Raw genomic sequence first — 72,089 nt, forward strand, 5'->3', positions numbered from 1 at the left:
TGGAGGTGAGGAATCCTTGTAGTAGAAACGAGGAGAGGACATGCCCCACTCCATTGCATTGCATCCCTAATTGCAGTTAGGGGTCAACCATATAATGCTAGGATAAATTCATCATGAAAATTGTATTATTTACAATGACAACTTCAAATTTATCTATTCATTTTACAATATTAATTTGCATAACTATGCACAATATAATTAAAAACAAAAAAAACTTTTGGATATTCATAACATAATATTATTATTGTTATCAATGTTTTCAGAACTCAAATATAGCATTAACTCAGTGAAAGACCTAATCCAGATCAACTGACATTCATATCAATTGACAGATGGTCAAACTAATTAAAAATAACATTTAAAACAAGGCCAAACGACTATTTCCCACCCAAGGTTTGATGTTTTCTCAAATATCCCCCCTTTAACTATGGAAACACCAAATACCCACTCATAACCGGTTAGATTTAACAAAACCCTAACGCCTGAAAATTTTATTTCTTTTTGCCCCCCTAAACTTTAAAAACTAAAATTTTTCCTCACCCTAAGTTTTAAAAAATGGCAATTTCACCCTAGGGTTTGGTTTTGAAATCTCCGGCGACCGTTCCGACTCCATTGTCGACGACCTCTCCCTTCCGAAGCAACCTCTCCTTCCGGCGAATGGTTTCCTCCCATTTGGAGGCTCGATCGACGTCGGAGACGCCTTGGGAGACGAAGTTCTTCGTCTCCCCAGACGAAGACGAAGCCGTCGTCTTCGTCTGAGAAGACCGTCTTCCCAGACGAAGACAATCTTCGTCTTCGTCTGGGGAGACGAAGAACTTCGTCTTCCCTGACAAAGTTCTTTGTCTCCCAAGGCGTCTCCGACGTCGATCGAGCCTCCAAATGGGAGGAAACCATTCGCCGAAAGGAGAGGCTGCTTCGGGAGGGAGAGGTCGTCGGCAATGGAGCCGGAATGATCGCTGGAGATTTCAAAACCAAACCCTAAAGTGAAACTACCATTTTTAAAAACTTAGGCTAGTGGAAAATTTTAGTTTTTAAAGTTTAGGGGGGCAAAATTAGATTATATTTTAGTTTATTTTTAATATTATAGCAAAAATGACAATTTTACCCTTACCACCGTTAGGGTTTTGTTAAATCTAACCGGCCATGGGTGGATGTTTGGTGTTTTCATAGTTAAAATGTGAAAACTTGAGAGAACATCAAACCTTGGGTGGGAAATAGTTATTTGGCCTTAAAACAATATTCTTTATATAATCTTAAATATTAATCTAGATTACATTTTCTCAAAATGAGGTAACAATGGATCATGTTAAACTAATGAATGCAGCCCTTTAAACCCATGTGTTGGTCTAAGTTGACAACCCCCCATTTAGCGGACTTTTTTGTCAGATTGACTTGTCCAAACTTAGAGTCTAGAACACAATTTAAGACCCTTATGGCATTATCCCATGGGCCCTTAGCAAACCATTTATTTGCTTTTATAGGTAGGATCCATTAAATTATAATTTGTGAATATTTTTTTAATATTTAATTATTTTATTATTATTTAAAACAATTTAATATTTTTAGCAGGCTTAACATACCCTGCTTTTTTTCGTGCTGGCGATACCAAATTTCTTCAGTCGACTCGACCCTTTTGATATTTCTAGGTTTACTGGTTAAACATATGACATGTGTATCTGTACTTGTAAGAGCTTAATATGAGTCTTGGTAATTGAAAATATTTACAATGAAGTCTAAGTGGTGGTAAAAGGGACTTCAAGCACGACCCCAACAAATTTCTCCAATTTTTACGTTGACATCAAGGAATTAGTTCGATCAAGGTGACCGGGTAATCAACCCGTAGACCAAGTATGATCTAATAGCCTAAACTGTTCTGATTGGATGCTCAAAAACATTGATTGTCATGATTATATTGAAAATTACTTTGATAATTTTTTATATTAAAAATTTAGATTAATATTACATGCTTTAACAATATGCATAAATATAGATACAAACGCTGGTGCTTGCACATGCTTATCATAAGGAATTCTAACAATTGCTTCAAATACAATATCAAGAAATATGGCCCATGCAACCTCAGCCGAATGGAAATTGGCAGGTACATACAATACAAAGAGTTGCTTCATTCTCATGGAAATTGGAATCTATTGCTATTTGTAATCTATTTTCAACTACAATGAAAATTGGCACATATATACACGATAGATAAAGGTTGTTTATAATAATCTATTTGCAAAAGTCCCACTTTAAAAAAAACAATTTCAATTACCCATTTCATCCACTATAAATAACCATTCAATCCAATTCTAATGTCTCATATTACACCTGCAAAAGCTATTGGAAACATACATTTTAAATAAGTATTTATCCCAATCAACTATTCCCATAACCATTATAAATAGTGTTTAAGTTTTCATCACATAATAAATAAATAAATATAGTTTTGCTACAATAACAAACCAAACTTTATCGAGACAAACTTAAACAAATCTAAGCTTGAACTTACCTCGACTCAAATCCATCTCTACCCAAATATCAACTGCACAATAGGAGAGGAGTAAATTCCTATAAGGATTTTGGGTACGGAATAAGATGACTCTTAAGAGCTTGTTTCATTATGGCTAAGAGAGATCAACGGTGTGGACTAAAAGAGAAAGAGTGAACCAAGAGGTTGAGTGGGTTATGTAAAGTTAGGGTTCCTGGTCTTCCTCTGAAATTTTGGTTATTGTAATTAATCTCACTGTAAACTGTTTCTCTGAATAAATGAAATTGTCTACCACCCCGAAGTGGATATAAGATATTTTCTCCAACCACTATAAATCTCAAATGTTCTTCACTTTATTATTTCAACAATACCATTTTTTTTTTCAATTAATCTTCTTTCTTAGCTGAAATTGATCTAATGAACTCTACAATTACCTTAATGTCATTGTTATTTCTTAATTGTTACATTTTACTGTAATAACTTATGGAGTCATATGAGGGTATGAGTGACAGCTTACCATAATGATTAGATAGAATACTTCAATTGTGGTAACACTTATATTATTAGTATTGTTGAATGCAATGAAAAAAAACAAATAAAAAACGGTACATATTTTAAAATATATCAAAATTTGATACAAGATGATAGGTATATCATATAATACATATTATCGTGAAAGAGATGTAACTATCCAAATCTGGAATTTCAAAAAAAAATTATAATATTTTTTTTAAATGATGATATGCTAAGAAGTATTATTATTAAAAAAAAAATTGAATCCTATATAACAAGAGCTACTATTTGATCAAAAGTACTTGAGATTTTGAAGTTTACATGTTATATTTGAATGTAGTTGCTTATGACTTTTTTTTAAAATTCATCAAAAGCAGATTATTTGTGTTAAAATATTCAATGTGTCCAATACTTTGGCTTTTGAATTAAAGAGTTAAAAAATTCATTAAATTCAACAATCCAATAATTTAGAAAAAAAAAAAAATCCTACTATCTTTTAGTTTATTATTCACATAAATTATCCCAAAAATACCATAATTAATTATTTAATCAAATAATCTGAATTAAATAAGCTATACTAGACAGACACTTAAAGTACCAAATATGCAGCTTAAAATCTGTGTTAAGAGCTGAGAGATTATGAAAGTTTGAAAAGTGCAACAAAATTATATGCTTGCATGCATGTAACTCCAAATTTGTAAAAAAGATCTTGGACACCTTCATGATCTTGTTTTATGATGAGCAGTTCCTCTAAGGAAAATAGAAAAGAAAGAATTATTATGTATTACCCACACTAACCAAACGGATCAGGCTGTTGACTCCTTCAGATACGCTATTAGATCGGCACGTTCCTGTGGCTTCTTCAATCCGGGGAAGACCATCTTCGTTCCAGGAATATACTGTAGAATGATATTACAGAGCCGAGATCAGTTGGAAATTTTACATAGGAGATTTCTTCGTTTTAAAAGAGTAAGACTATATACACCTTCAATAAATAATAATTTGTGCACTAATAATGATGTATACACATGTGATTAGCGGATGTTTTATTTCTAATTCAAAATCATCTTATCACATAGTATTAAGTTATCGTTCAATTACAAATTAGTACTCATTATTAATGTACATAGTTTTATTGATCTTAAAAACACATCGCAGTTCATATTGGTAGACACATTAACTGATAAAAGTATGGACATGGCTCCTTCTAGAGGCAATGTAGTCGAACTAGGCTAAGTAATTTTCATGTGTAGTGCATTAAAGCAGCCATCGCATGGGTAGGCTATCTGAGTACAAAATGAGAAACCCCACCAACCAAAGCTATCTTAGTACAACATCACAAACCAAGGAACTAAATTCAAAACATCACTCTGGTGAATAAACTTATAAATGCATTTGTGTGGGCATGATATAACAAGCATTCACAATTCATGTAGGGCTGGATTAGAACCAGGGCCTAACATGAGTTGGCTAGAGTTTGGCTTGAATCCATTATAACCAATCTAAAATGAATTTGAATTGAATTTAAACTAGCCAGAAATGTCGTTGAAAGGTTGTGGGCGGGATGAATAGTGCTATTGATGAAATGAAAAGTATTATCAATAGGATAAATAGTGTCGTCAACAAGTGAATAGTAAACTGACGGAATGAACAATATCACCGAAGGAGGATTCAAGCCTAACTAGAATCAAGCTACCAAACTAAAACTTCAATTTGAATCCAGCTCAAATCAAATCAAACACCAATTCGAGCCGAACTAACTCGATTCAAATCCACTTCTAAATTCATCCCACATTCCCACTTCTTTCCATGTTAAAATAGAATGTGTGTTAATTACCGCCAACATCAGGCAAAGTTTAGTATGCAAAAGAATTATTAAACCATACAGATAGCATATTGAAGAAGATTCAAAAGTTGTTCTACCTTCTTTGGGTTAAGCAGGTACTCATACAATGTGTTCTCTCCCCAAATAACAGCCATATTTTTGTTAGCAGCAGAGTAGGAATACCCTGGGGTTGTCCCAGATTGCCTACCCAAAAGGCCATTCAAATTAGGTCCTGAAAATTTACACCATTTGGAGAGCACACATCAACTCAAATCAACAAAGTATGGGACCCACATAAATAATAATAAACTGAACCATAAATCAAAAGAAATTTATCAGACAATTCAAAATCTAAGGGAAACTGATGAACATTGAATTGTTATCCCAATAAAATCATTCAAACAATGAACTAATTTGAAAAGTATATTCTACACAAATGACAAAAGTACTAATACAACACAAACTCAATGTTAAAAGAAAAGGCGGTATTATGCTTCAATGAAAAGATCCAGGAAAATCATTAGTCTTTAGCCAAACCAAAAACCATTATTTAAATAAGAGATCTAACATTCAATATAATGAAAAGGGGGAAAAAAAGAAAAATAAGACCTACCAATGGCAATTCAATTTATTTCCCATACAAGACCCATACACTTTTTACTCTTTAACAAGAAAACCTTCTAAACAGTAATACATTATTGACCAAGTTCAGATATCAAAAAAACATAGAAACAAGTCAAAGACTTTTATTTTTTTTACAAAAGCATCAGAGTACAAAGAGCATAGCACCCTGAAAATGTAGCTAAAAACATTATCAATGAATTAATTGGTCCTCTCACATAATTACTGAGTTTTACAGAACAAGACAATTATGTTTATGATCACTTCTAAAGCCATCTAGGGTAGTTATTTTTAGAACAAATATCTTCAGAATTTTTTCTGGATATACACCTTCTTCTAAATAATGCATAATTCAGTTAACACACAATAGTATATATTATAAAGAAAATTAATAATTAACAATTACTTACCCGCATTCATTTGTCTCAGCTTCTATACTAAAATTATTTTTATTTAAAAAAAATTTTCAACATCCAAACAAAAAATTATAATCACAATTATTTTTTATTTGATTTATGTTGGTAAAGGCATTTATTTGTACCCAAAATATATGTAAACATTGTGTGGCGGAGCTACAGGAAAAATTAGGGGAGGATTCAAGGTTGGCCTCAGTTCACTTGAGCTGGCCATTAAATGACACTGAAGAAAAAGAAGAATTGTCGGCTAAACGAAATATGATATGGCAACACATCAATCTCAGGCATAGCTCAACAAACTTAAACTTCTCAAGTTTCGGCTGACCCCTAATCATAAACTCTTGTTTAAACCATAGCTTATCAGAAGTAAAATTCCAATTTCTAACTCATGAAATTATTCCATAAAATTAAGAATAAGATAAAACATAATACAAATAAAATTACATTTTTATTTTTTTAAAAATAAATTGCTTCTACACAAAAATCAAATTTCATCAAACAATTGCTCGGAATCCTAACACACACAGAGACATATATATTATACATGCAATTTATTTCTATACATGTTGAGCTATTGCTTATCAGAAGTAAATTATTCAACTTTTACCGACTGATAAATAAATTCAATAAAATTAACAAGTGAATAAGATCTAACATAGCACTAAGAATTATCTTATCAATCTATTTGAAATAAAAAAGTAAACCTTGCTTGTGACCAGCTCCTTTCTCAACGGTGTGGCACTGAGCACACTTGGTTTTGAAGATCTTCTCACCGGCCTTGGCATTGCCAGGTGGGGCTTCTTGAAACGACGCCATTTTCGCTATGTGATTGTCGTATTAATTGAACGAAGTCGATCGATCTCGTCGTCGCAGAGAGCAGGTTAAAAAGTGGTGGCGATGTATAATCTGGATCAGGTGTGGATGAGTGTATGTAAGCAAAAGTAGACGGCTTGAGTAAAGGCTAATGGAAGAAGAAGTAAGCCATGGATTCAGAGGTGGAAGTAGACATATTAGGGATCGGGCCGGGCCGCAGGAGAGTCCAAGTCCCCCTTTTTTTGTCGAGCCTGCGAGCTAAGCTGGTCAAGCCCAGCCCTTAAAGGTATGGGTTACATGTTTGGTAAAGATAGTTTAGTTTGATAAAAAAAATAATTATTTTTATTTAATATCCAATTCACAATATATTTAATATAAATTTTATATATTTTTCTTTCTTTTAATATAAAATAATCTCAAATTAATTATAAAATTAAAGAATTTATTATATTGAAAACAAATTTAAAAAATACAATCACTAAACACTGTTATAAATATTTATTTTGTTTAAATTTTTCAAATCTATACAAGAAAATTTTGAGTTAAATTTTCATTCATTCACAAAATACTCATGTATTTAAAGAAAAAAATATTAAAAATTGTAAAATGAATAAATTAAAATAATAAAAACCAAAAAAAGGTAAAAAAATAATATTAATAAATAACTTGTAGGTTAACTTGTAACTGTAAGATTGGGAACAAGTTCTAAAAATTAATATTAATAATTCGAGTGTTGATTAGTCTGATCAACTGATAGACCAATGGTTATAAACTTTGATTAAACTTTAAAAAAAAAAAAACATATGTTGACGGTTTAACCAATTTAATCGAATGGTCCAAACCGATAAAAAGCAAATTATACCTTCTTGTAGCTTAAAATACAGGTTAATTTTATTCGAATCAACATTTGTTTTTAAAATCGAATCAAGCTTGAGATAAAGAAAGTTTGACTTGATCTCACTCATAATGAGGTTTCATTTGGTTTAAATTTGACTCATAATCTTATTCAAATTATGTTAAATAATTATCAAAATTATATTATTTTGTTTATTATTAATAAGCAGCCAACTCATATCACAAATCCTTCGCATGAATTTGAGCCAAGGATTCAATGCATAAACTCAAGTTAAATTGCATTGAACTATTATTCACTTAAATTGAAAACTCAAACTAAACTTAAACTAATCTAATTTTTTATTTAAGTCAAATTCAAACAAAAAAGAGTTTCAAACTTGATTTGATTTGTATTCACGGTTATATTTGTCAATTACTTATGGACCGCTTAACAGAGAACGACTGTTTCCCACCGAGGCTTATCCAAATGACCATTTTCACCTTATGTTTACAAAGTAGTCTACCCACCCCTCAAGCCCATGCCATTGATACTTTCAAAACTGATATCATCCATAGATTACCAACACCCATAAGGATAAGGTCTGATTCAAATTGAACTTATTTAAACTCAAATTTAACTTAAACAAACTTGAAATAAAATTAAACTTGACTTAAACGAACTCAACTTAAATGAGTTTGAATTTGGGTCAAAGATTTCAATTTGTTCAAACTCGAGCTCGAGCTTTAAAGGTGTTTAATTTGTAAAACTCGGAAGTCTAAAAAATTTTATACAAATTGACGAAAACAATGTCGTTTTCATTAATACAAATTAAAACTATATCGTTTTATTATCAAACTAAATATAAAGTTCTGCATAATTTTAACCCTACGATTCAAATCTAACCCTACATATAAAACTACATAATTTTCAATACGATTTGTGTATAATTTTCAATATGAGTTGTTAACAAGACACAACAATTTACTTAAAAAAAAGTTTTTTTTACACTATTAATTTAGATTAATCTAATACAACTTAAAACTAAATTGAATCGTATTCGAATTAACACAAATAATCTAAATTAATTCAAATGTTTAAAAAAATATTGTTATAATAAAATTTATTAAAGATGAATTAATATCAATGTTTACATACAAATATTGAGAGTAACTAAAATCCTGCCCCGACTGACTCTTTGATTTTTATTTAATTTTTTAAAAGGGAATAAAATTTAGCTACTTAAATTATTATTAATGTGTTTTAAAATAGTTTTGATAAGTAAATTTTTTAATCATTTACAAACAAGACAAAATATAATATTTATATTTTATTAATAATAGGTTAAAATTACACTAAAAATAATTAGAGTGCAAAAGCAATAAACAATTTTCAATTAATTCAAATTATGTTAAATCAACACAAACATAATTTTAGTTGAGTTAGGATTAAAAAAATTTTTCGCAATTTCAATTTGGATGAAATTAAGTTTGTGGATCTCCCTAATCTAAAACTTGAAATAACATGACCTATAATAATTTAAGGTGAACTTAGCTCGAATGCAATTGATAACTTAAATGAGCTCCAACCAAATGATTTTGTACCATCAAAACTTTAAGTTAAAGAATGTTCAACTTCCCGATCTCACACAAGCCTAAAAAAATTAATATAAATCATCTAAAATGATATCATTAAACCAACATTATTTTCGTCAATTTTAACTCAACAATAATTCCAAACCAAGCAAAACTCAAACTGAAGTCAATATTACAATCAAACTTGAGTTGAATTCAAACTTAACACTTACTCAAATTGAATCAACCTCAGAGTAGTTTTAGACAAACTCTTGAAAATTAAACCTAAGTTCGAGCAAAAGTCTTTTCAGCTAAATCAAATTCGATCTTTAAAAACTCAACTCAACTCAAAATCCACCCTTCCTGCCATCACCATCGTCCCAACCCTTTCGCCACAACACTCCCCACCACCTGCAACAACTGCCCCATCCACAGCCTTTACATCTCCTCACTTTTGTCTCCTCAACCCAATGCCCTCCCTTTGCACACAAATTCAACATAAACACAAAGTGTAAAACAAGACCGCATCAGAAAATTGATAAAAAATAGAATAAAATCCAAAGATAAATTTAATAAATAGAGGAGAAAATGAATTTTTTCCGGAACCGAAAATGGGGTTTCGTAGGCAGGGTTGTTTATGAAAAACAGAAGAGAAGAGGAAAAGAGACCAGACATAGAGCAGAGTTTGAAATTTCTTCTGAAATACCATTTCTTTTAAGGTCTCATTACTAATGCATTAATACATAAATTATTACTCATTGTTACAGCTTAATGCTCCATCGCTTTCATGCAAATTGTCACCACCAACAAAATACTATACTTTGCGTCTACAAGTCATTCCTGTCAAGACACCATACGGTGAACAAGGCTGCAGAGTAGAGCGCCTAAAAATTTAACAAAAAAGCAAGCAAGCTATGCAACGGCTGAAACCCAAAATTAAAAAAAAACAACAAAAAAATATTGCTTTCATAGAAATGTTACAGGAAAATAAATAGCCAGATCATAAACTCCCATCAAGCAAAAAACCATGATATCTAATTTAAAAATAAAAACAAACCAAGAATAAAAACTCCTTATTAAGGCTAAACCCTTTACAATCAGTTATTTTTTCTTTTCCACAAAATTGATATTCACCACCAGTTCTTGCTTGCATTTAGGGTTCATCTACCTGTACTGGATGGCGCATAGGCCAGCCCAGTCGCGAGGGTGATTCTGGTGGTGTTGCATTGTGGCTGGGAGAGAAGAGGCTCAGTTCCACGTAGGAGCCACTGGAAGTCCCATCTCGTCCCAGCATTCCAAAAGACATAGATCCCCGCTTGGTCGAGGTGTCAGAGTTCCTCCCAAGGCTAATTTCAACACTTTCATCAGAGCGGCACTGATTAGCAACAAGAGAAATGATGTCATTATGTTCATCAATAAATCTTCTCCTAGCCTCCAAGTGCAGAAGATTCCCCAGAGCCAAAGAATCAGCAACTGGGCAGTATACAAGCATAAAAATACACACCCCAGCACAAAATAAAAGGGCAAGAAAAGATAAGAATGCAAGAACTTCAAAAAGAACATCTTCGGGCTTTGATAAAACAGATAAACCAAGTAAAAGAACCCTTAATGGAAGGAAACTGGAAACTGAGACTATCAATGCATAAACCCGTTTTTGCAAACCCTTATTGATAACCAATTGCAGTATACGCCTTCCAAGCCAAAACAAGTAGACAGTTAGGACAGTAGCAAAAAGCCCTAGAAGAATAGTGCTGAGTAAAGGGTAAGTACACAGAGCAATATTCACATTAGTAGCAGAAGTACTTGTGAAATAACGGGGCAAGTTTTGTAAGTTATTCTTATCCTTCTGTAACCTGGGTCCGATTAGAATAATGAAGAGCTGAAGAATGAAAACTGGGAAGCAGTAGAGAAATACATAGGTGGCTGTTTTTCCATTCCATTTTTGGCTTAGAATTCCGGACTCCAATCTCTGTAATGGTGCACGGAGGAGAAACACAAGGGTCAGGAAGAGGCAAGGTTCTGCAAACCCTAGATTTGAGACAACATAGCCTTTGCAGACGTTCTGCTGCCATTTTAAGTCAAGTGCATTCAAAACTTTTCCCTCACGTCTTAAATAACTTAACCGAATAATCTCACCACAACCCCACCAGATTGCAAACAAAATGAATGTGATTCGGATTATCCAAGGGCCACTAAAATAACTAAGTTGTATAAAACCTTGACTACGAACTTGAGAGCGGAAGTAAAACAAATAAGCAATGCACAGCAAACCCAGAAAAATCAAGATTGCAACAAGACAAATTGTTGCCACGCCAAAAGCATCGGTAACAAATCTCTTCAGGGGCATTACCCAAAGCACAGATTGCATGCATGCTCTCTGCCAGCATGGATACAAAAGGTCCTCAGGGAATGAATGTGCTTCCTTTCCAGGATTAATGATGATAACAGTAGTTTCAAATATAAAATTCAAAAGATATCAATTAGCATCATCCCCAAAAGCAATCACTTGGCAACTTGCTTCAGTTTTCCAACATATGCAACAAAGCCATATCAACAAGCAAATCAACCAAATCCAAAATGGTTCAAGTCCGCAGATCACTTTAACAATACTTAGGTTTTGGATATGTCGTTAGTAATCCAGCCCAAAGACCTGCAATAAAGATAGCGAAAAGCTTGAGAAAATGCCAACAAAATACTCTCAGATGAGATTAAGGCACTAAGCATAATCTCAGCTTTTCGTACAGAACAGAATATGTTTCATTTGTATTTCATGACTTCCAATATTTGTCATGAACAAAGAAACTCCGATAAAAAATAAATTAAAACCAACAAGTGGAACATAAATCAACATAACAGATTTTGCATGACCATAAAATTCAAGTCTTTAATGTTGTCAATTGAGTATTATCCAGCAAAAAACATTAAGGCAGATAGCCAACAATACAAAAAACACAAATGATATTCTATACATGAGTACAGATGGCAAACATCCTAGCCATTATAAGTCTTTAAAACCTTAACAATCTTCATCAATGGCAAGTCAAAAATCATATTACACATAATAAACCCACTAACATGATCCCACAACAAAAGAATCACACAGATCAAAATCACATACTACCCCCCCCCCCCCCCCCCCCCCAAACTTGCCCTTATAAAACAGGAGGCACAGTGACATTAATTTTTGCATCATCAATGAGAATTAGGACTGGATTCGAACCGAGCTTGACTCGAACGAGCCAGCCCTAGATAAACTTGAACAAGCTTGAGCTACTCATCAAATTCGGAAATTAAAAATTTTGACACAAAACGATATCGTTTTGACCAATTTGTATTAAAACGACGTCATTTTAATAACAAGTTAATTAAAGCTCAAACCGAGCTCGAATCAAGCTCGAGCTCCATTTCTACAAATCAAGTCGAGCCCGGGCTCGGCTCAGCTCAAATCCAGCCAGAATACTGCCAAAAACAATTGAATAAAACATAAATGATAGGCTGAAATAATAAACAAACCCAAAAGATGAACAAAAAATTAACATGCACAAACTTTAAAAGAAATTACTATATCATTAACATTGATAAGTGTGAAGAGTCTGTGAAATCCATGAAACAAAACCTATAATATAGATAAAGAATTATTCCACTTCACCACATGATCAAAATTAATATCCTTACACTACATTGGAAAATTTTTTAAGTAAAACCCTAACTGAAACAATATACATAACACATCAAATTCTCACATTGAGATTAAAATTGCTTCCATTCCATCATGTAAGTGTTTGCACAGAAATAATAAAGTGGCTCTTTTATACAACTATGAATTCTATTTACTATGAATTCTATTTTATATGAATTCTATTTATTGCAATATCATAAAGAAAACGTGATAAACATGACTAGCAATATCATTTTTTAGGAGATAAAACTGAAACAAAACTTTCCTTCAAAAAGAGTTCCCCCGTGTGCATTTGCCACCAAAGTGAATTTACAAAAATATTTAACGCCCTATAACATTCAGCCAAAAATTACTCCAAACATACTATTTTACACACGTCCACCCCTAGAGTTGCCACAAAAACTAGACATTAATGATATACGACATTTCACAAACATTTTAAGGAAAATCTTTATAAGGTACAACCCCACATTGTCATCATGCATCATCTAGAAACAATAGTTTCAATTGTCCAACTTAAAATTAATAAATTAAGGGCCCAATTATTAATACCAGACAAATATTAATTACAATGACATCAGAACATATGTAAATGGCATTAAACTTTTCCAAGTTCTGCAAAGAATTTTTTTCATTCCTTTGCCATTGCAGTTACTATATAAACAATACACTGACACTAAAGGAGATTTGGCAAGACTATCCTCAGAAAGAATTTCTTTCCGTGCATCCACCACTGAAGTTACCATATAGAATGAAATATTAATCACTTACAACATTTTATGCAAATGCTAATTATTGCATAAATCAAGATCAATACCACACATCATTAAAAAAATCAATGATTAACTTATCTTACTCAAAGTTAGCAAAATAATGCCACAGTTGATAATACACCCCAAAAAAAAAAAAAAACTTCATACAATGCCATTAGAACACATATATAAACAGGGTTTGAACTCATCTTAATTGAATTTAACAATAAAGAACAAGTATCCAGTAGCTACAGATACAAACTATTTGTAATAATAACTGAAAGATGTCCCCCAAAAGAACTCCTTCCCCCACATTTGCCACTGAGTACAATGTATAATAAACATCACTGCCCTTTGACATTTAGCAAAGAACAAAGCATACAAAATCCTGATCATACATATCCAAGTAAAAAATTTACTTGAAACAAATATGTAGCCAGTAAGAAACAGAACAAGGTTTCACAATAATGTAAACCAGCCGCCACCATATCCCAACAAAAACATGGCAAGTCAAACTATTTTAACTTAAAATTAACAAAATAAGAGTCTGATTAATAACACGAAAATTCCCTTTACAAAATGCCATTACAACACATGCGTTACAACCATGTGCCGAGATAGAATATCATAAATAAAACCAAACACAACCAAAACACTAAACTAGTTACAGAGCTAAACATATAATTATATTTCTCAAATACAATAATTTCCTATTTGAACAATAATTATCAGCTCCCTCCATGATTTGTGACTGCAACATTGCATGCATGAGTTCTGGTTTGGAACAAAAATCTTGCGATATAGAACGTAAAAGCAGCAACAAAGTGAATTGTAACGCAGAATGTAAAATAACATCGACAAAAAAGCAGGAAAATCACAGCAAAAACAAGCAAAGAGACAACGTTTAGCTAAATAAACATAAAAAAGGGCGGAAAATGTAACTAAATCGAGCAAAATTTAGATCAAACGAGAGCTTACAAAGTGGAGAATCTTGATCCGGCGAGCTCCAGCGGAGAATCGCAGAATCGAAAAGCAATGTCAGAAACCCTAAGGGAGAGAGAAAGAGTGAAGAGAGAGGCTGAGAGATTGAGAGAGAGAGGAAGAGAGAAGGAAAAAAAGGAGAACAATGTTAGAGGAATAGGTAAGGTGAGTGGGACTTTGTTGGTGACAGGCTGTCTCCAGCTGTGACAGTCCGAGGCTGTAGGTGCGGATGTTTAAAGGATTTGGTTCGGGTTTATACGCCGAGCCTGCGTGGCACTTGTCCTGGCGGCGTTTACGGCGACTTGTTCTCTTTTGTTTTTTTGGTAATATGTTGTAATGTTTACGTCCGCAGTTAGGCAAATATCATTTTACCCCTAACAGTTATATTTTGACTGATATATCCCTGCAATTCGACCGTTGAGAAATTTATTAAGCGTCTTTTCTTAAAAATATTTGGGAAATTAACGATTAGCCTAAACAATAAGAGCCTAACTTAAATTATTCCAAAAATTAAAAATTAAGCAAAATATCTTATTAAGCTGCAATGACCAAAATACCCTCGCATATAAACCAAAAGTTTTTCATATCCCTATCCAAATTTCCTTCGAATTCACTGTTAAAATTTAAAGAAAATCTCAAGTCTCTCATAGGTTTAACATCCATTCAACTTCTTTGGAATTTCGTTGATATTTTTTGTGTTTTCCGATGATGAAAATGATAAAAAAGATTAATGCATCACCTCTACTCTTATTTGAATTATTTTATTGTTAGGATTATTTCGATTTGATGAAGATTTTGAATGTTAAATGTTTAAGATTTCAATTTTGAACAATACATAAAATGTGTTGATTTTTGTTTGATTTTTTTAGGGCTATTGTGTTATAAAATTTGTAGATCAACCCGAGGGACCTCGAGGTGAATAAAATCTCCTCCGAATTGGAATGATGCCATGTGGGAGGGGGGAGAATGCGATTTTTGAAACGATAAGAACCTCGAGGGAGGGGATATTTTGAACAGTAACCTAGGGGGTGCTCTGGGGAACTTGGGGGAATTCAGGGGTGGGGGAGAAAATTAATTTTTTGAAACTATAGACTTGTGGAAGATAAGAAAATTAATAAGAGGGCAAAGAAAAACTATAAGACTTGGGAGTGCGTAGAAAATATATAAGAAGACAAATTGATTTTTTTTTTACTTTTAGAGCATGTCGACATGTAATTTTCGAATTTCATGTCATTTTTTTCCTGTTTTAAGGTTTTTCAACATGTAATTTTTAAATTTCAGATATGTTTTTATAATTTTTTTTTTTACTTTTTTAAGCTCACTTTTTGATGTAATTTTTGAATTTCTAATCGATTTTTCATTTTTTCTCATATTAAGTTATTTCAAAGTTTAGTTTTTGAATTTCATATCCTTTTTTCCAGTTTTAAGATTCTTTGATGTGTAGTTTTTGAATTTCAAGTCTGTTTTTTTTATTTTTGTGCTTTTTAGGCTTGTTTTCCAATCTAACTTTCGAATTTTGGATCAATTTTTTGATTTTTGCATTTTCAAGCTATTTCAACGTTTATTTTTTGAAATTTAGGTCTGTTTTTTTCTTTTTATCATTTTAGGGTATTTCGATTTGCAATTTTTGATTGATTTTTCAGTTTTTGTCATTCTAGGATATTTCAATGTGTAGTTTTCGAATTTTAGGTTCATTTTTCGATATTTGTCATTTTAAGGTTTTTGAATATATAGTTTTCAAATTTTACTTTAGTTTTTTTATTATTGTCATTCTATGTTATTTTGGCATATACTTTCCGAATTTTAAATTGATTTTTTGATTTTTATCATTTTAGGGTATTTCAATGTTTAGTTTTAGAAATTCAGGTCTATTTTTTTTTATTTTTGTTATTTTAGGATATTTTGACTTGTAATTTTTAAATTTTTGAGCGATTTTTTAGTTTTTAATATTTTAGGATATTTCAACGTATAGTTTTCGAATTTTAGGTCTGTTTTTTAATATTTTGTTATTTTAAGGTTTTTGAACGTGTAGTTTTGCAATTTTAGTTTAGTTTTTTTTATTTTTGTTATTATAAGATATTTCGACATGTAATTTTGAAATTTCATATTGATTTTCTGATTCTTGTCATTCTAAAGTATTTCAACATTTAGTTTTCAACATTCAGATCCATTTTTTTAATTTTTGTTATTTTAGAGTATTTCGATATGAAATTTTTGAATTTACAATCGATTTTTTTTATTCTAAGATATTTTAACGTATAGTTTTTGAATTTCATATCCGTTTTTTAATATTTATCATTTTAAGATTTTTGAAAGTGTAGTTTTCAAATTTTAGTTTGGTTTTTCAAATTTTTTTTAAGTTTTAGGGTATTTTGACATTTAATTTTTTGAATTTCCGTTTGATTTTTCAACTGTTATCATTCTAGGGTATTTTAATATATAGTTTTTGAATTTTAAATCTATTTTTCAATATTTGTCATTTCCACCACTGTTTTTATATTTGTTTTTTTTATAAAATTTAAATTTTTTCACAAGATATTTTTTTATAAAAGAAAACGTGACAACAACAAATTAAAAATCCCAGATGAGTCACAACACTTTCAAGCAGAGGTTACATGTCATGTCTAGCAAACCGCAACATCAAAGATTAGATCTACATTGACATTGGAGCAGTTGTAGTTGTTTGAGAGGACGTGCTTTAGGTATCTCCTTCAATTACTAGATACTAGGTTCAGTGGAGTGTTAATGCACTCATTTCTGCTACAACAGTTATATCGGGACTTAGGCAAAGATGAGTTCTAGTTCAAGATTCATGGGGTTGACATGAGATTTAGTCTATTCAAGTTTGCACTCATGACCAACCTACCATTCAATCGAAGCATTGCACTTTCATCATATATTTCACGCAAATTCAGAGATAGGATTTTGGATACCTATTTTCAAGGATGTCGAAGGTGCAGCATCATGATTTAAAGCGTGTTTTCCTAACTAGGCCATGGGGGGATGATGATATTGATGTCATCAAAATGGTCTTATTGTATTGTCTGCATATGGAGTTACTAAGGAATAACTGACAAAATAAGGTATCTAAAGAGTATCTCCAGTTGGTTGATCACTTGGACAAGTTTAATTCCTACCCATGGGGTGTTTCGATGTGGAAAATAACATTTGAATCGATGTCTCAAGTAAGTGATAGGATCTGCTCTAACTGGATGTCTAACATGCATAAATATGACATCTATAGATTCCCTCTTGCATTCTAGGTAAGTGTATATTTGTTGATTATATATATTGATTGGCAAGGAAAAAATTAATTGAATTTAACTATTAATGTTTACGTTGTAGTATTGAATATATGAGACAATCGACACCCTATATAATTGGAAGTGGACTTAGTTGATGTCCATACGTCTCCACAGATGTTCAAGTGGCATACACAAAATGTTCTTGGTTGGAGTCATATGAGAATTGTATTCATTGGTGATGAGGTATGTAATTGTTAATTGATTAGTTAATTGACTTATTAATTAATGCAACTAGGTTTAATTATATATCTAAATGAGAAGGATGATGTTAATTTTCCACTTCAACTGTCACCGATTAAGGATGTTACACCATGGTATGCGGACATTGTTGCGTACATGGGTATGTTGGATCTCCAATCCTCCTCATTCTCCTCGGTGCCCTCCTCGACAGGAGATAAAACATCTCTAGTGATGCCATCTATTGACATATAGGTCGCTACTCTTGAGACACCTAACGATATTCAAGCCCCTATTATTGAGCATACTACATGTCTTGTTATTGAGACCCTAGCCACCAAGACCACACATTTTTCTGAGGTTTAGGACATTACTACCAATCACATCACATATAAATGTCCATCAACTATATCACCCATTTTATCTCTATTAGATGCTACATTGGCTTGCTCGGACAATATGATATTATGTGAGATTTCCTATTTACAAGATGAGATGTCTATCATACGATAACAGATGTCTTAATTAAAGGATCGTATGACTCGTTTAAAGGATATCATCTCATATACAAAATCAGTTACAGTTGATCATGTGACAAAGTCAAATCTCATTTATTCCTTTTATAAATTGTATTTACTAGTTTCTCTAATATGGATATTAAATTCATGTAGGATACTTACGACAATGTTGAGAGGGTCTCACCCATTAACCCATCAATTCCATCACATCTCCCATGTGAGGTTTGTAATTAATTATTGTTACTATATTTTATATGAAATGTTGTTACTATATTTGATATGAAATGTCATTGATCAATTTGTTATTATACAAGCTACTAGCCATGAGGGGATTTTGATTGGACCTTCAATTGCATCACCTCCTCCATCCGAGGTTTGTTATTTGTTTTTTTACTATATATTTTTTTAATTATTATTGATCAATTTTTTGAATATATTCGTACAAAGTACTAGCCATAAAAGGGTATTGGTTAGCGTTTCGATTGTATCACCTCCCCCACTTGAGGTTTGTAATTTATTGTTGTTACTATTTTTTATGAAATATATTAATCAATTTGTTATCAATATTCATATAGGGTATTGCCAGAGGGGTATCGATTGAGAGTTCTCCCTATGCATTTTTCTCGATCGTGGAGGTAGCATATTTTTTTTTATATAATGTCTTTGATCAATTTGTTATTAATATTATTATGTATATTTAAATTGTTTTTTCCTTTTTTTTAGGATGAGCGGTTGTGGTTAATTAGATCCCTAACTCGAGTAAAACAGTCATTGAAATTAGTTCACAAGAGAGCGAGTTACTAAAAGTTATTTCACAAGGAGAGCAGAATGAGGTATATCCATTATAATTTGTAGATTTTCAAATATATTGATCAATGATAATATAAAATTACTTCTCCAATCCATCTCAGAGGTATAGATGGTTAACTTGACAATAATGAAGGATTTCCTTGTCAAACCTTCTTCATTCTACATCAATAAGGTAACATTAATCGATTTAATCGTATTTGTTTATTAAGATTAAATATTAAAAAATTTTATGTTAGTTTTCAATTAGGGCGAACTGCTCATGGTAAGGTCATCCGAAAGGGTCCATTCGTTCATACTCTGTATACAAATCCAATCAAACCAAGGGCAAAACAACATATTCGAACCATTCCATCCTCTATTGTAGAGCATGAGGAATCTTTCCTCACGTGGTACACTGGAGTTACAACATCTGACAACCACAAAGTTTATTGCATTAGAGTTGCACGAGTGGCTGACTGACCATGTAAGTAGTCTATATCCATTGAATTTAGTTAAATGTTCTATATATTCATCAAAACATAATACAATTCATGTTTTATATCCATTTTGGCATGTAGATTCTTTCTTGGCATTATTACTTCGACATCAACACGAGTAGTAGACCATCGTTCCATAGAGTTAGACTATGCCCTATATTTTCTTTGTCGGGCATATTAGGATGATATTTGACAATTGGAGTACCACACCGCTAGAGGAGTACGAGTGGCCCAAGTTATTCACGAAGATAGTAGAGGCAGATTACACCCCCAATTTGTTTTACAAACTATAGGGGGAGGTCGATAGGGTATATTATAATAGTGTTTCTATTATAGTTTATAGGTTTTCATCCCTAAAAACTTTGATTGTGCCCATTGGGTCGTTAGAGTCATTGATTTCTATGATTGGTCGATCACTGTATATGACTTCGAGTTATCATACATAGGCAGACATGAAGGGGCTTGCACAGTAGATGTGACCTTATATGACATTTGTTCCAGCGTTATTGGAGGCGATGAGTTTTTTGACTACCTTTGGGCCTACACCATAAGTAAATCACTTTGTATTGCATCAAGTGGATGGTGTCCCTGAAAAGGGAAAGATTTCCAGTGATTTCGATATTTTTATGTTATGCTTCATAGAGTCGTCCACCTCTATGCATTGGTGTTTGACCTTGCAATTGTATTTTCATTACATTGAGTAGATCATGGATTATATTTGTATTTATCATTGTTTATTCATATAGTATTTGAGTTGTTTTATATATATATATATATATATATATATATATATATATATATTTATGATGGTTTATTGGTTATGTATTTGATTTCTTTTTTTTTTCATTTTATCAATTCTATTGCAACTTATCTGGTAAAGTATGAATCCAAATCCAAATAATAAAAACGCATGTTTGAAACATAAATAATATTGATATAATATTTATTCTAATAACTACATAAGGAAATCATACATTAATCAAATAACAAAATGTTAATTCCAAAAATAATGCTCATTCAAACAACTATATAATTAAAACATTATTCACACTAAATATATTACATCGCATATGAGCAAGTACTCAAATGGAACATTAATCAATCTACATCGATTATATCTCATTTTAATAAATGCATAAATCATATATTAATCAAACTAAATAGAAGATTGTGAAGAATTATTTCCTTTATCTCTTATGGATAAACTTTATAGGACAAAGCTGGAAACTGGTGTTGGGCTTTTGCATTGTGTTCGAATATGCCCTGGTTGCTTACATTGACTACAAACCTTGGGTGTAACAATCTTTCTTTGTGAAAGATGTTGATTTCTGTTTGAAGGGTACCCTGATCGATGATGATCAAGAACAAGGGGTAGGATAACAGTTTCTTTGGGGGCATGTAACCATTCTTATTGGTTCCTGAGTGGATTGACAGATTCTGTATACATTACACGGTAGTATTCGGTGGTGAAGAAAAAATGAACCCATGCATACACATTTATGGACCTATGCAACGACATACTTGCATGGAATACGTGAAAACTGAAACTTCTTGCACGTACAAGACATTTCATTAAAGTCCACAATGTCTATGTATCCACCATTACCTAGAACCTGATACTGAACATTTGCAATTGGATGAACCTCCAAGTGCACAACCTTCAACACATGGCGACTAAGCTTCTCCTCTGTTCATGGTGTAACATAATTGGGGCATTCATCTGCAATTTGGAAAAAACATCAGCATATATGTTAATAAACAAATATAAAGGTAAAAAGACATTCTCAAATAGATAATTAGTATTAACTCCGTACATACTTGTATGATTTCTTCTCTCGTAAAACCATCACTATAATGTGTCCTGAATGAACTCGGTGAGCATTGTGTTGAGAAAATCTCGTAAGTGTCGAATGACGATATTAAATGACTCTATAATGTTAATTATTATTATATTATATCGATGCCTTGGAAAATGTGTCATGCTCTATCGGTGAAACCCTACCTCACGTATGTAAGCCCTGTTTTGAAAATGCACCACACCAATAGATCTCCCCATAGCGTTAAAATCTGTCTTTATATATGACTTTGCGGTTTTCCAATATAAACACAGAATTTGAGAGTTTATAAATAATATTAGCACTTTGTTATCAAAATTTATAAAATGTTAACAAGTATAAAAATTTTATAAATGTATAAACACGTTACCTTTGAGTCACATTTATACTTTGATCACATATTAGAGAGAAGGTGATGGCAACAATACACATGGTGTACATCTGGAAAGACTTCAACCATTGTAGAGTATACAACATGATGTTGATTTGAGATTATTGCCAACTTTAGTATTTCATTGATGCATTTTTTAACCTTCGTCAAAATCCAACACCACGTTTCATGATCTTCTTTTTTACTGATATCAAAAGCAATTGGACAGATCTGGTTATTACCATCGAAGGCTACCATAATAAATAAATGTCTCAAATATCGACCTTTAAAGAAAACAAAGTCAATGCAAATAACAGGTCGAAGATATTGTTTAAATGCACGAATGAAACATCCCGATGTCATGAAAAAATACTTAAAGCAATATTCATCGCCTGTTTCTATAGTTGTCATGATTCCCGGATTAGAACGCTCTAAATTATAATAATAATCGGGTAAGAGTATAAATGATTTTTTTATTGAGCCCCTCAATGAATTTAAAACACAATTTGTTGTCTGTCAAACACATTAATATGAAATATCAATTTTAAATCTGTCAACAATGATCTTTTAAAGCTCATTAAATTCAATCAATCAATATAAACTTTGACCTTATTAATTGACCTAAGGCCTAGGCCCAACTTATCTGTGATGTAACATTATTTGATCAACTAAACATGTGTAAGTTGGATTCATTGTACCAATTTGAAAGACTTGATTGGGTTTGACTCTTCTTCCTGATAAAAACCTTTGACATTTTTTATCATAACCCTTAATCATCTATCTCCCCATGTTAGACTTAAACACTCTGTATTAAAATCCTTTTTCCAGGGCAAATTGGTCCATAATATCTTTCAAATGTTTTTTGTTATAAAAAATGTCACCAAATTTTACAATATTCCTCTCTCGAATCGATTCTTCACCACTTGATAATGTTGAATGTTGTGGAGGAAAATCGGGAAGCTACTTAAATGAATCAGTACATACATTATCAAAAAATGGTCCTAAATAGTTTTCACCACCTATAATAAGATCTTCAACCTGCAGAGTATTTATATCACAGTTAACAAGTGACATATCCTTAAACTCTGCCTCATCAAGAAGAATATTAGTCATCTCGTTCCCTTCAAAGTAACCCAGTCTAGAACATTCTTTTTGTCTCCACAAGCCCATTCAATAGCAATATAGAATACATCATTATTGAAATCAATCAAGTTTTCCTTAACAAATTCTTTTTTCAGTTTACTATTATTATTGCCACAAATTTCTTTTTCTTCTTTTTGTCATTCGATTAGGGTACATGTAACAAAAACAGAAATACATTCCTTGAAATATTGAGACATGTCAATGAGACTTTGCACATTTTCATCATTTTTTATCTTTATAGGGTAGTCGAACTCAATTTTTTTTGGTTTCATAGATAGTTGAATGTAGTTTCTGATTGGATCAATACCATATTGTTCACTTAAAAATTAGATAAATCTTTCAAGTGTTATTCCAGAGAGAATTTTAACTAATTGTTTACAACCTCCAACATACTTTATTATATTCTCATTACGTTGGATTCATTCTTTTTGGGAACGAATAATAATATAACTAGTCATTTTAATTATTGATCCTATAATAAAAAATTTTGGGGAAAAATTTAACATTTATAAAAAAATATTTATAATAACCATTTATTGATATATATGTCATCTTTATTTTCCCCACATGTCATTAAATACCCTCATATATTATCTGAAACCGAAATGTTAATTTCATATATTAGTTAATATCCAAACAACCTTTAAGTTTTTAATATTTTATTTTACTTCCTAATATATTATAAAATATCAAAACTTGATATTTTTATAATATCGTAAATGCCCTCTCATTGTCTACATATTTTTTAGCACCCTCATATTTTGTCTAATTTCATAATACCCCTATATTTATTTAAAATTTCATTTAACCTCCTCAAATATTATATTGTATCAATATGCCCCTATATTTTATCAAAATGTCTCTATATATTCATAACATTTTATTTAAAACCTTCTTATAATGTTTAATATGAAAATACCCCTCATATTTTTTAACATTTTATTTAACCCCTAAAATTTTCTAACATTTCATTTAACACCCTCATATATTGTCTTGTATCGAAATGCCTCTATATATTCCTAACATTTCATTTAAAACTTTCTTACAATATTTAATATGAAAATACTCTCCATATTTTTTTAACATTTCATTTAACACATTTATATGTTGTCTTGTATCGAAATGCCTTTATATATTCATAACATTTCATTTAAAACCTTCTTATGATGTTTGATATCAAAATGTCCCTCATATTTTTTAACATTTCATTTAACCCTTTATAATTATCTAACATTTCATTTAACACCCTCATATGTTAACTTGTATCAAAATACCCCTATATTTTTCTAACATTTTGTTAAAACCTTCATATATTGTTTAATATCAAAATACCCCCAATTTTTCTAATATTTTTAATCCCATAAAATATTATCAAATATCCAAATATCCCTTTATATAACATACGAACTAGATTTAACAAATAAATACCTTTTTCTCATGAATTAATTTCTTTCAATTTGAATCCAAAGATACAAATTTTTTTCTTTTTAAACGAATCCACAGTATCAAATATTAAATAAAAATGAAAGTGAGAGTGAGTGTTTGAATGATGTAAGAAATGTATGTAAGTGAGAGTTTATATAGAACTAGTGAAAGGTAGTTTTGGTATTTTCAAAAATTTTAGGGCATTTTTGCTTAAAAGCTTGACAAGGGGGTATTTTTGTTTAGGAATAAGAAAAAAAAGTATTTTTGTTTTAAGGGGGGCAAAATGGACATTTATTTTAATTTTCCAAAATATTTAGAGATTAACAGATTCGAATGTTTTATTAGAAAAGGTATTTGGTTAATCTCAAACCTCGGACATTTTTCCCTGGCTCATCTACTCTCCTCCTTTATGGATAACAAAAGTTAGATTCGAATTAAACTAATTTTATTTGGTTTGGTGTTTATCTCGATTCAAATTGAATTTAACTTAAAGTTTTAGTTCGATAACTCGTTTAAGTTCATTTTGAATTCTTCTATAATATTACTACTTGGTTTACTAATGATATTATTTATTTAGTTACAAATTCTATTTATTATATTAGTAATATTAAATGAAAATATTTATCTTATTAACAATCTTTAATGATATTTATGACACCTCCAAACAATTTAAATTTAAGCTGATTTTTCAAAATTTAAGTTGTACTTTAACCAATACATTATTAAATTCAAGTCAACTCCGAATCCAATGCAATCAATCATTAAATGAATATTGTAGGTCCATCTTTCATCCCTAATAAGAAGGATTTTTGGAATAGATCAATAGAGCTGCTGCTATAGATCAATTTCCAGTCAATAGACTTGTGCCTTCAAATCTTTAGGATGGTCGCCTGTGAACAAGTAAATATAATGCTTTTCTCAACAAAACGCCAAAACCATATCAAAATCGGAACTTTTGATAATCCTATTTAAAAAAAAATTGAAAAAATAAAATATTGAACTAATTTTTTAAAATAATTAAAAAAAAAGGATAATATTTTGAAATTTGGTTCAAATTCAATTAATTTAATATTCAAAATCATTTAATCTTTAAATCAATCATGTTTTAGTTTAATAATTCTCTCCAAATCGAAAATTTGGTTTGATTGTTAAAATTGTTAAACTAGCTCAGTTAATCAGTTTCAAACACCTCTACGACCTCATCAGTATCCACCCCTCTGGACACCTCCCACCTTACCATTCCAATTATTCCTTAGGGGTTTTTGTAATACTATTCTCCAGATACATACCCCTATACGGAATAAGCACCCAAAGAGATGTATTTCTTACATAAAATATAGGCCAAAGGACTTATTCCCCACCCCCCCCCCCCCCCCCTCCCCCAAAGTATATTGTTTTCCCAAGTTTTCTCTTTTAATTTTAAAAATCTCAAATACCTACTCATGACTAATTAAAATTAACAGTTCTAGGGGTAAAATCGTTATTTTATTTGTAACATTAAAAATAAACTAAAATATAATCTATTTTTCTTCCCTTAAATTTTAAAAACTAAAAGTTTCTCCTTAATCAAAGTTTTAAAAAATAACAGTTTTCCCCATAAGAAGATGTTTGGGAAGACGATCGTTTTCCTAGACAAAGATATAATTTTCATCTTTGTCTAGGAAAACGATCGTCTTGTCTTCCCTGACAAAACTCTTCATCTCCTGTCATCTCCCAAGCTTTATTGGACGTCAATTAGGCGTTTAACTAAGTGAAGAGAGACCGTCGGGGGGAGAAAAAACTTCAGAAGGGAGAGACCACTGGCAATGGTGTCGAAGATGACACTGGAGATTTGAAAACTAAACCCTATAGGAGAACTATCATTTTTTAAAACTTGAGTTAGGGGGAAACTTTTATTTTTTAAAGTTTAGGGGGGAAAAGAGATAGAATTTTAAGGGGTTAGAGTTCCATTAATTTTAACCATCCATAGGTGGATAAATAGGATTTTCAAAGTTAAGGGATGAAACTTGAGATTAAATAATACTTTGGGTGATAAATAGTCCTTTGGCCTAAAATATATAAAATATATAGTGAAACCATGTATTATTAAATGATATGCCAGAATCCTAAAAGTGCATTTCTTATTATTTCATAAGGCAAAATATGAAAGTTCTTTAGCCTAAAATTTTTAATATATTCTTCTGTAGTTTAAAAATAACAATGTACGCTAATAAACAAAATGTAACAAACTAAGGATGTATATGTTATATTATAAATTATTAAGGTAATAGTTATTGTTTTAAAATATATAAGGTAAATATAGCAAGTTCCGAACAAAAATAGAGGAGAATCTTTATTTGTCCCCAGTAAGTTCTTATAAAGTGTCATTTACACCCATAGATAGATGTACTAATAACATATAATGATATATTTAGGGTAAATTAGGGTTTTTCAAAATATTAGGACTGTTAATGGAAATTTATAGATCATTATGAAATTTCAAAAACAAATTGGGTGTTTTTGAATTTTTTTTTAATTTTTAACATATATCTCTATGGTTTCTAATATTATAGTTACATCTAGAAAACTAGATTGAATATCAATAAATGAGGAGTGAAAAAATCATATTACATGATATTTTTAAAATATATTAACCTGAATATGATAACTTCTAAAACAAAATTGAAAAAAATATTCATTTGTCTTAAATAAGTTTTGGAAAATAACACTTACACCCCCATAATATCATTCACAATTTAGTCTAATAAGAGTGTTATTGTAATATTATAAACCTTAAAAACAAAATGTATTTATCATAATGAATATAATATTTATACAAAATGACATAAATACTATTTGATTGATAAAAATAACATCGGACTCTAATATATAAATGAGAAATTAGGTTTTTTAAACTTAAAAATTGAGAATTATTACATCATCAAACCTTGGGTTGACATAGTCATTTCACCTTTATGAAATTAAAATATCTCAAACATTAAACTTTTTAATACATTTTTAATGAGTATGCATACCAAACCTATAGACCATGCTAGTTGTGTCGGGGGCCTTGATGTTAGATCGACAAGCTAGCTCAGAAAAAAGATAAGTAATTAAAAATATAAATTATATAATATGTGAGTCAACTCACAAAAACACGTAGTTTGACTCATTAAAGAGTTACAAAGACATAATTTGAGAGACTCTAGAACGTGCCCTTAGATCTTCCCATGCCAGGGTCAACACGATCCACAAACCCCATCAATTGACAGGGTATGATGGGTTATGCTAAATTCAGTTTGATACAATCCATTGTCGTATTTGCATATGTAATAAACAATATTATTTATCTAAACAAAATTTTGATATTTTGTGAAATAAATTAATAAAAATTGTTATGCACATAAATATTTTAGGGATTTTAGATATTCACACAAAAATTTTAAAAAATTTATACATGAGACAAGGATCTAAATATTACTATTTAAGTCTAATGGACCTTATTGATTGTAGACCAAGCCTGGGGGACCAGATGGAGAGTCTTCAACTTTGAATCACCTTCGTCGCCGTAAGCCTGTGTGGCTTCTCTCAAAATCTTAAAAACAAATCTTCTCAATAACGGAAACAGATAAAAACTGTGTGTTTTATTGTTTTGGACTTAACTTTCACTACCCACAAATTTTATTGGCTCTTCGCATTTCTAGGATCAACCCCAGATCCGCATTTTGCTCTCTCTGTTTTTTTTTTAATTTTTAATTTTTTGTTTTTTCGGTTTATGTTTCTGTTGTGAATATTACAGCTCATTTCACTTGTCCAAAATAAGGAAGTCTTGTTGAATTATTAGGTAAGATTTTTGGTCAGTTTTGTCTGGTTCTTAGTTGGATACCTACTTCATTGGCGTCTGTTGCACCGCAAATGTTCTTCGTCCTAAACGCATACATTTTGTTCAACGGATTTCCCTTGTACAGTTTCTGAAGTTTCGGTTTGTTCTTTGTTGGTATGGTTTTGTACTTGTATTTTCAATGTTAAAGAGGGGCTTTTTGATATGATTTTGGGATCTGGGGTTTCTTAATTTGATTAAAAGGCTTGGCTTTCTAGTTCATTTTAGGCCTTTTGTTGTTTTGGGATCTGGGTTGTGTTGTGATTTTTAAATCTTGTAAGTTTTTGGATCTGGGTTCATTGGTTTTGATGGGATGTAATTGATTTGAGAGTTAAGATAAGTTTAATGTGTGAAGAGTTGATTATATCTAATAGTTCCGTGGGTGGAAACTGGTGATTTTGAAGCATTAGAATTAGAATTATCAATTATGGGCTGCATTTGCTCGAAAGGAAGTCGAGCAAACCAATATGTTGCAGAAAAAAATGCAAAGGAATTAACCAAGAAATCCTCTAAAAGATTAGGTTCGTTTAAGAAGGAGAATGTGACTGTGGTGGAGCCGGAAGGTGCCGGTAATGAAGCCACCACTCGGCTGATAAATGAACAACCATTTGTGGAGGATGAGGTGGGAATCTCTGATCAGGGGGGGGTGGATAAGAAGGCGAAGTCCCATCTGCAAAGGCGGGGGAGGGATGTTGGGATAGATGCAGTGCAGCCTCAGATCAATAAGATTAGCAGTTCAGGGGTTGGGGAGAAAGGAGCACAGGTTGTTGCTGGTTGGCCTTCTTGGCTGACTGCGGTGGCTGGCGAAGCGATCAATGGATGGGTGCCGCGAAAGGCTGACTCATTCGAGAAGTTAGATAAGGTCAGTTGATCATCTTGTTTCTCCATGTATAATTTATTGATATTAATACTTGTTTGTGGCATGAATTTGTGCAAAATTTCATATATTCTTGACCAAGTTTATTGTTTACATAGGATTAGGTGGTAGGGAGATTTATACTTACCATATCATATATCCTGAGGTTTGTTGTTTTAGACGGTGACAGGCCATGATTCTTTTTTGTGTTATTGTGAATAAGCATTTCAAATTGCTTTTTTGTTGTTTGCGTCTCAAGTTTATGTCTGGTCTTGGGCCATAATACTGAAGAAATAGTCTAATAGTTAGCTTTCTGATATGATAATATGGGGCTTTTGTTATAAGAAACATTTTGCATCTTGAAAAGGCAAAGTATAAACATTTTTCATAATTGTTTTTTTAAATTTCTAAATTTTTTTCTGATTGCTTGTTTTCTCATGGAAACATCTGATTTAGACTGAACTCAGTCTGATTTGTTCATCATAATGGGTGTGCATCTGCTAGGAAAAGGACTATAGTGTAGCATATGAAATTGTGAAGAGATCTAGATGATTAGATGCATGAGGCTTGATTGTACTTAGGTGTATATGCTTAGTTAGGTAGACCCTCATAGAGCATAGAAGATCTTGGTATTAGTATGAAATTTATTTGAGTTTTCGAGATTGATTTTGTGGTGGTCATCAGGAAATTAATTAGTTTTAGCGAATTTAGCATTCATATCTCTATGTAATGGCGCAGATTGGACAAGGAACTTATAGCAGTGTGTACAGAGCCCGTGATCTGGAGAATAATAAATTAGTTGCATTAAAGAAAGTACGGTTTGCAAATATGGATCCTGAAAGTGTTCGTTTTATGGCTAGAGAAATCATTATTCTCCGGAGGCTTGATCACCCAAATGTCATGAAGCTTGAAGGTCTAATTACTTCAAGGGTGTCTGGAAGTATATATCTGATATTTGAATACATGGAGCATGATCTCACAGGGCTTGCAGCAAAATCTGGGGTTAAGTTCACTGAGGAACAGGTTCTTGCATTTCTCCTTCTAGTTTCAGCTGTTGAGACCATAAATTTTTCAAGGATAATGTTGTACAATTTAAGCCTTCCCTCTTTTTGTCATATTTATTTATGTGGGATTATATGCTTTGGTCTTGCAGATTAAATGTTACATGCAGCAGCTACTCCGAGGACTTGAACATTGCCATAGTCGTGGGATTTTGCACCGGGACATCAAAGGCTCAAATCTTTTATTAGATTATAATGGCAATCTCAAGATTGGTGATTTTGGGCTGGCAACTTTCTTCCAATCTCCTCAGAAGCAGCCTTTGACAAGTCGTGTAGTAACGTTGTGGTACAGACCACCTGAGCTTTTGCTTGGTTCTACAGAATATGGAGCTTCAGTGGATTTGTGGAGCACTGGGTGCATTCTTGCTGAATTGTTTGTTGGGAAGCCTATCATGCCTGGAAGAACGGAGGTACTTGCCATAGTTTTATTGTGTTATATGATTTAAGTAATGTTTCTGTACGTTGCTCTTAAGTCAGTATATTAAATGGCTGACAAGCATACTTTCATCCACACTCAAGATCTACCATTATATGCTGTAATGCTAACTTGACTTGGGAACTTAAATAATTTTACCTATAGAATTTTCAAATTATTCACAAGTAATGGCTATTTAGTCCTGAGTCATATGGAAATTGAATGGATCTCATTCTTCTCTTAATCTATAATTCATAGGTGGAGCAATTGCATAAGATCTTCAAACTTTGTGGGTCACCATCTGAAGAGTACTGGAAAAGATCAAAATTGCCGCATGCCACCATTTTCAAACCGCAACATCCTTACAAGCGATGTGTTGCTGAGACTTTCAAGGACTTCCCATCATCAGCCTTGTCCCTTTTGGAAGTACTTCTTGCAACTGAACCTGATGTCCGTGGAACAGCTACTTTGGCACTTCAAAGTGAGGTATGTTTTCAAGCATTGTGGTCTCTAATCCCTTCTTAATGGTTTAATGCTGTAGATTTTGCAGCCTAATTGGTTAATTATGTGTTTTTGCTTTTCCAGTTCTTCACAACAAAACCACTACCTTGTGACCCATCGAGTTTGCCCAAGTATCCACCGAGCAAGGAGTTTGATGTCAAGCTTCAACAGGACACCAGGTGACCATTTCTTGATTTTATAAAGTCAAATTCTGTGTGCAAGGGCAATTCTTATAGTTAACTCCAAGTTCTACTTGCATTGGTAATTCAAATAAAATTACAACTTTTACAGAAATCATTAGCTGATTATGGGATAAGATAACCAAGCTTGATGCTTTGGTAAAATTATTGAATTGAAAATGTTGTTTCTGTCCTATCTTGATTACATCTGATTCCTTTGTTGGACAAAAGGCTCATTTATGTACATTAATCGCACTGTAGTGGGTATCCAATTCTCATTTCATTTGGGAAAAGCCATTTTTTTCTTAACAATATCGTTGTCATTTGATCTAATAGCATTCCGTTAGATTGAAACAAATTTGATATATACTGATAACTCTACGATGGAGTATTAGAACAGAAAAATCCATTAGACTGAATGACCCTATAAAATTACATTGGAAACTTTTTTTAATTTAAATAAAGAAAATGCACCCGCTTATGATTTGCTCATTCAGAAACAGGAAAGGAGCTGCTGGTGGTAAAGGACATGCTCACGGGACAATAAGAAAAGTTTCCAACGAATCTAAGGCTGTGCCTGCACCAGATGCCAATGCTGAGTTGCCTGCATCCATACAGGTAACTCATCAGTGCCAAGTGCACATTTAACTTTCATATTGTATTATGACTACTAAATCATGTTTTTGTTTATAATTTCAATGTTCTAGCTTCTTTGATAATTAAAATGTTCTAATGAATGCAGAAGCGGCAAAGACAGCCTAATCCTATAAGCTGTAGTGAAAATTACAATCCTGAAGAGGAATCTGGCTCTGACTTTCCTATTGAGCCAGTGAAAGGACTAACACGAAATGGATGCTCCTATTCGGGTCAATTAAAGCAAGCCAGTAATTTAGGAACTACATGGAGTAGGATGACGAGTGAGAATGAACATTTTACAGGTCCTAGTGGGCCATTTGGCTCTCCCAGCGGAGCTGCAGATTTGAAAAATACAAGATCTTACATCCAACCCTGTGCAGCCAGTTTTTCCAGATTTTCCAACTCAGTTGCAGATAGAGGCCGTTCACAATTAGATTGTAGCACAGAGAGTAGAGTGAATTGGAAGTGGGGCGATGACTCTGTAAAGCATGACCGGTCAACTTTGCTGGACAAGTCAAAGTCTTCTTTTAAGAAGGATGTGCAACTATCTGGAAAAGATTCTTCAGTGGTAAAGAAATACTGGAATCATTAAATCACTGGCTAAATTATACATGCATGTGCACAAACACAACATCTGAAATATAGGAGCAATCAAAAGATTTTTACCACGTTTCCATTTCGAGAAAATTTCTTTTGCAACGTGTATTGAAAGTTAAATAATAGATTGCACCATTATGTTATTATGAATTAATATCTTAGTCTTTTCTATTGAACACAGGGTTATACATCCAAGAAGAACCGAATCCATTTCTCTGGACCATTGATGCCACCAGGAGAAAAACTTGAGGAAATGCTGAGAGAACATGAGAGGCAAATCCAGAAAGCTGTCCGAAAAGCTCGTGTTGACAAAACCAAGACCCAGAAAACCTACAGCGATAATGTACAAACAGAGTCTCTTCTTCACAATGGGAGGGATGACAGGTGATAGTAGAAAGGAAACTCTTACATCCCTGTTTTTTGATCCAGAAGGCCTCGACATGATCCATTTTGCTTCACATACTAGGAAGAAACAAATTTACTGTGAATCTGACTATTCTCATCCCAAAATAATCTTGTCGATAAACGGTCATACATAGATTCCATCTCACAAGACAAAATAATTTTTACAACCAGATAGTCGCTGCCGAGTTCTAACCATAGAAAAAAAAAACACACTTATGATTCGAAGAGGTAGACAGGTGAAGCAAATTAAAGTTATTGCTGAATATAAATTTGTGGTGGCGGATTTTGAGGTAGACACATTAATCATTTTTGGTTGTTTAAGGAGTAGATCTCTTAAGCAAATTGCTGCAAGAGGTATACCTTGTACAGCTAAAATATTATTTTACATAGAATCAAAATTTTACCTCATTATATGTATAGACCAAAGTGATCTTAATCTAAATATAGTGAATTTATCATCACAGGCTGAAGGGTTTCTTCTTCAAGTTTTTTAATGTAATTCATACGGCTTGTTTTATGGCCTGCTTCTGTGAAGAACTTAGCAAGCATAGCAGAATAGTTTCTGCAACAGGATTTGTGATTGTATTGAGCTGCCTTGTAAATTTAGTTGTTTGCAATCAGTTTTATAGAAATCTGTTCACTTGTTCAGAGTTGTACATGTATCAACATAAAGTTGATTTTCAATCTGATACTGGATTTGATTGGGTTTGGAGTTTGTCTGCAATGGAATTTGTAAGAGAAATCCATTTCACAGGGTGCCTTTTGAAGTGCTTTTTTGAGAAGCATTTTTTTGTCCAAAAGTGTTTCCTCTAAAAGCTGTTGGGATGACCTTATTAATGGGGAAAATAAAGTGAATGGCCATTTTGCCCCTTCCTAAGTAAAAATGTCATAGATATTTTTTAAAATACCAAAACTACTTTTCATTACTTCTATATAAGCTCTTCACTTATAAATATTTCTCATATTATTTAAACTAGTCTTGGCCACGTGCTAGTGTGACCTATGAACTGAACCAAAATCGACCTATGTAAAATCGGAATTGAAACTGTTGAAAATTGGAATTGGAACTAGATTCTGACGATTCGATTTATAAACTGACAGTTAAACCGCCGCTTCAAAGTTCATGAAGCGGTGGTTCAATAATTTAATTTTTTTTAAACAAATTATTAATTTTAAATAAAAATCATTAAATTTTTTTGAATTTTTTTATTTTTTAAATTAAAAAAGCTTTATTTGCAAGGGACCAACGGTCCCCTGCCAATGTTTGAATTTGTTGCAAATGTTTCTACAACAATATGGCCGCTAGGCTTAGACGTGATTTTTAAAAAAAAATTTTATATAAAATTTTACTTATAAATACACACTCAATCTTTCAACCATCTCATTTCTTATTCTTTTAAATCTTAATGCTCTATCTTTCAATCAAATTCTCTCAAATTTAATTAAAATTTCTTTTTATTTTTATCAATTCCAGTTTTAATTTCTATAATTTAATTATTATTATCTTTCTATTATACAATTTTATAATTATTTATAAAATTTATTTCTATAATTAATTTTATTTATCATATATTATTATTATTTTTCTCATTATTTTTCATAATTAATTATATATTTTATTTTATTTATTATAAAAAAATAACAAATAGTGAAAATTCTTTAGGTAATAGAAGATTCGATCAACATTCATTCACATTTGATGTCGATAAAGATTAATTTGTGGAAGATTTATCAACACAACAAAGAAGAAGTCAATATGCAGAGGTGAGGCTATAACAACAATAACAAGTGGAGATGAAACAACAACCACAAAAATTTTTTATCTCCGATATTTTCAAAATTCATTTAAAAAATACAAAAAAAATGATAATTTTGAAGTAGCTTACAGTTATTATAAGCAAATTTATAAGCTCAAGCAAGGAAGTGGATATGAGACATTCAAAAGACACTTGGAATCGAAGCATCTTAAAAAAATTAAACAAAATAGAGGCCAAACACAAATAATCGGGTATGATTCTTTACATAAATCTCTATTTATTTATAGTGATAATAAAAGTAAAGAAAAATTTGTAAAAATAGTAGTAATAAATCACTTAACATTTAGTTTTGGTGAAAATTTATGTTTTAATAATTATTGTAAAATTGCATTAAATTCTACACATAAAGTTATTCTTAGGAACAGATTAAAAAGAGCATTATTAAGTTTATATAAAAAATAAAAAAAGAATTAATTCAATTATTTACAAATTTAGAAAGATGTGTGTTTATATATAATGATATTTAGAGTGACCATTGACAAATTTACTCTTATATGGGTATAGTTTGTCATTAGATAGATAATAAATTTCAATTACAAAAAAAAATTTTAATATTTAGAGTTTTTGATGATCGGCGTATTTTTGATAATATTTATAGAATAATTAAAAGAATATTAGAAGAATATAAATTAGTTTTTTAAATTTTATTTAATAAGATAGTTGCAAATATAGTCTCAATTACTGATTTAATAAAAATTTGAAAGCCCAATTTAAATGATAGATTTTTTCATATTAGATGTGCATATCATGTGTTAAATTTATGTGTATAAGATGGTTTAATATATCTTAATAATTATATTAGTCCAATAAAAATATCAATTTCATTTTTATAGACACATTCCTAGATAATGAAAGAATGGGATAAATTTTGTAAAATACATAGTAGAAGACCAAAAAAATTTCCTAAAGATACATTGACTCATTGGAATTCAACATATGAATTATTCAACGAGTCTTTTGATTATATTAAATTATTGTGGATGATATATCCCCAACATTGAGATATTTGTAATATAATTTTAGATGTTTTAAAAAAATTTAATAATGCAATTTATACTTTAGTGAGGTTTATTATCTCATTTCTCATTTGTTTTTAAATGAAACCCTTAATATTATTGAGACTTTATAAGAGGCTGAAAAAGATGTTATTTAAAAAAAAAACTATTTTTTTAATAAAAACAAAATAGTTAAATTACTATAAGAAATTCTAAAAAATTTTCTTGTAGCTTGTTTTTTTGATCCTAGGTTTAAATTAGATAGTATTACAAATTATTTAACATTATATTATGAATGAATGCATGCAATTAGATGATGAGGATGAAGTTAATATTCCATTAACTATAACTAGCATTATGAATTTAATTAAAGAAATTTATGTGAAATGTTCATTAGTTTATGAGAACCAAGGTGGTTCTTCTTCCTTTCTATCACTTATTGCCCCATCACCAACCCAAAATATTAGTAATGATGATCGTATTGATAGAAAGAAACATCAGACTCCATCTCAGAGCTTGAAATTTATCTAACCACTACTTTTGAGTTTGGTGATAGTAATATAGGTAAAAATTTTCCAGTTCTAGAATGATGAAGTCGACATGTATCAACTTTTCCAACATTAGCAACTATTGCTAAACAAGTTATAGCAGCACCGACATCAACTGTCATAGTGGAATAAGCTTTTAGTCACAGGGACAATATATTGGACAAGAGACAATCAACTTTGTCTCCCGAGTCTATTAAAGCCCAAGTATGCATGGACAATTGAACAAGAGTAGAATTATACCGATAAGATATAAAAGTGGACTTTAATGTAGAACCCCTTGATTTAACTACAGATAGTTCGATGATAGGAATTAGTAATCAAGAAAGCGGAGGTGAATGATAAGGTAAAGGGGTACCGTCGACTCTCAAGTATGCGAAGGTAAAAGAATCATGTAAGTTTTAATTCTTCTAAACCCTAAGAGGATACATAGGAAATTTAATTGAAAAATTAAGTCAAAGCCTTTTTAAAATTTTTAAAATTTTAATTATTATAATTATTATTTAAAAAATAAATCGACCCATGAATCAAAACCGATGATTCGATGTCGATTTTGAATCGAGGCCATGAATCAAAATCGTTAGTTTTAAACCGATTATGAACCATATTGTAACGGTTCTGATTTACGATTCTTTTTTTTTTTGAACAGTGAATCGGTGGTTCTGAACCAAAATCGTCGGTTCATGAACCGTGGCTATGTTTTCAAACACACTCACTCTCATTTTTACTCAATATTTGATACTGTAGGTTCGTTTGAAAAGAAAAAATTTGTATTTTTGAATTTGAGTCGAAAGAAATCAATTCGTGAGAAAAATGTGTTTATATGAATCTTAATTCAAAACTTAATTTTATTTGTTAAATCTAGTTCATATGTTTTGAATATTTAATAATAATTTAGGGTTAAATAAAATGTTAGAAAAATATGAGAGCATTTTGATATTACCCATTGTAAGAAGGTTTTAAATGAAATGTTAGAAATAGATAGATACATTTCGATACAAGATAATCTATAAGGGTATTAAATGAATGTTAGATAATTAAAGAGGGTTAATTGAAATGTTAAAAAATTATGGGGGGCATTTTAATAGTAATATTTTAAGACGGTTTTAAATGAAATATTAGGAGTAGATAGATACATTTCAATACAAGACAACATATGAAGGTGTTAAATAAAATGTTAGATAATTATTGGGGTTTAAATAAAATGTTAGATAATTATAGGAGGTTAAATGAAATGTTAGAAAAATATGGAAGATATTTTGATATTAAACATTGTAAGAAGATTTTAAATGAAATTTTAGGAATAGATAGATGCACTTTGAAACAAGACAACATATGAAAGTTTTGAATTAAATGTTAGATAATTATAGAGGGTTAATTGAAATGTTAAAAAAATATGAGGGGCATTTTGATATTAAACATTGTAAGAAGGTTTTAAATAAAATTTTAGGAATAGATAGATGCACTTTAAAATAAGACAATATATGAAGGTGTTGAATGAAATGTTAGATAATTATAGAGGGTTAAAAAAATATTAGAAAAATATGGGAGACACTTTTATATTAAACATTGTAAGAAGGTTTTAAATAAAATATTAGAAACAGATAGATGCATTTCGATACAAGATAACATATAATGGTGTTAAAAAAATGTTGATAATTATAGGAGTTAATGAAATATTAGAAAAATATGAGAAACATTTTGATATTAAATATTATAAAAAATGTTTTAAATGAAATTTTAGGAACAGACAGATGTATTTTGATACATGCCAACATATGAGGGTATTAAATGAAATGTTAGATAATTATAGGGGGTTAAAAAATGTTAAAAAATTATAGGGGTATTTTGATATTAAATATTGTAAAACAGTTTTAAATGAAATGTTAGTAGTAAATAGATGCATTTCGATATAAAAAAACATATGAGAATGTTAAATGAAATATTATATCATTATAAGAGGTTAAATGAAATGTTAAAAAATATTAGGGGTATTTTGATATTAAACGTTGTAAAAAGGTTTTAAATGAAATGTTAGGAATAGATAGAGAAATTTTGGAAAGTTAGAGGTGGCAAATATATCAATAAATACTCATTGTAGATTTTTTTTCTTATAAATGTTTAATTTTTTTCCAAAATTTTTGATTGTATGATTGATACTTAAAATAATTGGTTATGCTTCTATTTGTTTCCAAGGAGAATGGATCCAATGTGATGAGAACACAATGAAATATGTTTGGAAGTTGCAAATAATTGATAAAAATTTCCTCTGGAACAATATTTGAGGGATTTATCAAATTTTGAGTGAATATTACAGTATTAATCCAATCAAAAATTATATTTAACTATGTATAAAACCAAAAGGAATTGAACTCGACTACCCTATAAAGATTGAAAATGATGAGGATGTCCAAGACCTTATTGACATGTCTTAATACTTCAAGGAATGTATCCTTATTTTTGTTATATATATCCTAATCGAAGGACAAGAAGAAGAAGAAGAAGGAGAAGAAAAAGAAAAAATTGGTGAAGTGAAAAAAGAATGTAATTGGGAAAAATTGATTGATTTCAATAATGATGCATTCTATATTGCTAATGAATTGGCTTGTGGAGACAAAGAGAGGGTTCCCAACTGAGGTGACTTTGACATAAATAAGATGATTGATATTCTTTTTGATGAGGTAAATTCTAAGGATATGTCACATGTTACCTATGATATAAATCATTTGTAGCTTGAAGATCTTATTATGGGTGGCAAAAATTATTCAGGACCATTTTTTGACAATGTCCCCACTGATCCGTCTAAGTGGTTTTCTGATTTTCCTCCACAACCTTTAACATCATCAAGTGGTGTAAGATCAATCTGAGAAGAGAATACTGTAAAACTTGGTGATATTTTTTATGACAAAAAACACTTGAAAAATGTTGTGAACCAATTTTCCCTAGAGAAAGGATTTAAATATAGAATGTTTAAGTCTACACGGGGTGATAAAAAATTAAATGTTATGATAAAAAATGTCAATGGTATTTAACGGGAAGCAGAGTCAAATCCAATCAAGTCTTTTGAATTGGTAAAATAAATCCAAACCACACATGGGGCTTGGGTTTTTGATAAATTAATAATGTCAAAGTTTGTATTGATTGTTTGAATTTATTAGGCTAAAAAGATCATTATCGACATCACTGATAAAATTGACATTTCATATTCACGGCTTGACGGGCAAGAAATTGAGCTTTAAATTCATTAAATGGCTCATCGGAAGAATCATTTATGCTCTTACTTGATTATTACTATAATTTAGAGCATGATAATCCAGAAACAGTTACAACCATAGAAACAGATGATGAATATTGATTTAAGTATTTTTTCATGGCATTGGAATGTTCCGTCCATGCATTTAAATAATATATTCGACCTTTCATTTGCATTGATGTTTTTTTCTTTAAAGATCAATATCTAGGACATTTATTCTTTGTGGTGGGCCTTGATGGTAATAACCAGATATACCTAATTGTTTTCGATGTTGGTAAAAAAAAAAGATCATGATATGTGATGTTGGTAAAAAAAAAAGATCATGACATGTGATATCAGAAAACAGAACTGAAATTCGAAAACAACATATAAAAATATCCTAGAATGTCAAAAATTGAAAAGTTGATTGAAAATTTGAAAATTACAAGTCCAAATATCCTAGAATGATGAAAATAAAGAAATGGACCTGAATTTCAAAAACTGCATATTGAATAACCAAAGTACAAGAGCTATTGAAAAACCAATATGAAATTCAAAAACTATATTTAAAAAAGCTCTAAAATAACAAAAATAAAAAAACAGAGCTGAAATTTGAAATCTACATCTCAAAAAGCTCTAAAATGAAAATATCAAAAAACAAACCGAAAATTCAAAAACTGCATGTCTAAATACCGTCGAATGATAAATACCGAAAATTTGAACTAAAATTCAAAAAGTGCATGTTGAAAACTTTAGAAATCACAAAAATCGAAAAATGGACTTGAAATTTGAAAACTACATGTCCAAAAACCCTAGAATGTGGAAAACGAAAAGAAAATTTGAAAACTACACGTCAAAAACCCTAGATTTAGAAAAGTTATTATTTGTCCCCTTAACATTTTCTTGCTCTTCCATAGGTCCAAAATGTTTCAAATAATATCAATTTTCCCCCTAATATTTTCTCATTCTCCCACAGGTCCTAAATGCTTAAATAATTTCAATTTGCCCCTTATTAATTTCACTCTATCTCACATGTCCAACAAGTTGAAAAAATTGCAATGTCACCCGCATAGGTGTTCATACGAGTCTAATTGTTTAAAAAATCAATATTTCCCCTCTCCCATGTGGTTCCCACGTGCTATGTCGTGGGAGAAGTTTGAAAACTTGTAATTTCCTCCCTCCCCCAAGGTTCCCTCGTATGTGTCTCGACATACCTATTGTTTGAAAACTCACATTTGCCCCCCTCCCTCATGTCATCAATTCAACCTAGGGGATATTTCTCAAACCTGTGAATCCCCGAGTTTGTAAAAATCCCTTGGGTTGAATTTTGATTTGAAAATTGATCAATTTTTCAACCAAAATTGTAATTTTCGGCTCCCATTTCAATAAAAACCGATTGTACACTAAGTTAAACACAATAGTCCTAAACTAATTTATCTAAAACAACCAAGATTCAAGTCACAAAATCAATTGTTCAAATCACAAAACCCTAAACTAAAAATACCCTAAATGTTACTCTAATCTATTAAATTTAAACATAAAAATGATTCAAACAAGATAAATGATGATTTACTCACCTTCTTGGTCATTTTTGTCGTCGAAAATTGTAAAAAATTTGATTAAATGTCAAATTTTTGTGCCGTGGGAGAGCTGTGGAAGCGTCCATGGGTTTTGAAATTTTTTGCACAGTGCCATGGGAAAAATTTGGGTGAGGATTTGATATTTTTTGGGTTTATATATGGGGCATTTCAATAATTTTAGAGAAAGTGGGTTTTTTTGCTTAGGTCCAGTAAAATTGGCTAGAGTTGTTGACAAAGGTTATTGACAAGATAAATAGTATTTTATGGATAATATTGTTGTTAGTGGGATGAATGATATTATTGGTGGGATAAATGATATTGTCGTAGGGGGATTCGGCCAAACTTATGCCAAGCTATCAAACTAAAATTCTAACTTAAATTCAGCTTGTTTCAAGCCAAATTGGCTCGATTCGAATTCAATCCTAATTTTAGCATAAAATATTTTGATAAATCCATCAAGGTTTTAACTTTGCAATGAGTTCTTAATGTATCGCCTATACAATGAATAGTTTCTATGGGGAAATGAACAATATTGTTTGAGGGAGATTTAAACCGAACTTGAGTCAAGTTATTGAATTGAAACTCTGGCTCAAATTTGGTTCGAATCAATCTGAACACCAAGCTGAGCTGGCACAGTTCTTTTAGCATTAGATATTCTGATGAAGCCATGAAGTTATGAACTTTCCAATGAGTTCTTAATGATTAAAATGGTGCATAGGCTGTTGTAATGCCATCTAGCAGCAGATGTAGATATTTACAGATGAAGATCAGTATTACATAGAATATACCAGGATTGGTTTATCTGACTTGATTGTATTGACCTTTTATCTAAATGAAATGCAGGCATTTGCCGATGAACTTGAAATTCCTTTCCTTGAGACAAGTGCTAAAGATTCAATCAATGTGGAACAGGCTTTCTTAACCATGGCAGCCGAGATCAAGAAAAAGTAAAACTGTTTTTCAACTTTTTCCCTTTTTCAGATGCTGTGATATTGCAAAGTGACTTCGGACTTGTCGCAACCTGGGGACAAACCCAGACTGGGTTTGTCTTATTTCCGACTTAGGCTATCGGATTGGGGTGAATCGTGACCTAACTGTCGGAAACATCCCAACTCATAGTTTGTAATTGTTGGGATTCAAACCCAATATCTTGCAAGTGAATATGTACATGTTTGACTATCAGACCAGATTCAATTTTGATTAAATTTAGTGTAGATTTAATATAGCATTATTAAATAGGAAAAAATGTTTCGAAATTAAATAATATATCGGCTTGACCATCAGTCAACTGGTTTGATAATTGGTTGACTCATTCCAGTCTCTTCATTAAGTCAACACTTGGTCCGGGTTGAAACATTGATAGAGATGTGACGATCTTTGCTTGTTAAATACCTATTTGCTATTTCTTTGAACGTTGCATGCTCTCATATTTTTCTGATAACAGAATAGGCAATCAGCCGACTGCGACAAAATCTGCAGGAACTGTGCCGATGAGGGGACAGCCAATCCAGCAAAAGGCCAACTGCCGTGGTTAGAATTAATGTTCTAACACCAAACTCTGTTTAATTTTCTTGACTGCATTGTTACATGAATCTCTTGGCACTGCCAAATATTGTCTGCTTTTACTGTGATAAAAAAGGTTCTTACCATTGCCAAAAGTATTCCCCTGGTTAATCAGAAGAAGATGCATTGTAGTTGGTTGCTTTACATAAAAGTTTTTATTGTAGATGATTAAGAAAGGCAGAAACTTTTTGTTTTTGGTTTTGTTTCGGCCTGATTCTCAAAAAAAAAAAAGAAATCACTGATACAAGTGTGGTATTAATAATGATATATCACTATAGACAAAATAATATTTAATCACATGATAACATATTATTATTAAATATAATATTACTCTTTGTTAATTAACCGACTTTTAAAGAAGTCAAATGAAAATTATATCGTGTGTTCGTCTAATCATTGCATATCATCTTAAGGTACACAATATGAACCTTATGATTAAATAACTAGAAGTGAATTTAATCAGAATTGTTTGAATTTGGATCAATATTTGGTTTAAACAAGTTGAATTCAATCTAAACAAATTTTAGTTCAAATTCGGTTTGATGCAAACCCCTTGTGCTTGTGTTGTCAAATTGAAGTGTGCCTCATCGATGATTTCTTTTTCATTTCCAACAATTCGAAAAAATCAAATTCAATCTCAAATTAATTGATTTGGATTCAAGCTTAACTCGAGCTAGTTGTTTTTGCTTAAATCTGATTGTTTTAGACAATTTTACTTAGACCCCCTTAATTTTAGTAATTTAATATAATTTCCTTAATTTTAATCAGCCCCAGTGGATAACTATATCCATTTAATCATTTGGTTCATTTAAGACTTTTTTCTCAATATGGATATGTTATTGTAAATTAATATTAATATATTGAATAAAATTATTCGTACAAGCAAATTGTCTAAACTCATATGTATAAAGTGATGTGATTCTTTATTTTTTCATTTAATTTAAAGTCATTCAATCAGATGCTATCATTATATCAAGTTGTATTAATAAGTTTGTATAATATATTTGTACATATAATATTATTCTAAAGTATTTGAATTAGAGATAAAATAAATAATTTGATTATTCAATTATCAAAATTAGCCAAAATACCCTTCCACTAAGCAAAAATGTCCAAAATCACTATTTTCAAGCAAAAATACACGAATTCACTATTCCCAAGCAAAAATGCCCATGACTTTTTCTAAAATGTTAAAATTACCCTTCCCCTCATTTATATAAACCCTCCTCACTCACTATGAGGGGTTAAATGAAATTTTATTAAAATTAGGGGGCATTTTGATATTTTACATTATAAGGGCATTTTGATATTTCTTTATTATTTCATAACTTTTTCTAAAATATCAAAATTACCCTTCTCCTCATTTATATATAAACCCTCCTTACTCACTATGGGAGGCATTTTGATACATTAATTTGTTTATAAGTTAATATCTATCTCTTTGTAAATATAGTATTACTTTTTTCTCCCAAATGCTATATCAAAATCATCATTGAATTCGGTAAAATTTTATAATACTATGCGTTATTTTGGAAATTCCACACATTGTTTTTTTATTCAAATTTTAATTTTTAATCCTCAAGCTCATAAACTTAGTCTTCGAAATCAAGATGGAGTGTACACAGCCATTTTAATGGCCGCACCTAAGAAACTCTATTTCAAAGCCTCTCCATACTCAAAAGCCCACTACTTTTTCACCTTAAAACAATCTGTCCTGACGAAGAGACTGCTCTTCTGCAAACTCAAAACCCCATTAGGGCTTTATCAAAAAAGTGTCTTTTCAAATTTAGATCAAACATTAATTTGATGAAAAGGTTGATCTAAGTCAATAGATATATTTGACGTCAATGTAGGCGATTTTGGGGTAAGGTCAGACTATTCAAATTGGCATGCCTGATTTGGTTTTTAAAACATTGTTAAAAGATACAAAAGAACGCAATTCAAACTACAATTTCCTTCACATTGTATTCTATTATTACATTATACACTAAATTCCACAGAAAACTATGGCATGCCTCATGCAAACTGCCATAGCAAAATCATCAAATATCTGGACAACAAACAAATGACGTGCAAGTTTGAACATTCAATATATCGTAAGTTGAAACAATAACCATTCCAAGGATGAAAAATGAACATTAAGAGAAAAATCAACAAGAACCGGTGGGACTGTGGTAATCCGAAACCACCTTCAGGTTCAGGATGAAGAGCAACAAGGTTTCTTTGTGTTGGCTTCGGATGTGGCTCCTACATCGATAGTCTGACCTTCTTTAACACTGGCAGGTGCTGGCTCGCCTGAAGCTAGTGATTTCTTACTAATTATTCGATATATCTCTGAGAGAATTGTTTGGAATGCTTTCTCTACGTTTGTTGCTTCAAGAGCAGAGGTTTCAATGAATGATAGGCCTTCTTTCTCTGCATAACCTTGGGCGTCCTCTGTGGCAACTGCTCGAAGATGCTTCAGATCAGTTTTATTGCCAATCATCATGATCACAATGTTGGCATCTGCGTGATCTCTGAGTTCCTTCAACCACCGGCTCATGTTTTCAAACGTTGTTGGTTTTGTCACATCGTAAACTAGAAGAGCTCCAAGGGCACCCCTGTAGTAGGCGCTGGTTATTGCCCGGTATCGCTCCTGACCCGCTGTGTCCCATATTTGAGCTTTCACAGTTCTTCCCTCAACCTGAACACAAGGAAAAAAAAAATTCTCTTTAAGCATACAACAAACAATTACTTGTCTGCAGGAAACATATTCGATATTTCAGTCTGGCATAAATTATGATAATACGTGAGTCATATTTCCATTTTATTCCATAAACCCAAAACTAACAAATCTTAGCTTCCAAGCATTCTCGCCTGAACCCCAAACACAACAAAAGGTATCTGAACAATATGGTATTACAAAGACGTCTCAGATTCTATTGCTTTAGATCTATGTTACCAGAAAATATAGGATCAACCATATAAAGATCTACTTTGCTCTTGAGAATCACAAAGATGATTGAATACTGTTAGGACCTCTGCCACAGTAAGAGATGTGGAGCAAAAAGAAATGCCGGGTTAAGGGAGATTTCGGAAGATTCCATACAAAGGAGGGAGGCCACGTTTAGAGTGGAAACTTGGAAGATTAGTTAGAATGGGGGAATAAAAGAGAGACAGGAAGGAGAGAGGGGGAAGGAGGCATATTATCTTGGTTTTGGGTAGCTTTTATCTAATTGGGAGGCCTTAGCTTCTCAAATTTGCTGGTTATCTTTTGGTTTCATTGTTTTCCATTGTTTACCGCAGAGAATTGGCTTTGTAAACATTGTATGGTTCTGTGAATATACAAAATAGCAGAGAGGCTTATTCAATTCTGGGTGTTGTCAGTGTTACCTTCTGGAAAATAAATTTTGTTTGCTTGTGCTGGTTGTGTGTGGGTCGATTTGTGCAAGTTTCTATCAAATACTAACATGAAGGATAGGTGTCCCCAGTCCTAATAATAGAAATATTTAAAACTATTGCTTCCCAGTTAACATATATATTGGTTTTCTATATTGCTAGAAGATAACTGATGTGGGGTATGAAAGTGAACACTTGATCCATCTCAAAATCAACCAAGACCTAGGCCTAACCACTCACCCTAGTTCACCCATGCTAATCCTTTTCAAGCCAAATTGACTAGGATTGTGCTAGGTTAAATACTTTTCTTACTAATTTATCCATATAAATTAATGTGATTAAGTGATCTAATTATTTATTTTATATTTTAATCACTTAATTACAATAATATATATAAATTTGTATGAATAAGTTTACAACAAGAGCTCGTTAATGTAGTATTATTCCATTTCAAAATCAGAAGTCTATACTCCTAAAACGTGCAAACGCTAAAATTGGACTAAATCTACTCTACCAAAGAAGCATTCACCGGAATGCCAGTTGTATTATCATCCTATCTAGTTCATATTTAATCATTACTTACACAATATCGTGTAACATGCAACTTTCATAAACAATTTAGAAAGTGTAACACTACTCTTCCTAATTACACATTTCATTGACAAAACATAAGAATTAGAATAAATGTTACACTCTGAAATTCAATTCATGTTCCGAATGCAAACTTTGTGAATCTAACAAAATAATGTTACATATACAAACACTTTTTATTAACTCACCTCTATTATCCCTACAATTGACATGAACGTGTAATTGAATAATTTTAAAATAAGAAAAAAAAAAAAATTACATCACACCATCACATTTTTACTTTTTAAATTGTAACAATAAGTTAGTAAGAAATGTTTGTATAAGTGGTTTTATTTGAGAAATATTATACTTATAATGAGTAATAATTTGTGTACTAATAATGATATGTACACCTAATTTTGAGTACCTATTGGGTACCCATATAATATATCATCATATGATTGAATGATATTGAATAAAGAAAATAATAACACCATCTCATATCATCTGAATACTCAATTAAGTAACACATAACATTACTCAATTCATAATTTTCTAATTATATAATAACACATTTATTGTTAAAATAAAACTATACATCAAAACAAATTTTACAATAAATTAAAATAACAACTTATGATTAGATAATACAATTATTTACTTTATTTTTTATTTCAAACTCACCAATCAAATACTATTATATCAGTTTGGATAAATAAATTTATCTAATTTATTTATAAATGTAGTATTACTTTAACCATTTATACTTAAATCGGTACACTACACATAATTTTATTGCTGTTATTTCAGCACTAGGAACAATTTTTCGATTTAATGTTTATCCGTCCATTAAGTACAGGACACATTATCACCATCGCAGAAACAGTAAGTATTCCCATGATTTATCTACCATCACCTTCATATACACCAAATAAATCAAGAAAAATAAATCTAAGTAAACAGATCAACAGAAAATTCAACAAGTACAGTAATATATCGAACCCAAATCACTTAAAATTAAAATAAAATAATTCAGATCAAGTATTTACACAACTAAAAACCTCAAACTAACAAAAAAATTAAATTGAATTAAACTAAAATAATTACTTGAAGAGTACGGGTGGCGAATTCGACGCCTATTGTGGATTTTGATTCTAAACAGAACTCATTACGAGTAAATCGGGAGAGCAAGTTGGATTTGCCGACTCCGGAGTCCCCGATTAAAACTACTTTAAACAAGTAATCGTATTCCTCGTCCGGTCTCCTCGCCATATATGTAGAAATGAAACGACAAGTCGTCCGGCAGAATATCAGTCGTTCGAGAAAGGAAATCAGAGAGAGAATCGCAGAAAATATCGTTCTTGTTTTTTCATTGTGCAAGGAGAGTTTGAAGAGTTGTGAGTGAATGGAAGGACGGGTATACCCCTCATCTTTTTCGAGATCTGGATTCAGTTGAGGGGTAGAATGAGAAATATGAATTTATTTGTTTTAAATTTGAAAAGCGCCTTATTGGTCACCACTCGGATGGTTTTGAGATTACTCTTTGAAATTCCCCTGTTACTTAGTCCCTAAGGACATTTAATGTGAATAATATTTTACCATAAAAATAAAAAATTATTTTAGAAATAAATTATTCAAAAAATTATTAAGTATAAATAATTATTATATTTAATAAAATTAAATAAAAATTTATAGATATAAATAATAATTGTGTTTGATTTGAGATAATAAAATAATAATAAAATATTATTTTATTTAAATATCTTTAGGTATAATTAAATCAATAAAGTTCATATACCATAGATTTTAGATAGGATGATATGCCATCATAGATGGTTGATCATGAGAAAGTTCTTTTACCTTGAAAGGAACAACTTTAGAGCACGTAAGAGTTACATAGATTTACATAGTACGTCGCAAGCCAAAAACATTTAGTTTTCTTATGACTCAGCACGATGACGTATTAGTCATCTTTAATGAAGAACCTAAGACTTATGATGATGTTGTCTCGAGTCTAGATTATGATAAATGGTTGGATGCTATGAAATCCAAAATAGATTTTATATATTAAAATCAAGTATAGACTCTAGTGGATGCATCTGAAAGAATTTTCTAATTAAAGAGTCTAAATTTTAGAGTTTCTTATTGAAAGGAGTAAATTTTCACTATTTATATTAAAGATGTCAAATTAATTATATTGCTTAAAAAAAATCAATCTTAATTATTTTTGTTCGGTACATTTAATAAAAAATATATTAAAATTTTGATTTCTAATATAAGAAAATATAAAAATTCAAGCCTTCAATATGAAAATCTAAAAATTTTGTTTTTTAATAAAAATACAAAAATTGGTTATATTAATAATAAAAAAAGTGATAATTAAATATCTCTCATTATTTTTATCATTTTTTAAGTAGGAAAACATAAGTGTAGTAATGACAATAGGAAAAAAGGGGTGAGGACGGCTATCCCTGTCTCACCCCCACAAGTTGGGATACATTCTCTCCTTGTCTCATTCTCACTATGAAAATTACGAGGAATAACCATCTCTTATCTGTTGAGAATAATTTTCTCTCTTTTTGTTGCTCTCCTTTCAATCTGTTTGAATATTATCTTAATTATAATATTATGATAAATAATTAAATATTTTTATAAATTATATTTTGAAAATAAGTATGAAATAGTAAAAACTTTGGGAATAGTTTTTATCCCCCTCATTCTCACTTTTGTTAAAGAATCTCTTAGGATCAAGTCGGGGCAAGCCTTTTTTTTGAAGGCCAAAGGACTATTTTTCACCCAAGTTTATGTGCGATCTCAAAGTCATATCTATGAGACTTGAAAAACCTAAAATCCCACCCATAACATAATTATTGTTAAAATTTTCTGTTAGAGATAAAAATAAAATTGTTATTTTACTAATAATATTAAAAATATATAAAATTTATTATATTTTCTTTTTTAACTTTTAAAAAATAACAATTTTATCTCTATTTAAAGTTTTCTAACTTTGAAAAGTCATATTTTGTCTTTAAATTTTTTCTTCACTTCTTCGACCATCATCTCCGACTCCGACGACCTCCCCTATCCATCTTAAATTGTTAGTCAACACATGTAAATAAATCTGGAACGGATCTCTTCATCAAAGACAAAGAAAACCAATGAGATTTGGGCGAAGAGATTTCAAATCTCTTTGTCGACAAAGAGATCTTCCAATGCCTAGATCTCTTCGTCAATGAAGAGATATGAAACCCATATCTCTTCGTTGACGAAGAGGCTTCGTCGTCGCCTTTTCCAGATCACTGAAGAAAGTGGTCGAGAGAGAAGAAAAAAATTCTAAGGTTTTGGAGATGAAATATGACTTTTCAAAGTTAAAAATCTTTAAGAGAGGTGAAATGTTAGTTTTTAAAACTTAGGAGAGAAAAATGTAATAAATTTTATATTTTTTTAATATTATTAGTAAAATAATAATTTTGTCCTGTTTTTAATAGAAATTCTAATAAAAATTTTTAACCTAAATTAATCAATAAGTGAGACTTCAAGTTTTTTAAATTTCATGGGCGTGACTGTAATTTTGAGTGGTTAAGTTGCATCGTAAAAAAGCCTTGGGACGTTTTTTGGGAAATTAGCCCAGTAATGAAATAACCCACATCGCGCTATTTCTCTCCACTGAGAATTACTCTCTTGAAACTGCCTTATTCATCAACCGGAAATTAGCGCTGAAAACTTCTCGCAGTCGTCGCTGCACGCCGGTGTAAGCGAGGTTCCGCCTTTCTGTGCCTTAGAGGTTTGACTTCTTCCATCACATTGTAATGTTCGATTTATTATGTTATCTTGTCAAATTTAAAATGATTGAATTTCAAATTTGAATTATATATGAGCGAATTGCCTTTCTAGTTTCGTTTCTCACTGTTTCGACTAAATTTGTGTCTAATTTTTAGTATTTTCTAAAGACGAATAGCTGTTATTATGTTGTAAGAGTGAGAGTTCTTGAACTAGAGCCTAGTGTAATTGAGAACTTGAGTGTCCATCGGTCTGGCGACATGTAAGCTCAACCACTTAGTGACACTTCATTGTTACTACGCAATACGGTCTAAAAGCCTTAACACTATCAATATATTGTCATCTTTTGACACAGTCCACGGTTTTACTTTTGTGGTTTGCAACCAAAATGACAAGGATTATACATGACAAATCCTTTAATCCTAATATTTCTAAGCAATTGTTGCTCTTGTTTTTTTTCTTGTGAAGCAGCCTTAAAAATTTCATGCTAAGTTTTTTGTTCAAGTTAATAATTTTGTGCTACAGGGCAACTAGAAAGTTATAAGAAAACGGAATTATTCTTGATACAGGCAACAACAATATTTCACTGCATAGTAGAAGGATTTATTGTGGAAAACCGATTTTCTTTGTGTTAACATGGATGTTGTGAGTTCAGTAGTTGAGAAAGTAAAGGGGTTTTCAATATCAAGCCAAAATTTTGTAAACAGCCTTGTACAGCGCCACCAAACTTCGAACAGCTGCAATCCGGTATTTGTAATTCAGTTTCTCTCTACTTTTTCATTTATTGTTTATCATGCTGTTGTGTTCTTGCTCTTGTCATTTGTTGTACCATCAAAAATATGGTATTGAATATTGGAAATGACCTTGACCAAACTATCAATTAGATTTTGTTTACGTGAATTTAATGAAATCCTGTAATTTTAAGTTGTAAAATGGTGGGAGCAGTTCTCAAGATATCAGATGACTATTAATTAGTCTATTTTGCTTGAGTCTTTTGTTCAAATTGGGGATCAACTTTGAGGGCTATGCTTTGAGCTGAGATGGAATAAATCTAAAAGTAGGCTTTTACTGGTGATATAGAAGTATTTAAAGTGAAATTTGACTTCCTTTTGTAGTTTAAGGTGACTTTCATTAGGGTTTAGCTAATGAACATCGCATCATAAACCCTTTTCCTATCCCCAGAAGATGGAGAGCATCAATTTCGTTTCAAGAATGCACAGATGTTAGGCTTTCTACAATATTCTTTCTACATGATGTACTAGTAATCTTAATGTAAAGTTTTAGGACAACCTTTACTCTTTTTATTTACAAAAATGTTATGTAATATAACAATTTAACTTTATATAGGAGAATACATACATTAGATGGTGTTATCATGTCAAGATTTTGAAATATGGTCAGCATGTACATTTGGAACCACCATTTTTCTTTTGACAAAGTTGGTGCTTCCATAGGTAGTGATAAACTGCTTGTTGGAGCTTTACAACTCTTCCCATGGCATTATTTTCAGATTGAAATCTTGAAGCGGTTGCAGAGAGAAGCATTCTCAGATTTGATGAAACTAAGAGACAGACAGGACAAAGTTGAGCGAGTGCTTTCCTTCTATAAAACAGCCAAGGGAAGTCCATTCCAAGAAGCTAGCACTCATGTAAGGGGAGAAGTTGATTTCCTGGGAGGTATTTTGATGATGAGAGGTATTGATTCGCAGCATATGGATGCACTTGATAGAGCAGGAATTAGGACAGGGATAACTTCCAGGTTTATTTTTGAAACAAGTTTTGGGCAGAATGATAGTCTTGTAGCAGAGTTGATAGCCAGCGAAACAGGCAATGGAAGCCTCCTTAGTGATGTTTCTGGAATCCCGCTTTCTCTCTCAAAACTATCTTATGCAGCAAATGTTAGTGATTGGTGTTCGGCAACAGCAATCCCAGTGGGAGCTCAATGCAGAGATTTTGATACCACTAAGAATTCTTCTCATCAGGTATGATCTGTTCTTTATATGTGCTTCCTGTAACTTCTGTTAGATTAGCATTAAAGATCTTTTGCCTTCACATGAGCTTGATTGGAGATCCTAAGCTGGAAAGAAAATGCACATCTCCTGATTTTTGATGTTTGCATTAATATTTCAATAAAACTATATATACTTAAAATGTGTGCCAAATTGAGTACTAATGATGCCATTTTATCATGTGATTAGTTGATTTTTAATTAAGAATAAAATAACACCCAATCACATGGTAACACACCATCATTGATACCCAATTTATTGCTCTTATAAGTGCACATAATATTTCTCTTTTTGATTTTCCTAAAGTTAAAAATGTAGGACTTTACAGCGTATCATTCTGTTATTTATTTGTTTTGTTTGTAAGAGTTCCTTTTTTTGACAGATTGGTTAACTTTACCTTAATGTTTTTGTTTAGTGTGGTTCCATTTTCATTGTTGGAGATTGTCAAACTGGTTTTAAGTGAGATTCTTGGGTTCTCCATTTGATTACTTAACTTGTTTTGTCATTGACATTTTTTACTACTCTTAGATGATATAGGCTCATAACTTTATTTTGGTAACCAAAGAGGACTGTGTTTTCTGTATGGCAGAAAAAGGGCCTCACTTATATTTCATCTTTTGAGCCACCCCTTTTGACTCAGCATAATGGTAGTGCTATCGGTGTAACAGTGAGAAAATCAAATGTTGTTGCATCATTGGCTCAATCTGTTTCTGGACGGGGAATGCCGTTGGGTTCTGTTGGATTTGGATATTACTTAAACACTTTTGGGCAAGTTGTATGTCAGCTTCCAAGAGGAATCAAACTCTCTCTTATGGGTCTTCACCAAGTGCCTAAAGTACTGGATCACTGTCTCAGTGCAGCCCTTGCAGTTCCAGTAGGCTTTCTAGAACATCACAATTCTCCTGAGAGAACAGTTGAAGCAGCAGGTCCTGCTTCATCTTTGAGAATACACACCCCAATAATGCCTAGAACTGGATCGATTGCTCTGAAGCTGGAATCGGAACTTGATGCCAGTACAAAAGTAGGAGGTTGGATTGAGATGCTAAATTCAAACTACAAGCATCTTCGTTGGGCTATCACCATCTCAGATACTTCCGAAGATGACATGGGATGGGGCGTGAATCTCAGTGGGATTGAAGGTCCTACAGGGTGGAAGCAATACCAGTTTGAATCTTTTGCAGATCTTAGCTTAGGGAAGAGATTCAACTTGAAACCAGGTGTAGCATACGTGGTGGATGGAGATGCCAAAATACTTGCCCTCATGCTTCGATGCAACTGGTCTCTGTAATTACTGCCTTCACTAAATTCGGGTACCGGATATACTTTTTCCTATCTTCTTTAGGTTTTGCACCTTATTTTGAGTAGATTTTGGAGCTAGAAGACAGTGAGAAATGTTAATAACAACACATTTAGCTCATCAGGTGGGATCGGCACCTCACTCTAAAACCAAAACCTTTGTGATTTGTTTGTGAACTTTTCACTACAAACTTTCTATTGAAGCAATTTTCCCTGTTCTAATTTTACCTGAAATTACCTGGTAGCAAGGGGATGCAGTTGATATTTTGATAAATGTATGGAGAGGTTGACAGTACTAATAATTAACAGTAATACGAACTTGAAGCCAAAATTTTATTTAGGTACATGTATTGCAATAAAATTATGTGTACACATTTTTAATATATGATTTGTATACACAAATGATGTGTCATTATATAATCGACGAAGGCATATAGAAAAACAAAATAATCTAAAGGGTAAATGACCATATCCCACCTAAGGTTTAATGAAATCTTCGATATCTACTCTCTAAGTTTGAAAAAAAGCTAATTTTCCACCAATATGTTAAAGTCAAAAGTTAGTTTTAACACTAAAAAGGTATTTATGTAATTTTGTCAAAATATAATAATATAGAGTTTTAGTGTCATTTTTCAAAACTTACAAGGAGCAAATGAATATTTTCTCTATTTTGTTTCAAAAATTGTCATATTCACCATATATTTTAAAAATGTAATTATACTCCTAATAGTTTTAATATGATATGTACATTCTTATTTTGTTGTATTCTATTTAATTTTTTGGAATATAATTGTTATTTTTGAAATTATTGGTGGGCACATTAAATTTAAGAAATTCAAAAAAACTTTAAACTTTTAGAATTTCTTAAAAACCCCTAAAAATTTTCATTATCAAACCCAAAATTTTTTTAAGAAATTACTACTTACCCTAATTATACAATTATATATTGTTGACACTCTTATCTATATTTATATTAGTAATTTTTAAAAATTTTTAGTTAAAATCAATATAATTAGGGGTATAAAAAACTATTTAATAAAATTTTGGAGGTGTAATATTTTTTAGTTAGAGGGTTTTTTTATTTTGTCTTTTTAATACTTTTATAAAAACATTAACAAAATTTTTAAACAAATTTAATAGATCGGCCAAAAATTGATTTTTTTTTTCAAATTTAAGGAGTGAGATTATATCATTTCATTAAACCTTGAATAGAAAATAGTCATTTGGCCTAATCTAAAATATCAAATGGGTATTGTCACTAACAAAGCTTTCACACCCGGATTGAGCCTTGAGACCGGGAGTCAACTTTGTTTGATATAAGATCGAAACAAAATGTTCTATTGAATAAAAATTATAATCAAATCATAAATTAAACAGTCGATGCACCATTTGTTCTTGAAGTGCTTGTTACAAACTAGATAACGAACCAAGAATTGAAGATTGTGTTTTGGATAAGCTTTACCTTTACGAATGCGAGGTCTATTGTTACTAGCTTCTTAAAGGCTAAAAGACTTATGGTATAGATAATACATTTTATAATAATATATTATATATATAATAAAACATAAGTACTCATATTTTTATTGTAAAGATCATGTGTAATATTATACATATCCATTTTGAAAATACAAATGGTTAAATATTTATTTGTGTTACTATGTAATTGGGTGTTACTTTATCTTTAATTCAAAATATCTAATCACATGATGATATATATTAAGTATGTACTTATTTAGGTATTTAAAATGAGTACATATAATTTTATTTATAGATAATTAGTTTTTTAATATACAATACAATATATAATTTGACTATCATAACATGTGAGCTATCAAGAATTAGAGTTTTTTTGGTTTCTTAATTAAACTCTTATAGGGAACCAAACAAAAGTATAAAAGTATAATAAAGAGTAAGAAAACGTGAATTTATAATGGGTATTAATTTAAATATGATAATATATTATTATATGATTGAATATATACCATTAATTTAAAATCACTTAATCGTACGATTACGTATTATCATTAATACTTAAATTGATTATAAAAATGTACAAAGTTTTATTTTAAAATTAATTGAAAATCAGCCTTTGACTTTGGCCTTAGATTGAATACGAAGAGTAATGCAATTTATACTTATGATGAGTACTAATTTGAATATCAATAATGATGTGCTATTTTATCATTAATTATTATTTTATTATTTATTTAAAATTATTTAATTATAGAATAATATATCATTATTGATGTTTAAATTAACATACATTATAATTGCACTTTGTTTGATTGATATATAAATACGGATTAAGAAATATATATATATATATATGTTATAAAATTAATTTAGCAAAGATAAATTATTAAAGAAGAATTGAATAAAAAGAGAGGAAGAGAGCAAAGCAATTATTATTTCCGGATGAAGAGAAGAGAAAATTGTAGTTTACATGAAGAGAGGAGGGGGTATTTATAGGCAATTTGCCTCCCCTCCAGCCAATAAAAATAATTCCTTCCAGGCTAAGCTTCTGAGGCATTTAATGCCTTCCTATTTCTTTTCGCTAAAGTCAAAAAGATGGGGTGGAAAAATCCACCTTCTGCAACACTCCCTCTTGGATTTTCACCACTTACAAATAATTATATAACCTTGCTAAGGAAAAACCCAGTGGGATAAAAACCAAAGCAAAGGAACATAATTATAAAATGTTTTGTAAGTTGGCATTGGACGTGCTTAAACTGCCTCATTAAAGGAAAACCCAGTGGGACAAAATCTAGTGAAGGAAAAAAGAGTATAGTGCACCTTTTGTCCAATATTAGATAAACTTCAAAATTTTGCCTGATGAATGCTCCCCCTGATGAACGCTCCCCCTCTTTGTAGTAGGATTAACTTGGTTGCTTGTTGAGCCGCCGCATACCGATGTTATACACTAACTTCTCAAATGTTGATGTCGGTAGTGTCTTAGTGAACAAATCTGCAAGATTCTCACTGGATCTGATTTGCTTGACATCAATCTTTTTACTCTGTTGGAGCTCATAAGTGTAAAAGAACTTCGGTGAGATATGTTTGGTTTTGTCTCCTTTGATGTACCCACCTCTAATTTGGGCTATACATACTGCATTGTCTTCATATAATATGGAAGGAGTGTTTGTTGTAGAAGGAAGACTGCATGCATTCTGAATATGATGGATGACAGACCGTAACCATATACATTCACGACTGGCTTCATGGAGAGCTAAAATTTCTGAATGATTTGAAGAAGTTGCAACCAAGGTCTGCTTGGTGGAGCGCCATGATATAGCTGTGTCATTATAAGTGAAAATATATCCCGTTTGTGAACGGGCCTTATGGGGGTCAGAAAGATAACCAGCATCTGCATATCCAACCAAACTAGGATTTTTAGAGGATTTGACATAATAGAATAATCTCAAATCTCTAGTTCCACATAAGTAACAGAGTATATGTTTGATTCCGTTCCAATGGCGACGGGTTGGTGCAGAGCTAAATCGGGCCAATAAATTAACTGCGAAGGATATATCCGGTCTCGTGCATTGGGCCAAATATAATAAGGCTCCAATGGCATTAAGATATGGTACTTCAAGACCAAGTATCTTTTCATCTTCATCTTTAGGACGAAATAAGTCCTTTTTTGGATCAAGAGACCGAACAACCATTGGGGTGCTCAAAGGATAAGCCTTATCCATATTAAAACGTTTTAATAATTTTTCAATATACGCTAATTGATGGATAAGTATTCCATTTGAATTGTGCTCGATCTGCAGGCCGAGACAATATTTTGTTTTCCCCAAATCCTTCATTTCAAATTCTTTTTTCAGATATTCAGCAGTTTTTGAGAGCTCTTCAGGAGTCCCAATTAAATTCATGTCATCAACATAAACTGCTACAATAGCAAATCCCGATTCTGACCTTCTGATAAAGACACATGGGCATATAGGGTCATTCACATAACCCTCTTTTTTCAAATATTCACTGAGGCGATTGTACCACATACGTCTGGATTGTTTTAATCCGTACAATGATCGTTGTAATTTAATTGAGTACAAGCCTCTTGAATTGACACTTTTTGCTTCAGGCAATTTGTATCCTTTAGGGAGTTTCATGTAAATTTCAGTGTCCAAATTTCCATATAAATAAGCAGTAACTACGTCCATTAGACGCATATCCAGTCCTTCAGAGACTGTTAAACTGATTAAATATCTGAATGTGATTATATCCATTACAGGTGCATATGTTTCATCAAAGTCTATACCAGGCCTTTGGGAAAAGCCTTGGGCTACAAGTCTGGCTTTATATCTAGCAATTTCATTTTTTTCATTTCTTTTTCTCACAAATACCCATTTATATCCAACGGGTTGTACGTCTTCATGTGTTGGAACTACAGGTCCAAACACTTGACGTTTTGCTAGAGAAGCTAATTCTGTTTGAATTGCTTCTTCCCATTTAGGCCAATCATGTCTTTGTTTGCACTCAGCCACAGTACGTAGCTCAAAATCATCATCATTCAGAATTTCAGTAGCTACTGCAAATGAGAATATATCATCAATTATAATTGTTTCACGATTCCACATTTCTTGTGTATGAACATAATTTAAAGATATTTCAATATTCTCATTTTCCTGTTCTTCAGGATTTTGTACCACTTCAGGGGTTTGTGCCACTTCAGGGGCTTGTGCCGCTTCAGGGGCTTGTGTCTCTTCAGGGACCATAACCTCTTCTGGAGGAATATTTGTTTGATTATTTGCCTTTCTTTTTCAAGGGACAGTGTCCTTCAATCCAACAGGGCTACCACGCTTCTGGCGTGAGGTAGATGGATCAGTCACGGCTCGAATGGACTGTTCAGCAGTCACATTGATTCTTGCTGGTACATTAGCAGCTGAAACATGTGATCTTGTCACTTTTGCTGTATCCACAAATGCATCAGGCATTTGGTTGGCAATAATTTGTAATCGCACTATCCTTTGCACTTCAGTTTCAGTTTGGGATGTGCGAGGATCTAAATGAGACATGGTAGGTACATACCAAGTAAATTCATGCCTAACTTCAGGAGGCATTTTCTTTTCCCCTAAAGATGGAAAGTTGTCTCATCAAAGTGACAATCTATAAATCGTGCAGTAAAAAGATCACCTGTTAATGGTTCCAGGTACCTGATAATGGATGGTGAATTATATCTAACATATATTCCCAAACGACGTTGGAGTCCCATTTTTGTGCGTTGAGGGGATGCAATAGAGACATATACAGCACAACCAAATATTCTCAAATGAGATACATTAGGTTGGTAACCAAAAACCAATTGTAAGGGAGAATATTGATGATAAGAAGAAGGTCGTAAACGAATTAACGCTGCAGCATGTAATATAACATGTCCCCACATAGAAGTAGGTAATTGACTTTTCAGTAATAAAGTGCGTGCAATTACCTGGAGTCGTTTGACAAGAGACTCAGCTAATCGATTATGTGTGTGGACATGCGGGACTGGATGTTCAACCTCAATCCCCATTAACATGCAATAATCATCAAATGTTTTGGATGTAAATTCACCAGCATTATCTAGCCGTATTGACTTGACTGAATAATCTGTGAAATGTGCCTTTAATTTGATAATTTGTGCTAACAGTTTAGCAAATGCAACATTTCGAGTAGGCAATAAACAAACATGAGACCATCGTGCAGATGCATCAATTAAGACCATAAAATAACGAAATGACCCACTTGGTGGATGAATGGGTCCACATATATCCCTTTGAATCCTTTGCATGAATGATGGGGATTCACCTCCAATTTTGGAGGGAGATGGTCTTATTACTAATTTACCTTGAGTACAGACGGTGCAGAATTTCTCACTAGACAATAAAATTTTATGATTCTGTAATGTATGTCCATGTGAATTTTCAACAATCCTACGCATCATTGTAGATCCTGGGTGGCCTAAACGATCATGCCAAAGCATAAATGCTTTTGGATCAATGAATTTCTGGTTTGATACTGCGTAGATCTCAATTGCCTTTATGGTTGTATAATACAATCCAGATGATAAGGCAGACAATTTTTTTAGTATAAGCCTTCTTCCGGAGGCATTACTAGTTATACAGATGAATTCTGCACCATTTTCACTCATGGTTTCAAGATGATAACTATTTTTTCTTATATCTTTAAAACTCAGTAGATTTCTTCTGGATCTACTTGAATATAATGCATCATTGATGCTTAATTTGGTCCCATTATTTAACATAATTGTGGCTCTTCCGGAGCCTTCTATCAGATCAATTGATCCTGATATGGTGGTTACTTTAGCTTCAATTAATGCTAAAGATAAGAAAAATTTCTTTTCTTTAAGAATTGTGTGCGTTGTTGCATTATCCACCAAACATATGTCTCCCACATCAGCTTTTGAAGTCAACGCTTCAATTTTGGAGTCCATTTCCTTTCATTTAAAAATTACGTTAGTTATAACGTATACAAAATATTGAAAGGAAGAGAACATGACAATAAAATACAAAATAATATGCATGACTCCAAAATAAATATATATGATGGATTTAATTATAAAAATTTTGGGCATTTCATACTCATAATAACTACTTCTAGTAGTTGCGTTCACTTCAGGGAACGATGTATAATGAGAAAATATTAATTCAGAATTTCTTTTCTGATATTGCTACTACAGGAGCAAAAATAAAGTGTGGAGAATATTTTATCTTCCACATTCAGGAAAAGATTCTGAATATTACAGAGTTATACTAAATATAAAGTCATTGTATTCATATTTCGGCTTATAATCCTTCAGGGATATGATGCTAAAAGATAATAGCCTTGTATTTGTCCTTCTGGGATATTTTATTTAGTTAGTTTTTCAAGGCTCACAAATTCTAGGTGGAGGCTCATGTAAAAAGCTCATTTAATATTATCCATCTAATTTTAGGAACTTCAGGTTCAATTATTGTCATATTTACAAAACTTCTGGTTTTGTAAACAATATATATGAATTAATCTTTGAAACTTCAGATTCAAATATTGTTTCATATTTACAAAACAACTAATTTTGTAGGAGAAATATTGGGATTAATTTTGGAAGCTTCATGTCCATATATTATCCCATATATACAAAACTTCTGGTTTTGTAATTAGTTTTCAGAATATTATAATACGTATTCTGATTATGTTTTGGACTTCAAGTTTATATTTTTCACACTTTATGCAAACTTCAGGTTGCAAAGGTGATATCATTATTAAAATAAAGACTTTGATGAAACTGGGGACTTTCGGCCCATATATATGTATTCTCATGATTTTACAAACTTCAAGTTGTAAATCATAAAACTCGGAACTTCGGGCCCATATATATGATTTTCTCACGATTTTACAAACTTTAGGTTGCAAATCGGATATAAATAAAAATAAAATTTTAAATAAATAAAGATACAAATAATTAAATATGCAAATAAATAAATATTCAAATAAATGGAATATAATAAATATTTAAATAATATCAGGACTTCTGGTCCAGATTCTTGGTTTTTGTAAACTTCAGGTTACAAGTAATATTTATGACTTCAGGTCATAAATTTATAATTTCGTAAACTTCGGGTTACGAACAATATTCAGGATTTCAGATTCAGATTCATGATATTCAGGATTGCAGATCCAGATTCATAATTTTGTAAACTTCAAGTTACAAATAGGATTCAGAACTTCGGATCCAGATTTATGATATTTCAGACTTCAGGTCTAAATTCATAGTTTTGTAAACTTCATGTTACAAATAATATGCAGGACTTCAGGTCCAGATTCAAGAGTTTTAGGACTTCAGGTCCAGATTTATAATTTTGCAAACTTCGGGTTGCAAATAGAGTATAATTATATAGAAAAATTAAGCAGAAATATAACATAAATTAAAAGTAAATTGGGACATCACAACTGAGATATCCGTATTTATAATATTTAAGCAGTATAACGATATAATATAAAAATATAATATACCTGAGTTAATCGTACTGATAACGTATTATAAAATTAATTTAGCAAAGATAAATTATTAAAGAAGAATGGAATAAAAAGAGAGGAAGAGAGCAAAGCAATTATCATTTCCGGATGAAGAGAAGAGAAAATTGTAGTTTACATGAAGAGAGGAGGGGGTATTTATAGGCAATTTGCCTCCCCTCCAGCCAATAAAAATAATTCCTTCCGGGCTAAGCTTCTGAGGCATTTAATGCCTTCCTATTTCTTTTGGCTAAAGTCAAAAAGAGGGGGTGGAAAAATCCACCATCTGCAACAATATATATATTTTAGTATGCGTTCATTAGGCTGCGGATGAGAAAGTAAAAGCAAAAGATTCTGAAACTGAGAGAGAGACAAAAGACTTACTAAACAAAAGTGATTGTACTGACGCCAGGAAGTGGCGTTGGAGGCTGGTGTCCGTGCAGTTCTAATATGCTTACACCATGGAGAGTCGGCGTATTAATTGAAGACTTCGATGTCGATTGTATCAACATTATCTACTTGTTGGCCTATCCATGGTACAATGAGAAGAGAAGAACTTTTTCTTTAGATTGCTGCAAGAGGAACTGTAAACAGCTATTATCCTGAGATCACTTTTCATAATGTCTTCAACAATGATTGGAAAACAATATACTCATACCCAATTAGGAGCACTTGATTTTCCATAACATCCTACTTTGTAATTACTGGTATAACTATGACCATTTGTCCTATATCACCAGCTTCAATGGCATTACGAGCAGCAAGCCTGAAATCATTGACGATCAGAGGGATTTCCAATGGACGAGGAGGTGACCAATCTACACCATCTAGGCCAGGTGTCACTCCTTTACTGATGCTTGAGATTGGAGCTTCACCATTTGGCTGAGAACCTAAGTTAATTAACAAGGAATGATTATGGCTTTACTCGAGCCAAGTCGATGCGAATAGTGTTACACTCAAGTTTAAGCTTAAAATAAAAATGATAAACTGGAACTTCACTTAAACGATTATAGTTATAGTTTATAACTTATATATTTATCAATTATTTTTTATATTTAAACTAAAAGATTGAATCAAATTATGTGCTTGTTGAATTGAGTAATAATGAACTTAAACTTAGCTTGAGAGTTGAACTCAAATCCCTTCTGATCAGTTTAATAATAATCAAGTTAAACTTGACTTAATAAACAACCTTGTTTGTAGCCCTAAGAATGATACATGAGTTAGAGTTGGTATAGGCGATATTTCTAATAGATAAATTGGAATTATTGTGTAGGGTTGAGATCTAACCGAAGGATTTACACAAGATTTGCTACCAAATTTTAATTCCTTATCAGCTTGTTGATCCTCTTTTAGTCATTGATACTCTATAATTAAGTTATTGTTTTATATATATAAGCATTGACATTAAGGAAAAAAATGATAAAGCGGCTAAGCACTTGTTCCAATAATGAAATTTATTTCATGATCTTGTTTTCCATTACCTTTCACAATGAAGATAAAGGTAAAGTGGCAAAGCACTTGTTAATTAAGTGTTTTTTTATTATATGACTAGTAACACACTTTATGGATCTCGAACACTAAGTAGGAATATTTTAGGGTTTAGTGGGACAATCCACGGTTAGAATCTCTTATTTCAATGTGAGCATATTAGAAGACGCTTACATGTACACTTAAGTTCATTTACATTGGAGAGTGTGGATAGAGATTGATAAAAACTACATTGAGCCCAAACACCCACTACCTTGAGTTTGGATGAAATAAAAAATGATTCAACATAACATCAATAAAAAATGATTCAACATAACAATTGAACCAAATTTAAGGGTAACTGAAGTTCATGACTCAAATTCGTGATCAGATGTATAGTTCATTGATAAAACAATATTATTTTATCTAATAATAAACAAATGACATTGTTTTGAGAATAGTTTTGAGAATTACTCAACATCATTTGAATGGAGTTGCAAGTCAAACTCAAATCGAATAGAACCATTCGTCCAACTCACAAGCCAGAAAGCTCTCTCTAGCTCAAGTTCAACTAGATTTAAAAATTAAGCTAGCCTTATCATCTCAAACTCGGCTCAAGCTTGACCTAAATGAATTTGAATTGATCCGAACGAAATTGAACTAACTTTCGAGACTGAGCAAACTTGATTCGAATCCAATCATAAGCGTGGAGTTGAAAATGAGTTGTCTCAACCCATTTTTAAGATTCTTTGATTTAACAGACTATTCTACTACTATTGGTGGTTGGTAAATTAAGTGCTTTTGTTATGAAATTATCATAGTAGAAAAATGAAAGAGAGTATTTTAAGAATTATGAAGCATAAGTAGGATTATCACGATTCATTACCATAAGTAGACATGACCACAATGCCAAAGTTGGTTTAAAAAGATGTCATCTTCTCATGAACACCTTCAACAATTGGTTTCCAAGCTTCCACTTGCTATTTCGTCCAAATTCCAAGGGTATCTGGATACCTTTAAATCAAATTCAACAAAATTCAATAATGAATATAATTATTGTAACACTCATCTCTAGATACATACCTTGATGGGAATATATTAGAAGAGACATACATAATTGGATTATTTGAAAACTTTGATGTATGATCATAAGTATAAAATGTGCAAAAAGGCGATGTAATAAAAACACTTTATAAGTCAAACTCATAAAATAATAATTATCTAAAAATCTTTATTATAATATAACTATATCAATGTATCTGAAAATACTGATAATAATAATAAACATATGATTGCTAATACTGAGATGACATAAGCGTCTATCTCTTCGTGCAACTACTTGTTGGACTGTTGGATTCTTGTCTATCCCGTTATTCATCTCTACCTACAAAACATATAAAGAAAACGCGTAAGTAAAATTCAGTAAGCGGAGACTTTTCAACATCTATGGCTATTAAACTATTGAATGGTAAAACTCGCATTCTGTTTGTAAGCTAACTATCGTCACACTACAACACCTCAGTGTAATCCACGAAAACTATGGTACCCTAAGCTGAAATCGGCATATTTGATGCCTTGGTGAAAGCTACTATGGTACCTTACGCACATACCAAATGGCCTATTAGACTATCTAATTTGGATACCCTGATCACATGGGAAAATATATGATAATAGCTCATTTTCTTACCACATATATTGATTGAAATTGTTGACTAACCATCTGGAGATGACCTCTACCTCGGTTACATATATGGTGCATCCCGCTGATCACTTAAGAAATATCTAAAATTCATATCCTTACCTTGCACACTTAAATTGTATTAGGTAGCTATGCACCTTGGCACTGGTGCATGATGCATTTCATGGGTATCCAAACATATTACTTTCACAAATATCGTCACTTAGCATATAATTGGTGACTATCTGGTTGTGTGACACTGACACCTCATCTATTCAATTTTTTGACTCAGATGCAATTCGATTTGAGTTAATGTCATTGTCCACACAATTATGCACCTCATCTATATTCTTCTTGAATTCTTTATGCTCTATTAGCTCATTACTCTTCTTATATAACTCTCACCCTTTTATGCCCATAACCTAGGGGTATAATTATCTTTTGACTTTGTTTAAGGATACACGGTCATGTGCTTCTCAACCCATGCCCGTGTGCCTCTTAAGCCATATATACGCGCATGTGACACTCAACACACAATCGTGTATAGAGCGGATGCACACAAAAAGTTAACCTGGACATGCTCTTGTGTACTTGGATCCACGTGTCTTCTGGCACACTTCATCCATTCTTGGAAAGCCATATATGGGTGTGTGTCTTATACCATATGACCGTGCATTTCTCCTTTCAAAATGAGTACAAGATCCTCAGGTTTCAAAATTCTGCAATGACACACAGACATGTATGAGGCCATACATGGTCTTATGTCACGATTTGAAAATTGTACCCTAGGGTTTCTATGCCTTTTCGATTATGATCTCAACTATACACATACAGACAATACATAACAGTAATCTCTATGCATTCTAGACATATTATTTTCACTATTTTTTTAACCATACACACATACATGAAATCTCCTGACATCAAATCTAAAAACAAATATCTTTCAAGCCAAAACATATGTAATACCCTCAGATATGTTTCAGGGGTATTTATGTCTTTTGATCATATTTTGGGATATTTCCAATTTTAAATATATATATATGTATATAAATACAAAAAGAAAAGAAAAAGAGACAAAGAAAGTCAAGGAAAACAACTTTCACTTTTTAGAAAAGGAGATAAATGTTACAAGTAGAGAGAAAAGTCAAGGAAAGCAACTTTCACTTTTTGTTTTCCCATCATCTTCTCCGCCTCTTCCAGCAGCAGCCCTCTTCATGCCATTTTCCTTTGTTTTGTAAAGATAAATGAAGGAATTGAAGGAGTTTTGGAAGACAAAATAAGAAAAGAAAAAAAAAAACACTTTGGAAGCCTTGATAACCAAAAGATCTCCTTCCTTTCCCTTTATCTATGTTTATATTCATGTTATGTGAATATGTTAGTGTTGATTTAAAGTGGTTTTGGTGATAAAGGAAGCAAAACAAAGAGGAGGAAGCCAACTTGCAAAGATTTGGTTTGAAACAAGGTAAGGAGAATTATCCTTGATATGTTGTATGTTTTAGGCTTTTGGTTCCTTGGATCTATGTTATAAATGATGATTTTGAAGTTGAGGAATGTTGTTTTGCCATTTGGGATGTCTATGTGTGTTATTTTGTTCATGGCAGAAAGTTGCATGATATTTACAGTTTTTGCCACTGAGTTCGTCCCATGTTTTGGCTACCTTATCCGATGAATTATAAGTGCTATTATATCTTGTTGGAAAGATATTTGAATCCTCTTTCCAATGATATATAGATTGTATGAATTAGAGATCATTTGGACTGTTAAATATTATAGGAACCAAAAAGACTGTTTTACCAAATAAACAGAGGAGGCAGTTTTGCCACTGATTTCATGTCACGTTTTGACTGTCTTATATAAGGATTTATGAGTGCTATTATATCTTTTTGGAAAGCTCTTTGAATTATCTTTTCAGTTATATATAGCTTGTATGAATTGGGGATCATTTGGATTGTTAAATATTGCATGAACCATAAAGACTGTTTTACCAAATAAACAGAGGAGGCAGTTTTTGCCACTGACTTTATCTCACGTTTTGAATGCCTTATCTATTGAATTATGAGTGCTATTATAGCTTGTTGGAAAGATATTTGAATCCTCTTTTCAACGATATATAGCTTATATGAATTAGAAACCGTTTGTGCTGTTAAATTGTATGAAAAAGAAGGCTGCCCTGCTAAATAACTGTTCTGTAAACAGTATTTCGTAGTTTTGGGCAGGAAAGAAAGAAAGAAAGGAAAGAAAGGAGAAAGAAAGAAAGAAAAAAAAAAGAAGAAAAGAAAAAGAAAGAAAGCAAGAAAAGGAATTTGGGGCTCAAGATTTAGGGGTCGTCCCAAGAGTAATGTCTGGTGAGTTATGAATAAATTTAAATGGAAGCAAAATTAGTAAGATATAAGACCCGCATGCATGCTATAAACTATGAGGAGACACTTTACACTACACCGCCCGCAGTAGGGCACGTCCGTAGTAGGACATAGACCCCAAGTAGGGTCCACTCGTAGTAGAGCATGCTCGCAGTAAAACTTAATTCAGATTCAAAAATAGTGTAGTGAAAGAAATAGAGCTCGAGCTTAGAAAAGTGTCAAATCCCTATAGTTGGCTTCCAGAAAGTATCAGATAGATACCAGATGGGACAAAGTATGACCCAAATAGTAAAGAATGAACTAGATTACCCTCTTAATCTCTTATAGAGGTTAGGATGTGAGGTTGAATCCCGAAAGTGAGTTAGAACAGGAAAAGAGATAGTTTACTTGATTCTTTCTCCTTATTGAGTGTTCTTATCACTCACTCCCTTTTCTTTCCTGATTGCAGGTACAAGTGATCGAGATAGCTGCGAGGTAGGGTCAGGTCAGTGTAGGTAGATCCGATTGGAGCAGGTTATCTCTGGTTTATATTACATGCATACAGTGGCATGTTCTTGTCGACTTTTGACTTTTTGAGATTATGATACAGTTGCATATGACTACTCCCAATTTTTAGATGCTTTCAGATGAGTTTTCATATGAGTATATACATCTTTTGTTCGCTTCCAGATTTTTAGTTTTCTTGGAATACTTCCTAAACACTTTTAATGATGCGTTTATTTTAAAGTATTTTTAAAAAGAAAAAAAAATAGACGCTCCGAATATTAATTCGTAACATTTCTTCTTTAGTGGGTAGTACTTTTAGGGAGGGATGTTACAACATATATTCATCATAAATTTAGAAACTAAGCATGTTTCTAACTTGTTCTATTCACAATCACATCTAAATCAACCTAGATTGTGTATTTAATAGAAACTGATGTCATAAAGATCGTGATCAAGAAAGGGAAGCCATTCCACTTACTTGGATTCCAACAACAAAGTCTCCCTTGCATGAAAAATGCAATTCCAATGATCAATGATGACTTCTCAGGCAACTATAGACTCATCTCTCATATTCTCTCATTTTTTAGTGGCTAGGAGCAAAATGAATATGAGAAAATTAAAGTTGATCGCATTTTATTTTTATCTCTAAGACATGATATATGGGCGTGTATGGACCATACACGGTCGTCTGTCTAGTTGCATAACTAAAGCAACTTCTTGTTTTGTCGCGATCACAATCTAATCCATTTATTGACTTTTACTGACTATACACGACCATGTATGCCTCCATACATGGGCATGTACCTCTGAATTCATTAATCACCATATTTAAAAACTAAAAAAGACTGAAATGCCTCTGTCACATTCACGGTGCCTTTAGCAATAGAAGTTTGCATCAAACACAAATTGAAAGATTTCTTACCTTAAGCCATAACAAGAGAACCTGTGTTGAACTTTTACTAACCTTTACTAAAAGTGTTACAATAACTTTCATCATCAAGTTTACTAGTCAAAATCAAATTCAAATGAATCTTAAGCACATGTTGCACATCTCTAAGTATCAACCGTGTGCCAATGCTAGTTTCCAAGTAAACATCTTATATACCAATAACATGTGCTAAGCCATCATTGCTCATTTTTAATGTGCCAAAGTCACTAGAAATATAAGATGTAAAGAATTTTTTTTGGGATGTAACATGAAAAGAAATACCACTATCTATTATCCAAAATGGTCTCTCATGAAGCAACATTGGCCACATTCTTATCATAAACAACAATGAGATCATAAAACTCAATAGTAGTAATGCGGTCATTATTCTCTGCATTCTTCTATTCTTACCTATCATTACCAGGAACCCTGAGACTTTCATATCACCTTCTCATTTAAAATAACACTCTTGACAAGTTTCATGTAAACAACCACAACTTGGAGTTGAATTAGTAAGTGAGACACGAAAAGTTTTCCAAGTATCTGAAATTGTAAATAGCCATAACCTAAGAACTTCATTATCAAACTTAATATTTATGCTAGAAAATTGATCAACACTCGTTTGAAACTCATTCAAGTAATCTGCCATATAGGTTCTTTCATTATATTTCAATTTCATCATTTTCTTAAGTAAGAATAGCTTGTTATTACCCTATTTTGAGACATACAACGATTCAGGTTTACTCTACAAAGAGTGAGCATGTGTCTCATTGCAAATATAGTTGTAACATTATCATCAACAAATTGCCTAATAAAACTACACGTTTGTTCATGCTCAAAACCCACTTTTCATCACTCTTAGAGTAGGGCTTCTCATAAACAAATATTGAAAGATGCAACATTTTTACAAACAAAAGATCTTTCATCTTATTCATTAATATATGATAATTGGTGTCATTCAAATAAATTATCGTGTTGAAGTTCAACTTCATCATTTAATCAAGTCAATCAATCATAAATAACTAAGGCTCTGATATCACTTGTTGGGAAGAAAGCAAGCAAACTAATACGACCAAAATAAAACTATTCCCCTCTTGATTTAACTATATAATAGAAAATAATTAACCAAAATATGATTCTTTCATGTGAAGAGTAGAAAAGACAATAAAAAAACACGATTTAATGTGAAAACCTATTCAATATGAAGAATAAAACCACGAGAAATCACTCAAATAAACTAATCCATTATATTTAAAATAATAGTATACAATTTTCACCTTACAAATGGGTATACAACCCTCCAAAGTAATAAAACAAAGCAATAACACAACTGCTAAAAATAAAGAATATCATAACAAAACTCGTAAGCCTATATCTCATGTTATAAGAATCAAATAAACATCTCCACCGTCCAAAATATAGCACAAGATGTTTGTAAAATTTTTTCAAAATTTGATATCAATCCAACGGTACAAAATGGAGAAAAGAATGTTTTTCTAAGAGTTGTCTAAACTAAACTAAAACATACAATCAATCACATTTCAACACAGATAACAAGTCACTTGAGAAACAAAACATGATCTCTACCATTCAAAATAAAGAATAATGAATTTTCCACAAGTAGTCCAAAAATCAGAGCAATCCAATAATGAAATTGAGAGAGCACGAAAATCTTCCATAGATATAAACTAAAGAACTAGGCACAACTCTCTTCTTTTATTCTCAGTATATATATATATATATATATATATATATATATATATATATATATATATATATATATATATATATAGCCCTAATTCGTGAAGATAGTGAGCTGGAATTTTCATACAAAACAAATTTGAGTTTCCTGCATAGAAAAAGACCCAAAAGCCCAAACAAATTCTTCGGTTTAAATAAGCAAAATCAAACTAAAGGTTCAACTCATTGATTTTGAGATCAATGCCTCACTAGTATCACAACACTAGATCTCATCTCATTAGTGGTTCTTCTTCTTTGATGATGTTTTTCTTATATGACAACTCTTCTTCTCTTACAAATGGTTAGGTCAAATGAATCAAGTTCAAACTTGAACTAATTATTTTTTATTTAGGACAAGATTGAACTGCCCCTTGATCAAATTCTGGTGAGTTAGAATCCACCCTGCTGCGTGTACAACTTGTACCATTCGTTTCCCAGGTTCCACTTGCTCAATTGTCAAAAATGGTAATCTTGAAAGTAGCTCTCTAATTTGGTTTTTTTGAAGATAAAAGATTCACAATTTGATTTCATCATCTTTAGAGGGAAAAAACAATGATGAGAAAATTCAGCAAAATAAAAATTGTCTTTTAATAAATGAAACGTTTGCAAGAGAGCTGATAAGAATTATGATGGATTCTCTCAAGATGCTCAAACAAATATAGACAAGCCATAATGCCTACCAAAAGGAAAGGGTGGTCCAGTCCAAGCAGACTCGGAATGAATCCATAGTCAAAATTGAATAAATTGATTTTGAGCTAAAGTTTTAGTTTGATAATTTGATTCGAGATTAATTCATATGTTTATCTGATGATATTGTTTATCTCATTAAAAATACTCTTTTCTTTTTCAATAATATTATTTATATTTTTGACTTCCTTTTAGATATTGTACATCAATTCAAATAAATTTAAATTAGATATTATGAATTCAATCTAAATTCAAATTGATTTCAAGCTTCACTTAGCTTGGATTAAATCCATCTCTACTGACGAGACCACACACAATACTGAAACAAACATTTATCTAAATGGCCCCTTCAGCAGGCACATCGTCATATTTTCACAACTTCTTACACTACACAGGGAGAGCCATTTATAGGCAACAATAATAGTATCACAAAGCCCATGCAACGAAAATCAAATGTTCACATGAGCGCAGCAATATGATGGAAGCTAGTGTGAAACAGAAGAAAGAGATCCTGAGAAAATAGCAACAACATTGATTATTGGAGAGTATTTTGAGAACATGCAAATGTGATGTGTTGTATGGAGGTGACCCAAAATTATTGGAGAGTATGACGCAAAAGGGAGTGAGGTAAAAGACAAGAGCTTATATAAAGGGAATAATATTCTTTTCTCCTTCTTCTTCTAATCCTTTTAGCAAAGTAAAATTTTCTCAATTATCAGTTTATTTATTTTATTTTTAATTTAAATTTATTTAATAATATAATATTACATTAATTTATTTATATTCTTTACTATTTAACTATTTGTATTTGAAATATTATTGATTAGAAAAACAGATACATTCATTTATGTAAATTAATAAAATACCAAATTTAAGTTGAGCAATATCACACCATTTTTCCTCTTCAAACACAAACATA

The 72,089-nt window shown here is 31.6% G+C and overlaps 6 protein-coding genes across 13 annotated transcripts; 3 read left to right on the forward strand and 3 right to left on the reverse strand.

Moving 5' to 3' along the window:
• Positions 1-2,002: 2,002 nt before the first annotated feature.
• Positions 2,003-6,848, reverse strand: LOC123192299 (cytochrome c). 3 transcript variants are annotated; one of them, XM_044604795.1, is made up of 4 exons: positions 6,568-6,848; positions 4,925-5,058; positions 3,790-3,900; positions 2,003-2,337 (listed from the first exon to the last, which is right to left on the reverse strand). In XM_044604795.1, the coding sequence occupies exons 1-3, from the start codon at positions 6,677-6,679 to the stop codon at positions 3,808-3,810; spliced, it is 339 nt and encodes a 112-aa protein (XP_044460730.1). In that variant the 5' UTR covers positions 6,680-6,848; the 3' UTR covers positions 2,003-2,337; positions 3,790-3,807. The 3 variants fall into 3 exon arrangements, with proteins under 3 accessions (XP_044460730.1, XP_044460729.1, XP_044460728.1); XM_044604794.1 differs by having other exon boundaries at positions 2,252-2,542; XM_044604793.1 differs by lacking the exon at positions 2,003-2,337 and having other exon boundaries at positions 3,606-3,900; positions 6,568-6,847.
• A 2,329-nt stretch (positions 6,849-9,177) lies between these two features.
• LOC123193213 lies at positions 9,178-14,779 on the reverse strand. Of its 3 annotated transcripts, none has more exons than XM_044606045.1 (3): positions 14,492-14,706; positions 10,251-11,732; positions 9,178-9,561 (listed from the first exon to the last, which is right to left on the reverse strand). In XM_044606045.1, the coding sequence occupies exons 2-3, from the start codon at positions 11,448-11,450 to the stop codon at positions 9,430-9,432; spliced, it is 1,332 nt and encodes a 443-aa protein (XP_044461980.1). In that variant the 5' UTR covers positions 11,451-11,732; positions 14,492-14,706; the 3' UTR covers positions 9,178-9,429. The 3 variants fall into 3 exon arrangements, 2 of the variants coding, with proteins under 2 accessions (XP_044461980.1, XP_044461982.1); XM_044606047.1 differs by lacking the exon at positions 9,178-9,561 and adding an exon at positions 9,899-9,922; XR_006497028.1 differs by lacking the exon at positions 9,178-9,561 and having other exon boundaries at positions 10,019-10,457; positions 14,492-14,779.
• Positions 14,780-28,128: 13,349 nt separating this feature from the next.
• LOC123193488 (probable serine/threonine-protein kinase At1g09600) lies at positions 28,129-33,769 on the forward strand. 2 transcript variants are annotated; one of them, XM_044606506.1, is made up of 8 exons: positions 28,129-29,274; positions 30,007-30,291; positions 30,422-30,739; positions 31,003-31,230; positions 31,330-31,424; positions 31,922-32,042; positions 32,167-32,628; positions 32,839-33,769. In XM_044606506.1, exons 1-8 carry the CDS (start codon positions 28,840-28,842, stop codon positions 33,043-33,045), a joined length of 2,151 nt encoding a protein of 716 aa, XP_044462441.1. In that variant the 5' UTR covers positions 28,129-28,839; the 3' UTR covers positions 33,046-33,769. The 2 variants fall into 2 exon arrangements, with proteins under 2 accessions (XP_044462441.1, XP_044462442.1); XM_044606507.1 differs by having other exon boundaries at positions 31,928-32,042.
• A 5,224-nt stretch (positions 33,770-38,993) lies between these two features.
• LOC123193093 (ras-related protein RABD1-like) lies at positions 38,994-42,766 on the forward strand. The gene is made up of 4 exons (XM_044605878.1): positions 38,994-39,056; positions 39,152-39,271; positions 42,075-42,178; positions 42,676-42,766. The coding sequence occupies exons 1-4, from the start codon at positions 38,994-38,996 to the stop codon at positions 42,764-42,766; spliced, it is 378 nt and encodes a 125-aa protein (XP_044461813.1).
• Positions 42,767-44,733: 1,967 nt separating this feature from the next.
• On the reverse strand, positions 44,734-48,141 carry LOC123193665 (ras-related protein RABA2a). The gene is made up of 2 exons (XM_044606729.1): positions 47,850-48,141; positions 44,734-45,477 (listed from the first exon to the last, which is right to left on the reverse strand). The coding sequence occupies exons 1-2, from the start codon at positions 48,012-48,014 to the stop codon at positions 44,992-44,994; spliced, it is 651 nt and encodes a 216-aa protein (XP_044462664.1). The 5' UTR covers positions 48,015-48,141; the 3' UTR covers positions 44,734-44,991.
• Positions 48,142-50,369: 2,228 nt separating this feature from the next.
• Positions 50,370-54,166, forward strand: LOC123192354. 3 transcript variants are annotated; one of them, XM_044604879.1, is made up of 4 exons: positions 50,370-50,526; positions 51,048-51,269; positions 52,033-52,503; positions 53,120-54,166. In XM_044604879.1, exons 2-4 carry the CDS (start codon positions 51,159-51,161, stop codon positions 53,816-53,818), a joined length of 1,281 nt encoding a protein of 426 aa, XP_044460814.1. In that variant the 5' UTR covers positions 50,370-50,526; positions 51,048-51,158; the 3' UTR covers positions 53,819-54,166. The 3 variants fall into 3 exon arrangements, with proteins under 3 accessions (XP_044460814.1, XP_044460813.1, XP_044460815.1); XM_044604878.1 differs by having other exon boundaries at positions 51,092-51,269; XM_044604880.1 differs by lacking the exon at positions 51,048-51,269.
• The last annotated feature ends 17,923 nt before the right edge of the window (positions 54,167-72,089 follow it).

Source organism: Mangifera indica, chromosome 12 (genome assembly GCF_011075055.1).
Source record: "Mangifera indica cultivar Alphonso chromosome 12, CATAS_Mindica_2.1, whole genome shotgun sequence".
NCBI classification, from domain to species: domain Eukaryota; kingdom Viridiplantae; phylum Streptophyta; class Magnoliopsida; order Sapindales; family Anacardiaceae; genus Mangifera; species Mangifera indica.

Bases quoted from the DNA above. Each gene is read 5' to 3' on its own strand.
- LOC123192299 (XM_044604795.1), bottom strand. From the start codon at position 6,679: ATGGCGTCGTTTCAAGAAGCCCCACCTGGCAATGCCAAGGCCGGTGAG. The intron at 5,059-6,567 runs GTTTACTTTTTT...GTAAATTTTCAG, and splicing joins AGGAGCTGGTCACAAGCAAG to GACCTAATTTGAATGGCCTT. The intron at 3,901-4,924 runs GTAGAACAACTT...ATCATTCTACAG, and splicing joins ACCTGCTTAACCCAAAGAAG to TATATTCCTGGAACGAAGAT.
- LOC123193213 (XM_044606045.1), bottom strand. From the start codon at position 11,450: ATGCAATCTGTGCTTTGGGTAATGCCCCTGAAGAGATTTGTTACCGAT. The intron at 9,562-10,250 runs GTAGATGAACCC...TTGTGTGCAAAG, and splicing joins CTATGCGCCATCCAGTACAG to GGAGGGCATTGGGTTGAGGA.
- LOC123193488 (XM_044606506.1), top strand. From the start codon at position 28,840: ATGGGCTGCATTTGCTCGAAAGGAAGTCGAGCAAACCAATATGTTGCA. The intron at 30,740-31,002 runs GTACTTGCCATA...TATAATTCATAG, and splicing joins TCATGCCTGGAAGAACGGAG to GTGGAGCAATTGCATAAGAT. The intron at 31,425-31,921 runs GTGACCATTTCT...TTGCTCATTCAG, and splicing joins AAGCTTCAACAGGACACCAG to AAACAGGAAAGGAGCTGCTG.
- LOC123193093 (XM_044605878.1), top strand. From the start codon at position 38,994: ATGATGCATTCTATATTGCTAATGAATTGGCTTGTGGAGACAAAGAGA. The intron at 39,272-42,074 runs GTAAGATCAATC...AATGAAATGCAG, and splicing joins CTTTAACATCATCAAGTGGT to GCATTTGCCGATGAACTTGA. The intron at 42,179-42,675 runs GTAAAACTGTTT...TTCTGATAACAG, and splicing joins GCAGCCGAGATCAAGAAAAA to AATAGGCAATCAGCCGACTG.
- LOC123193665 (XM_044606729.1), bottom strand. From the start codon at position 48,014: ATGGCGAGGAGACCGGACGAGGAATACGATTACTTGTTTAAAGTAGTT. The intron at 45,478-47,849 runs GTAATTATTTTA...CCTTGTGTTCAG, and splicing joins TCGCCACCCGTACTCTTCAA to GTTGAGGGAAGAACTGTGAA.
- LOC123192354 (XM_044604879.1), top strand. From the start codon at position 51,159: ATGGATGTTGTGAGTTCAGTAGTTGAGAAAGTAAAGGGGTTTTCAATA. The intron at 51,270-52,032 runs GTATTTGTAATT...CATTATTTTCAG, and splicing joins CTTCGAACAGCTGCAATCCG to ATTGAAATCTTGAAGCGGTT. The intron at 52,504-53,119 runs GTATGATCTGTT...TCTGTATGGCAG, and splicing joins CTAAGAATTCTTCTCATCAG to AAAAAGGGCCTCACTTATAT.